Genomic DNA, 72089 nt, shown 5'->3' with positions numbered 1-72089 from the left:
CATAGGTTTCAATTGACTCGGAGTCCAAGCTATACAGCCAAGATTTGGCTTTATCTTTTAAGGAAAAGTGGAATAACCTAAGTTTCAACGCATCATCACTTAGGTTTTTAATTTTCAGAGTACTAAAAACTTACTCAAATTCCCTAACATGAATATAGGGGTTCTCATTCTCCTTCCCTAAAAATATTAGGAGCATCTGTAAAGTCCTAGGTTTCAGTTCATAATTTGCCTCGGTTTCAGCTAACTTGATACAAGACGGACGAGAGGTCCTAGTTGGGTTTTGCAAAGCTTTCAAAGTTGCCATTTCTGGCACTACCAAAGGACTAGGAGTACTAGGGTACTTTCCTCATGAAAACAGATTCTCAAAACTGAAGTTTCCAAAAACGGGGCTCTCAAAAGAAGAGTCTTCGAGCTCCCCGTCTTCACAAGAAGAACTACTAGGTTCACTAATCAAACGACCTAGAGTGTTTCTTTTCCAAGCCCGTTTAAAAACTCGGGCATACACTAGAAAAAAAATCAAAAAGAAAAGCCCTAAAAAGGAAGGGATGTTCTATGCAAACAAACAAGGCTGACTCCACCACAACAAACCTACTGATTTCTAGCAAACAAAAAGCATGATGGCTCCACTTAGATTGTTTCTAGACCATCTTCTAATCCTTCGAACGGGAATTCGTTACAATTTAAAAACCCTCTGGAATCAATCCGAGTTAAAGTAAGTTGAATAGAGGCGAGGGAAGCTCGGTGGAGCTTTGATACCCAAGGCCTCACCGGTATTACAAGGCGGCGCAGTCACGCATTCAACTTAAAGAACCGTCAAGAACTTCGAAGTATGCTTAAAAGAGTAACCAATATTTTCGAATGACTTTCCTGTTAAGCTCGTTACCCTATCGGTCTCGTTCTAGTCAAAATTTTAGGCTTAGGTTCGCGTTTGGTGTCGTTTTCCTAAGGCGGGCAAGAAGAGAACGGTGATGAAATCCGAACCCTTATCTTGTATGGCCAGTCCTTGCCCTTTACTAGGAAATTAAAGCAGCCGTTTTCAAGTCCTCAACATATATGCATACGAAGGAAGACAGTAACTCGCTGACAGGGGATTCGCGAGTGTTTCGACAAACTTACCTCCCGTACCAGACGGGGGATGAACCTTTGTAGTCGACTCGGGCCACGACTCCTATGTCATGTACGAACCGAGGGGCCGAGGTGATATCGTAATCACCGTCCTTCTCTGCAAACAGTTTATATTTAAACTACCCTTCCGTAGGGTTTAAAAAAATGTCCCAAAATTTAAAGTCCAAAGTCCAAAAAATATAAAGTGCAAAGAAAAAAAAGTCTAAAAAAAAAAAAATCTAAAAAAATAAAATATCTCTCTTTTTTTTTCTCTCTTTTTTTATAAAAAAAAATCTTCTTCTTTCGCTCCTTTCGCTTTGCCTTTTACTCCAGTCTTTAAGTATTCACCAAAAGCTTTGGCAAAATTTTCTTTCGCTCCAAATTCCAAAATCTGAAAGAAAAAGACAAAAACCCAAAAACGTAAAGAAGAACAAATAAAAATAAAACCTAAAAAAAAATCTAAAAACTCTAGCCTAAAGACAAGTCCCCGGCAGCGCGCCAAAAATTGATGTGTTTTCAAAGTTGTTGTAGTAGTATGATTCGTTCAAGACTTGTGAAAGCGGATTTTAGATTTTTTTTAATAAATAAAAATAGCGAACTAATTTAAAAAGATGTTGTGAAAATTATGGAGAGAAGAGGACTAGGATTCCATTGGTTGATATTAGTGATTTTAAAACAATAATTATGCAACTCAACATTCAAATTGATTCTAATAGTATTGCCTAGACATGTAGATTTCCAAAAGAATAGATGTTAATCCAAGCATAGAATATCAAGACCCTAAAGCAAGCATATTCTATCAAGAGAAAATACACCTAACTAATCAAAATCATATAAACAATTTTTAGTTCAATGCAAAAATCATAATAGAGTTGTTGTAATTAATTAATAAAAATATATAACTTTTACCGAAACAACGGCTTCCTCCGTATCCCCAAGGATTGGGTTTAGCTCACCATTGTGGAAACATGGTCAAAATATTTGTTCATTGCTTCAAAAATTGTTTACAAAGATAAAATGGAGAGAAAATGATGAAAATCGGGTGTTTAAAACTCTTCCCCTAATCACTTCCTAATCACTCATCCCCCTTCTCTTACATCTCAGGGGCTATTTATAACCTAGCAGTAACCACAAATATCGCCAATTACTCCTCAAAATCTTCACAGTGAAGGAATATTATTCTCGGAATAATTTCCTATTTTTTTATTTTCTGCACGCATGAATGAGCTGTAAAATATCTCCAATTACTCCCCAAAATCTTCACAGTGAAGGAATATTATTTTCGGGAATAATTTTCTATTTTTTTTCTTTTCTGCACGCATGAATGAGCTGTAAAATATCTCCAATTACTCCTCAAAATCTTCACAGTGAAGGAATATTATTCTCGGGAGTAATTTCCTATTTTTTTATTTTCTGCACGTATATTTCCCAAAGTAACACCAACAATAAGTGAAACGAAAATATATTTGTTCCCTGTTTTAGCTTATCACGCGTCTGTTTAGTGTTGACGTGTTCCAACATGCATATTTCTCGAAATTATTGATTCTAACTCGTGACAGGATAATCTCTCAACGCAGCTCCGAATATTAAATGTCCTCCGGGTTTCCTTTAACACTTTTTCGAGCCAATTTTTCCGAAAATGTTTATTTCCTCAAAATACATAAAAACACAATATTAGTACAAAAATCGAGTACCAGCAATACATGAAATTAAGGACAACGTATACACAAAAATGTGTCTATCAAATACCCCCAAACTTATTATTTTCTAGTCCTCGAGCAAAACTAATCTAGAAAATAAAATGACTACACTTAGCACGTGCAGCAAGCCGTTAAACCGCTAGGTGGCCCTAGCGGCGGAGTGTTGTCTCCGGAGGGTTTACCAGAGGTGTACCCACAAAACCATTACTCCAGACCCTAGCTATCTACGCAGAACCTTGGAAGGCACTAAAGAATCTCCTTGGTTGGCATACAAACATTGACTATAGGAGGAAGTACCCTGATGCGAATTTCCAATTGTTGTACACGAGTTTGCACTCAGCATACCATAATTCATATATAAGTGACAGAGCTCTACTCAGATAGTTTCTAGACATCATAACCGGAGTCAACAAATCACATGGAAAGATTAAGAAGATGGATAAAGAGATGGTTAAAATTGAATGGTTTTTCCCATATCTGTCTGAAGGCCTATGCCAAAGTGAATCCATCCTAATGGACTAAGATACCAGTCTGACTAAGATCAACAAAACTGGCATATACAAGGGGACCAGTGGTCGATAAACCTAACTCTAGGTCAACACAACTGGCATATACAAGGGCACCATCGGTCGACTTTATTGAATTTATCCGGTTGGTCTAATTGTCTGGTCTTTTTTTTTGTATCTCAATCACTCTATTCCACCCTAGCAAAGGTAACAACTTGAATCGTGTTCCCCACCAAATCACTTAAAATATAAAAACAGAAGGATTAGGATTCAACGAGATATGGCGAAACTACCATGTTTTTTTTAATTCTAACACCTGAGCTCTGTGCTTTTATGAATAGACTCTTTAGATGTTTCCTTCTAATCAGATTGGTTCCTCAACTCCTACAACCAATATGTTCCCATCCACTTAGATTGGTTAGTGCCAACCTTAATAAGCATAACTTTCTAGGCTCTGGAGTTTATTTGTTGCATCTAAGAGCTAACAAAAAGTTTCTTCCCCACCCCCAAAATTAAATCTAACATTGTCCTCCATGTTCTAAAGATGAAATTAAAAGCATGAACAATAAGAAACTGTTACCACTTGATGGATGGAAAAAGAAATAAGGAAGGATATTACCGTAAGCATGAGTACCTCCCAGGAAATGCTAAATTTAAAGTCTTTAGATAGACATCAAATACCTCAAAAAGGATTTTCACCTTCCGAAGTCATATATCAACAGTCGAAACAATTGTGGGTCCATAAGACCAAATAGAGCTGACACCAGTATGAGACAACTGCACTCATTCAGAAAAATGAAATGAAGGAGCACGTCCTCATCTAAGGTTTCTGTCAAGACAACTGGGTTTATCTGCGGCGCGTAATTGAACTTACTATGTGTGTCTCGATAAATAGATTCATCCGAAAAACGGGTCTCTAATACCTGGGTTACCTCCTGGAAAGTATCAGGAGGATCGGGTTGCGGAGTCTGAAAAGACTCAAGTAATATCTCAGATGTACAAGGCTCGAATCCCAAGTTAGGGACTCTAATTAGGGATATGATAAAATCATAAGAACCATCACTACCCCCGAACTTAGGGTTCACAGACAAACCTCTAACTATTTCTTGAATTTCCGGATCTTCAGAGTCCTTAAAATACTCAAGAGATTCTTCTAGTTCTCTACCCCCAAACTTAGGGTCATCATTATTCTCAGAAAAACCTAAAACTATTTCCTGAATTTCTGGGTCCATAGAATCTTTAAAATAATCAAGAGCTTCTTCTAAAGATTGATCACATATATGATCTAAGAGAATGGTTTCCTCAAAATCATCTATAGAATCTACCAGTAAAATGTCAAGCTAATTATCTCGAACCAAATCCTGAACTAAAGTGCTAATCATATTCACTTCTTCTAAATCATCATTCTAAGAAGGTTGTCTAGTAACATTAAAGACATTTAGTTCAGTAGTCATATTACCAAAGGATATGTTCGTAAGCCCAGTCCTACAGTTGATGACAACGTTAGCTGTGGCTAAAAATGGGCAACCTAAAATTACGAGGGACTTTGACAGACCTATCAGCTAATTGTAGTGTCATTTTAGTCGGTTTCAACTTACCAAGACCTAGCTGGGTGTATACATGATACGGGAGTAAGTTAACACTAGCTCCTAAGTCAAATAAAGCTTTATCGACCATGTGATTACCAATCGCACAACATATGGTGAGGCATACAAGATCCTTATACTTAGGGGGTGTTTGGTTCAGAAGAATGGAACTTACCTGACCAGCTAAAAAAGCTTTCTTACGGACATTAAGCTTACACTTTCGTGTACAAAGATCTTTAAGGAACTTGGCATAAGCAGGCATCTGCCTAATTTCTTATAATAGCGGAATGTTAATGTTCACCTGCTTACATGTTTCCATTATCTCATTGAAAGTCAACTCCTTCTTTGTTGGGGCTAACAAATGTGGATATGGGGCTCTAGGCACAAAGGTAGACCTATCATGAATTTCTTGGGAATCCTTAGAGACTGTTTCAGTTTCCTCGTCTACGGGCTCCTCTTGGGAAGTAGAAGGTGGAACCACAGTATGTCCACTAGGCATGGCTACCTTATTTTCTACCGTTTTACCACTCCTAAGGGTTGTTATCGAGTTCACATGGTTTGATGATTTCTCACCAGCTAAAGATATTTGATGGACTCCCTTAGGGTTGGGTTGTGGTTGACTAGGAAACTTTCCTTTTTCTCTCAATGTCTCATTTATCTGACTAACCTGGGTTTTCAACTCGGAAATAGCCTGAGAGTTAGCCTGACCTATTCTCTTATTTTCTTCTAAACCTTGAGCAACAGATTGCTGAAACTGCACAAAGTTCCGAGTTCACAAAGCAAGAGACTCTTCTAAACTCATAATCTTCTTATCCGAAGGGTTCTGAAACTGTGCCAGAGCTGAAGGATTCTTAGTATAGACAAAACCTGGGGGAACCTAAGCATTACTAGACTGACCTTGATTCTGTCCCTTGGACCAAGAAAGGTTTGGATAGTTTCTCCAGCCAGGGTTATAGGTTTCTGAATATGGGTCAAACTTCTGTTGGTTATCAAACCTAGTGTTGTTATAAAGAGCATTGGCTTGCTCTTCAACAACATGGAATTCCCAAAAAGGCTCATTTCTTCCACTACTACCACTAGAATGACCTAATTATAAGGCTTCTAACCTTTTGGATATAGCTTCTATTTTGGCATCTGACTCATAAGATCCTTCTACCCTATTAAAATTTCCTCTACTTAGAAGAATTGTTTTCTGGGGTTCCCTACTATTTTCCCATTGTTGGGTCTTATCGACGATTTCATTCAAAAATGTTATCGCTTCATCAACAGTTTTATTCTCAAACCCACCTGTGCATAAGGACTCAACCATGATTGTTGTTAAATAATCTAAACCCTCGTATAGGATTTGAACTAACCTAACCGTCTCCAAACCATGATGAGGACATTGAGATATCAAGTCATTGAACCTTTCAAAGGAACTATATAAAGATTCTCTCTCTTGTTGGGAAAAAGTACAGATTTGTGTCCTAATAGACGATGTTTTATGCCTTGGGAAAAACTTATGTATAAAGGCAGAAGTAAGTTGGTCATAGGTTTCAATTGACTCGGAGTCCAAACTATACAGCCAAGATTTGGCTTTATCTTTTAAGGAAAAGTGGAATAACCTAAGTTTCAACGCATCATCACTTAGGTTTTTAATTTTCAGAGTACTACAAACTTCCTCAAATTCCCTAACATGAAAATAGGGGTTCTCATTCTCCTTCCCTAAAAATATTGGGAGCATCTGTAAAGTCTCAGGTTTCAGTTCATAATTTTCCTCGGTTTCAGCTAACTTGATACAAGACGGACGAGAGGTCCTAGTTGGGTTTAACAAAGCTTTCAAAGTTGCCATTTCTGGCACTACCAAAGGACTAGGAGTACTAGGGGTACTTTCCTCACGAAGAGACAGATTCTCAAAACTGAATTTTCCAAAAACGGGGCTCTCAAAAGAAGAGTCTTCGAGCTCCCCGTCTTCACAAGAAGATTTACTAGGTTTGTCACTAATCAAACGACCTAGAGTGTTTCTTTTCCAAGCCCGTTTAAAAACTTCGGGCATACACTAGAAGAAAAAAATCAAAAAGAAAAGTCCTAAAAGGAAAGGGATGTTCTATGCAAATACAAACAAGGCTGACTCCACCACAACAAACCTACTGATTTCTAGCAAACAAAAAGCATGATGGCTCCACTTAGATTGTTTCTAGACCAGCTTCTAATCCTTCGAACGGGAATTCGTTACAATTTAAGCAAACTCCTCTGGAATCAATCCGAGTTAAAGTAAGTTGAATAGAGGCGAAGGAAGCTCGGTGGAGCTTTGATACCCAAGGCCTCACCGGTATTACAAGGCGGCGCAGTCACGCATTCAACTTACAGAAACCGTCAAGAACTTCGAAGTATGCTTAAAAGAGTAACCAATATTTTTCGAATGACTTTCCTGTTAAGCTCGTTACCCTATCGATCTCGTTCTAGTCAAAATTTTAGGCTTAGGTTCGCGTTTGGTGTCGTTTTCCTAAGGCGGGCAAGAAGAGAACGGTGATGAAATCCGAACCCTTATCTTGTATGGCCAGTCCTTGCCCTTTACTAGGAAATTAAAGCATCCGTTTTCGATTCCTCAACATATATGCATACGAAGGAAGATAGTAACTCGCTGACAGGGGATTCGCGAGTGTTTCGACAAACTTACCTCCCGTACTAGACGGGGGATGAACCTTTGTAGTCGACTCGGGCCACGACTCCTATGTCATGTACGAACCCGAGGGGCCGAGGTGATATCGTAATCACCGTCCTTCTCTGCAAACAGTTTATATTTATACTACCCTTCCGTAAGGTTTAAAAATAATGTCCCAAAATTTAAAATCCAAAGTCCAAAGTCCAAAAATATAAAGTGCACAAGAAAAAGAAAGTCTAAAAAAAATAAAAATATAAAAAAATAAAAATATCTCTCTTTTTTTTTCTCTCTTTTTTTTATAAAAAAAAAAATCTTCTTCTTTCGCTCCTTTCGCTTTGCCTTTTACTCCAGTCTTTAAATATTCACCAAAAGCTTTGGCAAAATTTTCTTTCGCTCCAAATTCCAAAATCTGAAAGAAAAAGACAAGAACCCAAAAACGTAAAGAAGAACAAATAAAAATAAAAACCTAAAAAAAATCTAAAAACTCTAGCCTAAAGATAAGTCCCCGGAAGCGGCGCCAAAAATTTGATGTGTTTTTCAAAGTTGTTGTAGTAGTATGATTCGTTCAAGACTTGTGAAAGCGGATTTTTAGATTTTTTTTTTAATAAATAAAAATAGCGAACTAATTTAAAAAGATGTTGTGAAAATTATGGAGAGAATGGGACTAGGATTCCACCATTGGTTGATATTAGTGATTTAACAAAACAATAATTATGCAACTCAACATTTAAATTGATTCTAATAGTATTGCCTAGACATGTAGATTTCCAAAAGAATAGATGTTAATCCAAGCATAGAATATCAAGACCCTAAAGCAAGCATATTCTATCAAGAGAAAATACACCTAACTAATCAAAATCATATAAAAAATTTTTAGTTCAATGCAAAAATCATAATAGAGTTGTTGTAATTAATTAATAAAAATATATCACTTTTACCGAAACAACGACTTCCTCCATAGTCCCAAGGATTGGGTTTAGCTCATCATTGTGGAAACACGGTCAAAATATTTGTTCATTGCTTCAAAAATTGTTTACAAAGATAAAATGGAGAGAAAATGATGAAAATCGGGTGTTTAAAACTCTTCCCCTAATCACTTCCTAATCACTCATCCCCCTTCTCTTACATCTCAGGGGCTATTTATAACCCAGTAGTAACCACAAATATCTCCAATTACTCCTCAAAATCTTCACAGTGAAGGAATATTATTCTCGGGAATAATTTCCTATTTTTTTCTTTTCTGCACGCATGAATGAGCTGTAAAATATCTCCAATTACTCCTCAAAATCTTCACAGTGAAGGAATATTATTTTCGGGAATAATTTCCTATTTTTTTCTTTTCTGCACGCATGAATGAGCTGTAAAATATCTCCAATTACTCCTCAAAATCTTCACAGTGAAGGAATATTATTCTCGGGAATAATTTCCTATTTTTTTCTTTTCTGCACGTATATTTCCCACAGTAACACCAACAATAAGTGAAACGAAAATATATTTGTTCCCTGTTTTAGCTTATCACGCTTTTCTTTAGTGTTGACGTGTTCCAACATGCATATTTCTCTAAATATATTGATTCTAACTCGTTACAGGATAATCTCTCAACGCAGCTCCGAATAGTAAATGTCCTCCGGGTTGCTTTTAACACTTTTTCGAGACAATTTTTCCGAAAATGTTTATTTCCTAAAAATACATAAAAACACAATAATAGTACAAAAATCGAGTACCAGCAATACATGAAATTAAGGACAACGTATACACAAAAATGTGTCTATCAAACAACATTCTACATGTTTTCCACGAAAACGCTCGAGACATCAACACATGTCACAAACTGGGGGATGCTCATTGGGTATTGGTTTGGCGGTTTACAGCGTGCGGCGTACACTACGCCCGTTATAAGACAATGTCATAAGGATGAGGCGGTTAGTAAATACATGGAGTGATGGTGAAACGCTTTCTTTTATGGAACATCAATTCTAGGCGTTACCGGTTACCACCTCCTCCCATTTACTCACCCGTTTTCCCTTTCTTAATGAGATCAGAGTACGTTTCACTTCGACTGGTATAAATAGGCATTACCTATTTCCACCGAAGAAAAATTTCAGGTCAGGAGGATACAACACTCAGAAAATATTTGCTAGCTTTCCATCTTCTAGCTTCCCACTTTCTGATACAAGTCGTGAAACAACTACTATTCCAGAATCAACTATTCTGGTCTCAACACTCTCTTCGCTTCCCTCCCCAAAACCAACCCTTCTCCTTCACTTTGTGACCGAAGCAAGTCTGGAACGACCATTTCTTGGTTTAGGCCGGATTTGTACAGATTGATCTCTCTAATCTAAAGTATTCCCTTGCAGTACATTGTTTAGGGATTAAAATCATTTTTCACCCACACACACGAAATTACCAAAATCAGCAGAAATCGTTTTCACCCTCAAACAATTGGCGACCACAGTGGGAGGTTGATCTTTCAGTCACGATGTCAATTTTCAATCCTCGATCTCATACCTTGACCTAGACGCCAGGACAGTAAAATCAAACGATCCGTTCAGGAATCGACGACTCAGCTACTAGGCGGCTCGATTACCAGTCGTGACACGGCAAGGGACGACTGGGGACTTTCGAGGGGTTATAAGCAAACGATCCGCCCGGGGATCGGAAACACGACAAGGAATGACTAGAGACTTTCCATAGTCACGGCGATATTTCCCACAAAACGCGGTCTTTCATCCGGTAGATTCCTTTTTCACCAGAAGATCCAAAAATCGAGTAAGTCTTGCCTAGACAAAATACGTGGTTTACTACTTCAGGTTTTCACGGGAATGATGAAACCAATATCCATGTTCTGTTTCATCTCATGCTCTCTGTCGACAAGTAATGCTCATGATTCAGTGGCTTTCCTGGGATGTTTGCACCATTTGCAATCGTAACCAAAAAGCATCGTTACTCTAAAAACAGGTCGTTCCAAATAATAATCCAAAATCCTCAAGGTAAAATTTGTCTGTCAAACCAAAAATCCAGGAAATCAAAACCGTAAACTAGGCGTTTCATTTGCCTTTCAAAAAGAAAAAACCTAAAATAAGAAGTTCAGAAGACAGAAATGCGTTCAAGGAAAGTTTTTCAACAATGGCTTGCTTTTCTCGGCAAAAGCCTCTTTCGTGCTTTGGAGATCCGCCCTCTTCAACTTCAGCTTCCTGGACAACTTTTCGACTTCGGCTTCCTACTTCTTCACCATATCCGCAGAAGGACCTTCGACTGTTTCGGCCAGTAACTTTTCAACCTCGGAGAAACCTTCAACGAACCAAGGAACATTGAACTCGAAGTTTACACACGTGTCACTATGGAACCTCCATCTCGAGACTACATCCTCAGAAACAATATTACCAGTCGCATTGCACATGTCGTCAATCGAAGACAAAGCTTCCTCCACACGCTTAACCAACGCAGATCGACTAGTAATTTTCTTGGTCGTGGCGATATGTCCGTAGCTTTCCCATATCCTGGTGTATAGCGCCGCGTGTTTGGCTGGCACGCTAAATCCCCCGATCAACACATGATCCGGATGAGGAACCAGATATGGAGGGTTGAAAGTGGCGCCCGCGACTACATCATCAACCGACAAGGGATTCCTAACGACAATTGCACCTGCGGCCACTGGAGTACTCTCTATTATCTGAGTGACAACGACGTTTTCATCTCGATCAACATCCATTTCAAGGTCGCCCGACACGGCTGTCACAGTTGGAGACAAAGCTGTATCTCCGCCAGTCTCCGTCTCAGGGACATCTTCAGAAACGGCTTCCCCCTATGATATCACGGATTAGATATTTTCCAAAGAGAAAGGAAGAGAGGAAAGAAGAAAAAACATGCTGGAGACTCACTGATTCGCTTTCAGACTGACTAGAGCAAGATTCAGCACTGCTGTCGAAAGAACTACTCTCGCCATCACTGGACTCTGAACTTTCATCCATCTCGGGTTCCCCATCACCATGGATAGGCTCAACATCGCCACCCTCCGTCTCGAGAAACGATGTTTTCTGACTACTTGCAAGTTTGGTAAAGGTGTCCATGCTGCTGAGACCTTGGGAAAGATACAAAGACAGATACTCAGAAAATAAACAAAGATATACGTGATCCAACTAAAATCAAGACGAAAAGCATACATACCCGCATATTAGACGAACTGAAAGTCGGTAGGGCTGTCGAATCTGACTGGGAACCGTCTTCACGGATTTTAGACCTTTGCTCCTTCACTTGGGGACTATCTGCATTCGGGCTAACAGATTTTCGCTTGGTCGAAGAAGGATCGCTCAGCAGTGGGTGCTCCGCTAAAACCGCATGAGAAGGCTTACCGCGACGGTTTTCTACCACATCATTCACGAATCCATGGATAGCGAGAAACTTATCCTGCCAAAATATGTTATATTTGGAGGTTGTTGATGGATTTCGTTCCGCGAGCTGAAAAGGGAGACTTTTACCCGACACAAGAACACTAGCATCGAGAACAGTTGGCAACGAGTCTTCTGCAACAACCGGCTGACGAACGAGTTGGACCCGTTAGTCAAAACCCATATGCCGAGCCACTCTATCGATATTGTAAGAAACTGCTTTGCAAGATCCTCGAAAGAAATACGACACATGACCGGGAATGAAGCTTTGCATGAACACCATCTCCCCAACACTCATGTCCTCTTTATCAGAAGACAAAGACATGCTCGGAGCAGGAGCAAAGGTATTGATCTGAGTTATGGACGCATGCACCGGTGCCCATGGAAGAAAATTGACCGTGTGCGAGTTGTTAAGGAATCCAACCAGGTTAGAACCGATATTTGGGCGCCTATTCGACTAGCGCAGTATCCTAGAACCATCCCAATACTCGGGAAGTACGACCAACGGTTTTGGAGCAGACCTTTCGAAGTGCTCCCACATCCACGCTTGGAGAAAGGCGGCATGAATATACGAATCCACTTTATGTAACCATTTGAAGCGCACATGTCCGCGACCAGATGATCCAAGCGTGTGTACAGAGAACCAAGAAACAAGACGCCAATAGGGAGAACGACACCTTTTGCCAATTTTATGGCAAACTTGATAAGTTCCTGTCTTATCTCCTTCTTACCAGAGACGTCATCGAAAATATCTCTAGATAACCAAAGAGCCAAGAACGCTGCGACATGAAGTGTACTATTTTTCTGATTTGGCTCCAACTCATCAGGAAACCATTGAGACACCCACCAGCCATAGAAGCACCTCGTCTCGTTTTCTTTCTGAACGAATCCTTTTGATTTCGCAACAAGAGCTGCGCGCATTTCTTCTTCATCTGCAGACAACTTGACATCGAGGTTTCCTATTACGGGAAGTTTCAGAAAGACGGCCACGCTCTCTAAAGAGATAGTCATTTCACCCCACCTGCATATGGCCGTGTGAGTGTCCGGACACCATCTGGAAATAAAAGCAACCAAGCCTGGAATATATTTCCTAATTTGAAGCACTGCGGAAGCCGCGAAAGCATTAATAATCTGCGCCTTGGTCAAACTGGATTTTACACATTCCTGGCTCATCATGAATCGCATCCATTTCTCAATGGGACGCAACATACTCACACAGATTTTAAAGTCAATGGGAGAAGCAGAATACTCTTTCCTCTGAAGACAAAACCTTATTACACCTCCAGGACGAACTGACGGGGCCTGTCCTTCACTTTCCGGACCAGTCAGAAGAATCGACACATACTTGGGATGATTTTTCCTAATTGTGGCGGATGTTGTAAAGATCTCATCATCTATGTTTGGCTTGGAATTGCCAACATCTTTCAGTATGACAGAACTTTTCTCAAATGACATCCTAACGAAATTCTCTCACGCTACTTTCACCTTCGAAATAACTACAATGGAACAATACGAAGAGAAATTATTATGGAAAGTGCATGGAAATTATTTTATCAGAACAAGAGATCCATCCTGGACGCAAACCAATTTGTTGCAAAGTCAGAATGCGCATGAGCAAAGAAATGGGGACTGACAGACCATGCATTATCATCTCATACAAAGGCCATACCCTGCAGCAGGAAATGTGCGCCGGACGAGGAGGCGCTCCCCACCATAGGAACAATACACACGTCCACACCAGGAAAAGGTAGGAAACCCTAGGAGCTAGGTTTTCACGGGAAGGGAATGACAGTTACTAGATCATGCATGCCTACTTTGCACAGTAATTGAGGCGTCCAACATTACTACGGTATTCACGCCTAAATGTTATTACAAGTTCACGCAAAGCATATTTACGACTAGGATTCATACCAACACAAAAGAACAATATTTTTACAAGTTCATAAAAAGGTACGCCTATAGCTAGGGTTTGCACTAACACAAGAAAACAAGAAAAACAAGTTAAAGAGGAAGTGCTGGAAGACATATCTGGGATTTGCTCGTCCGTTTTACTGGTACCACACAACCAGAATAAAAAAATAAATAAAGGTGTGAAATAAAAGGAGAGGCCGGCCCCCTTTTGTAGGCGTGGTACTTGGGAGTTTGAATAAGGAAAGGACTTCCTATTTGAGTCAAGTAAGGAAAAGAGGCAACCAGGCCCGCGAAGAAAAATCACCATGCCAAGCCGTCCGCGCATGCTTTGCCTCACCAAACCGCGCCATTGCCTTGGCCCCACCATGCCAAGTCGTCCGTACCATGCCTTGGCCTACCACGCCAAGCCGTCCACATGCTTTGCCTCACCAAATCGCGCCTTCCATGGCCCCACCATGCCAAGCCGTCCGCTCCATTGCCTTGGCCCCACCATGCCAAGCCGTCTGCGCCATTACCTTGGCCTCACCATGCCAAGCCGTCCGCGCCATGACTTGCCGCGCCAACACCAATAACTCGTAAAGCCAGCGTCATGATGTTCCCTAACTCAGCCAAGGTGATACATGGTCAGACTAAGACGACGATCTTCATCTCACCACTTAAAGGTCTACACCACAAATAGAATCTACGCAAGGCCTCCAAACATGAGGATCATGAACTCTCCTTACTTCTCGAAAAAGGTTAGTCGGACTTTCCTGACCATATTTTCATGACCTGTCATTTCGATATTTGTCCTCGCCTGTCACCATCTTATGCTTACCTCGCAACAATGCTCATGTTCCGACCTAAGCATGGGACTTAATGTTGATGGTGGTTTTTAGCTTAGGGTCGAAATCGTAAAACTGTATATCTGACATGACGTCAGTATGACCATTATCACATTTATTGAATGAATCAGCATGCCTACGTAAGAATTACCGGGGTACCCTTTTTTTTACATGGGTCATGTTCCACGGCAGAACCCTTAACACTGACTGACATCATCTATGCAAAACCCTAATTCTCATTCTACCACGCCAATGCATGCCAACCATGCCAACCGCACCACTGTGCCAATGGCAGACCATGCTAGCCAAATCTCCGCGCCAAGGCGTGCCAACCATGCCAGCTGCACCACTGTTCCAATGGCATACCATGCCAGCCACATTTCTGCGCCAAGTCATGCCAACCATGCCAGCCGCACCTCCGCGCCAAGGCATGCCAACCATGCCAGCCGCACCACTGCGCCAATGGCATGCCATGCCAGCCGCACCTCCGTGCCAAGGGATGCCAACCATACCATCCGCACCACATGTGCCAATGGCATGCCAACCACCTTGCCGCGCCATACCATGTCGTCCTTCCTTATGCGGCTACCAAAACGAAGGAGTGCGATGATCAAAGGCCACCCTTCCATCTTAGATGGAAATCTTAGCCGTCCAAGGTCGCCAAAAAACGCATGGTAACCTTTGGCCCCAAACCCTAGTTTTGGCCACACCAAACCGCACCAAGGCATGCCATGCCACATGTGCCAATGACATGCCAACCACCTTGCCGCGCCATACCATGTCGGCCTTCCCTATGCGGCTACCAAAACGAAGGCGTGTGATGATCAACGACCACCCTTCCATCTTAGATGCAAATCTTAGACCTCCAAGGTCGCCAAACAACGCATGGTAACCTTTGGCCCAAAAACCTAGTTTTGTCCATGCCAAACCGCGCCAAGGCATGCCATGCAACATGTGCCAATGACATGCCAACCACCTTGCCGCGCCATAACATGCCGGCCTTCCCTATGCGGCTACCAAAATGAAGGCGTGAGATGATCAACGACCACCCTTCCATCTTATATGCAAATCTTAGCAGTCCAAGGTCGCCAAACAACGCATGGTAACCTTTGGCCCAAAACCCTAGTTTTGGCCATGCCAAACCGCGCCAAGGCATGCCATACCACATGTGCCAATGGCATGCAAACCACCTTGCCGCGCCATACCATGCCGGCCTTCCTTGTGCGGCTGCCAAAACGAAGGCCTGCAACAATCAACGACCACCTTTTCATCTAAGATGCAGATCTTAGCCGTCCAAGGTTACCAGCTAACGCATGGCAACCTTTGGCCCTAGTTTGGTCGTGCCTAAACAAAGCCAAAACCCTAACTATTGGCCGCGCCTAAACATAGGCCATATTGAAGCCATACTGATCATGCTTTCAAGCCACTGGCTACCAAACGAAGGGTTACAATAATCAACGGCTACCTTTCCTCTTAAGATGCAAAATCTCGACCGTCGAAGGTCACCACCGAGTCGGCAAGTCTCCCAAGCTCAACTTGCCAGACAACAACGACATGCTACATGTTTTCCACGAAAACGCTCGAGACATAACCACATGTCACAAACTTGGGGATGCTCATTGGGTATTGGTTTGGCGGTTTACAGCGTGCGGCGTACACTACGCCCGTTATAAGACAGTGTCATAAGGATGAGGCGGTTAGTAAATACAGGGAGTAATGGTGAAACACTTTCTTTTATGGAACATCACTTCCAGGGTTACCGGTTACCACCTCCTCCCATTTACTCACATGTTTTCCCTTTCTTAATGAGACCAGAGTACGTTTCACTTCGACTGGTATAAATAGGCATTACCTATTTCCACCGAACAACAAGTTCAGGTCAAGAGGATACAACACTCAGAAAATATTTGCTAGATTTCCATCTGTTAGCTTCCCACTTTCTGATACAAGTCGTGAAACAACTACTCTTTCAGAATCAACTATTCTGGTCTCAACACTCTCTTCGCTTCCCTCCCCAAAACCAACCCTTCTCCTTCACTTTGTGACCGAAGCAAGTATGGAACGACCATTTCCTGGTTTAGGCCATATTTGTACATATTGATCTCTCGAATCTAAAGTACTCCCTTGCAGTATATTATTTAGGGTTTAAACTCGTTTCTCACCCACACACCCGAAATTACCAAAATCAGCAGAAATCGTTTTCACCCTCAAACACTTGCATAGACCAGTGCAAGGATTAACTTTTCAATCTTTGAATAATTTTTCTCTGCGGCATTATATGTTTTACTTATGTAGTATATCGGATTTTCCACTCCTTCGGTCCAAACGTAGCAGTACAGCACTTAATATGTGCGGTGTTGATGCCAAATATATCAGTAATTCTTCTTCTGGCTCCGCTTTCTGCAGAATAGATAAATTTATTAAGCGGTTCTTTATATTTTATAGCGCTTTGTCACATTTGTCTGTCCATTTGAACTTGGTCCCCTTCTTTAGGATGTTGAAGAAGTGTTTGCACTTATCTGATGAACGCGAAATAAACGCCCCAATGAAGCTAGAAGTCCATTCAAATTTATAAATCTTTCACAGTCGCAGGTGTTGGCATGTCATGAACCGTTGTATCTTATCTGGGTCGACTTCTATTCCTTCTTTTGATACAATATATCCTAAGAATTTTCCTGACGTGACTCCGAAAATGCACTTCTCTGCATTTATCTTGATGTTGAATTACCGCATATACTCAAAGATTTCTCTCAAGTCGTCAACATGATCTTCAACTTTTTTACTTTTCACCAACATGTCATCGACGTATACTTCTAATATTGTATGTATCCATTTTGCAAACACTTTTTTTTTTACCATTCTTTGATATGTCGCGCCTGCATTTTTCAAACCGAAAGGCATTTTTGTATAACAATATAATCCTCTGGGTGCGAAAAAAGCAGTATGTTCTCGATCTTCTGCAGCCAAAGGAATTTGTTTGTAGCCTTTATATCCGTCCATCAGTGATAACCTGTCATTTCCTGACGCCGCTTCAACCATATGTGGTATATCTGTTAATGGAAAGCTGTCTTTTGGACATGCCTTGTTTAAGTCACTGAAGTCGATGAAAATCCTTATTCCATTATTCTTCTTCGGCACCACCACCATATTCGCTATACACTCTGGATATTTTGCTGGTCTTATAATTCCTGCTTCAAGCATCTTCTGTAGGTATGCTTCTATCTGAGGATGATATGTTGTTGCTATCTTTCTTATCCTCTGTTTAAATTGTCGTGCATTCTTGTTAATATCCAACTTATGACACGCGATAGAAGGATCTATTCTTGGCATTTCTTCCATGCTCCATGCGAAGATGTCTTTATATTCACGTAAGATGTTGATCGTTCTTTCTTCTTCTTCTTCTTTTCCCATCTTGGTCCCAATTTTTAATATCTTTGGTTCGTCTGTTATTCCAACATTTATTTCTTTTATCAGCAATGCTGCGGTGAAATTCTCTTTTGGTTATCCTAACGGTGTCGGCTCTTTTATTTCATGCATCGGTTCGCCCTCTTTTTCTGGAATTTCGCTTGGTATTCCTTTTCCTTTTTGTGCTCTTATCATGTATATTCTGAATTTTTCTTCCTTCCTTAATTATTTTGCTCTTCTCCAGCGATTTTTTCGCTTCCGTGTGCGTCCTTTATAGTTTTTTATATCTGTCTGGCTAAAAATCTTCGCACTCGTAGTATCTCCTTTGATTTCGCCTACGCTGCTTGGTATTGGGAACCTTATACATTGGTGAAGAGTTGATGCTACGGCTTTTATCGCATGTACCCATGGTCATCCCAAGAGCATATTGTACGGTGATTCCACATCAACCACGCACAATGTCACCTGTGTTTCAATTTCTCCCAACAGTATTCACACGGTTATCTCTCCTTTTGGCTTTGTTTTTGCTTTGTTAAAACCATGAATGTTATAAGTTGAACAGGTCATATCCGCATCCTTGTATCCCATACCTTTGAACGCGCGATATAATAATATATCTACCGAACTTTCTGTGTCTACCAAGGTTTTATATATAGCCCATTCATATGAAAATTTCTCTACCGTATTTCTTTCTTTTCGCGCTGTAGTTACTGTAACTACCAAAGGATCTGTGCGCCTTAATTTTTCTTCCGGTATCTCCTCTGCCATGAATGTTATCTTCTGCTTTTCCCAATCCTTCAACAGAGATAGATTTTCTACCGTCATAACTTTCTTTCCTTCAAAATCACGCTTGTGTATTTTCCCTGTGATTCCTTCATGGAAATCATTGAAAATTGTTTTGGTTATTAGGTTACACTGTAGTCTCCTGCTACCTTCTCTTGCTTTAATGATTTTGATCGTTTCTGCATGTTCGTCTCTTGTTTTAGCACCTTTTTGGTTTTTGTAATTGTTCTTTTGTTGGATCTGTTCTCGGATTTGCTGTAGGTTGTTTTTCGTTTCGTCCATTCTTGGTGATTTAACAATTTTATCTGTCTTTCTTCTTAAGATAAGATCTTTCCTTGGTAACAAATTTCTTCTTAATGAAGAATCATTATCACCTTAGATTTGCTTTTCAATTAGATTCACCAACATGGTATATCATTCCGAGCTGTTTTCTAGCGCCAAAATGTAGTTGCAGGAAATCCTACAACCACATCCTTAATGAAATATATAGAACAACTCAAGTAATCATCATAAAATTCATAAGAACATTCATTAGATCTTTAATTTGGATACAAAATTATAAGAAAGCTCTAACTTGGAGAAGAAACAATCTTTCTCTCTCCTAAATTTCTTGTCTAAGCTCTCAAAAAGATCCCCCTCAATACAAGGTCGCTCGATCCCTTATATAGGGATTTACATAGTGGATGACAACTAATAAAACCCTTATTTTCGGATCTGGCATGCGTCATTAACGTACGCTTACACTGACTCTTCTCGCACATATTCCATAACATCGCATGATCCTCACACTTTACTCGTGATTAAACCGACATCACCAAACGCGTAATTCTGAATAAGCCGTACGCGGTTGTCTTCACTTGATCTTGATAATCAGTACTTCGCATGCGTTATTAGTGTGCGGTATTTTGTATCTACAAAGATTATCTTTCACTAAAGGCAAGAGTACTTGAGCATTCATGTATGTCTATTTGGAGTTTCACGTATATAGTTAAGGGCGTGCCATCTTTACCAACACCTCAAACCTATCTTGATGATAATATTGTTGGAAATAATTGAAGGGAGGAGTGAACGAGATTGCTATTACACGGTTCAAATTAAACAACATCGTTTAACTTCTTTCACGATTCCATTAACATAAATGGTGCCTTCATGTAACACTACAATGGGTAGGAAACAAACTCCTAATTAATGTGCAGGAAACTAGGAATTACTTTTCCTCCATCAGGCATGTTGGTTGTCTATTCAACCATCTTTGACCGGAGCAATCACCCTTGGACTAAATTTTGGCCAAAACATTCTTATTTTCTTTTCTTATCAGGAGAATAAATTATTTTTCACAAAATTGATTAAAAAAACCAAAATTAACAATTTCTAGGAGAAAAGGACATTTAGGTTTTGATACTGTTTAAATGGACAAAAATATAAAAATAATCAGGATGTAAACAGTTTCATCCTACCCATTTTTAAAAACTTTTTCTTATTTTTAATTTACATCAGGATGCATCCGGTTTCATCCTTGCTATTTTTAAAGTTTAAATCAGGATGAATTCAGTTTCATCATTGCTATTTTTTTGGTGTCCATTTCACCCATAATAATTTTTACTCGTCCATTTGAACAATGTTTTAAAAATATTTGGACAAATGACCTATTTTCCGATTATTTTTATGAACCATTTGAAATTATCTAACACGATTCACAAACTTATGTTTGGCTGAAAAATTAGGTGAAAAAGAAGTAGGAAGAATGTTGATAGCAGTACTATTAGATTTAGATGAAATAAAAATGGCTCCAAACTGTTTTTCCATCAAGGGACAACCTACAAATGCACTACAATTTGTATGATTAGTTGTCTAAACAATTAAAGTCATTAATTACTTAATTTGCATGCTAATCGGATAGGCTTGCCAAGCATAGCCATCTTATCCAATAGAACAGCAAATGATCTAAAAACAAAGAGAAAAACAACGAATTCACGAAAGAGACAAGTCTATTAAGTTTCCATCTCGAGTATTATTAATTACCTCACAAAACAAAAATAAATTGTACTAAAAGAATAGCATTATACACTGTTAAATAAATCCAAGTACTTAAGGAATCAATTGCAAGTACTTTTAGCTTACATGATTTGCGGAATGCAATATGTGTCATGACTTAAAGCAACTGGTTTCCCATCATATCCACCAAATAAAAGGATCTTTACTTTTTAGGCCTTGTTGGAATATAATTCAAAAGAACTCCCAATAAATTTGTTCAATTTAGTATAAAATTAATACACATCCTACTAATCAAAGTGGTCTGCCATGAATCCTAAAGTGTTCTAACATGTAGTGTTAAAGTTCTAAGCAAAAACAAAGAAGCTAGATTGTGGCATATACTCCAAATTTTAGCATAAACTCTAGCTTTTGTACTCAAAGTACTTCTTTTTCTTTGCAGAAATAACTGGTCCAAAACCTTATAAAAATAAACTAATCCAAATCCTGAATACCCATCATAGTTTTCTCATTTATCGCTAAGTGGATATGGAAGCAAAACACTTCTGTTCGTTGGTTCTTTACTACCGAAGGGGTTGATCTCTGTATCAATTAAAGTTCATATCTCTATAATGAATTATACTTACAAAAATTTCGTTCCAAATTATCCCCGAATCATTGACCAAATAATGGACCAAATTTGCATTTTGCCAAGGCAAACCATGCGCAAAATTGCTAACGAGGGCTTAGCCATTTTTTCAGTCTTCCCGAGTGAGTAAATCCCAGTACTTAAGTCTTAAGGAATCAATTACAGGTACTTTTACTACACATTTGCGGATTGCAATGTGTGTCATGACTTAAGGCAACTAGTTTCCCATCATATCAACCAAATAAAGGATCCTTACTTTTTAGCATTGTTTATAATTCAAAAGAACTTCCAGTAAATTTGTTCAAATTATTATCAACCTACATCATAACCCTACTAATCAAAGTGGTTTGCCATGAAACCTTAAAGTTTTCTTAACATTTAGTGTTAAAGTTCTAAGGAAACACAAATAAGTTGGATCTCCATATATTATAACTCCAAATTGCAGTATAAACTACGGCTTTTGTACAAAAAAAGCTCTTCCTTTTTCCTTTGCTGAAATAAAGTTCTTCCTTTTACCTTTGCACAGATAATTAGTCCAAATCTTAAAAACCCACTAAACTTTTCTTTAATCTAAGTGGATATAAAAGCAAAACACTGTATTCATTTGTTCCGTTTTGTCTAGTTATGACACTTGTAATACACCAAGTGGCACTCCCCTTGGTATGAATTTTTGCTAAAGGTTCTAGCCAGGTGTTACTAATCCGAAGGTTGTGGACAACCAGTGGGTTTTTGACATCTGTGTTTATACTACTGTTGAGATGTAAAGGAAATTATACTCAGCATTGATTGGGAAATGAAAGCTTTGCATGGAAGATAGGCACCAATGAATTAGTAATGAAGCAAAACGCAATAGTATTATAGAAGAAAGGGATGGGAGGAAAGTCAAGTCCCACTCAATTATATAGCAGTACTTCCCTAGAGCAACATGATTTTATTTGATTTTGAGACTGAAAGATGACTAGAGAAACAAGATTCACCACCAACTCATTTAATAGACAATGTATGGTCTTATTTCTCATTTAGCTTCTTTACACTATTGAAGAAACTCTAGGGTCTAAAGACTCTAAACTAGACATCAACTAATTTAATATTGTTTTGGTTTGGTAGCATGCTTTAAGTTTATTTATGAAAAATCGCGTTAAATTTTGCTTCTATTGGAATGAAGAATTTTATTGCAAGAGCAATTTACAAGGAGTAAATGGCTACAAGTAATTTCGAGTACCCAGCACCTCATTTGTGTTGGATAACCTCTTTTCTCTATGGATGGGTCGTAGGTGGAGGTCCGACAACGATAACATTGTTGTCTAGATTTTTCAAAAACATTGGGTATTTACAGTAGTATATACACCATACATGGCAGCATAGTTAGCAAGTTAATACAGTGGAGGTTATGGCGGGCTTAGCAAGTTAGTATAGGGTAAAACACTAAAAGTTAATACTACCTCCATTTTTAGAAAAAAAGTGATCAATTTGGCCAATTGAAAAAGTGATAGTAAAGAAAAATGAGAACCTGTTTAACCTAGTATGCAAAAACTAAGAAGAAAAACTGAACACCAAATATTTCGAATGCCCAAGCCTGAGTATGCCTGCGCAACTCCATTCAATTATCAAGCAATATACTCAAAATAAACTCGGCAACTCTAAATCCTTTTGAATATAATAAGTAAGAATCTGATTTATGTTATTGTTCTGTGGTTTAGGATTTAGAATGTTAAAGGAAAAAAAAAAGCTACCTTGATGAATGGACATGTCTACACACATGCATGGCAGGCATATAAACACAAGTCGGCTTTCAACAAGATTTATTTCATTTTAATACTTCCATTGATTTCTCCTTAACATCCATCTTTTCTTATTCAATTTGTCTCAAATTATTACAAGAAGACTGTAGATACCAAAATATGGATCGCCACGTGGACATAGGGAAGACGCGAGAATCCGGCCTGAAGATCCTGTACCGTGTCACGAAAATCTTCGTCAGTGACTTGTCAAATTAAATCAGTCACCATTATTGACAAGTTGACGAGGTAAAAGCTATGTGCGAGATAGTGTTTCATCACGAAGTAAGCTTCGAGAGGAACATGGGTTATGAAGGATCCATGGAGTAACCTACAAGATATTCGCCACGAAGTAGAAAAGGACGAAGTAAGATTACTTGGATGAGAAGACAAGCGCGAAGTAGATAAATTATGGAGCAAGAAAAGAGACAGGTGTCCCGACAAGCCCATGTGAAGTTAGCGAAAGAAGAGGAAAAAATTTATGGAAACGGTCTGGGCGAAGTGGAAATCACCACAGCGAGAATGTGACGAGATAAAATGAGTTGTGTTCCATTAGAGTTAGATGGCCTATAAATAGAGGTCCTTGGGCAATGTTTTGGGGATCGGATTTTTGGAGAGTGGGAGAGCTTAACCTAGGGACAGAGATTAGGGTTTCCTTCTATTCAAGAACTTGTATCTTTGTTACTTTGAATGATTCATCAATAAGAATTTTCGGTGCTTGCATTACTTAATATGTCTTAGATATAGGTTACTGTCACTTTGGGTGTGATACTGGATTTCCAGTAGTTACATTTTGGCGTCCAGAAACATGGAACTTAGATTGGGGATTCATCCTCGTCTAAGTAGTGGAGAGAAGCTAAAGTTTTAGGAGTAATAGATCTTGGCGAGATATCTTAGCTAAAGTTGTAGGAGTAAGAGATTTTATCAAAGATCCCTTTTAAGACAAAGTTTTAGATAAAAACCAATATTGAAATTAGGATAAGTCGATGACTAGAACACCAGACAGGGCGGCACACATGGTAGTAACGAGGAGAAGCAAGCGACTGGAGGCCAAAGGAGGACGCAAAATGGAAAGAGGAGGAACATCGTCGGCAAGGAGGAGCAAATGGTTGGAAGCCCTGAAGAAAGGGGAGAAGAGACTAACGCCCATAGCAGATGAAAGACGGGAAGTCACAAGGAAACGTAAAGGCAAACAGAGTGTAGAGGATGAATCCATGACGGAACCAGCTCAAATCGTGAAAGTCGGGGCTATTATGAAAGGGGAAACGAATCGAGAAGAAGTGGAGGGGAACGAGGGTGATAAAGACATAATATCAAAAGAACCGAGTAAAGCAACCCATCGAGATAAGGGGCGAGTAAGGTACCAGCTGGAACGGCAAGCAGGAACGGAGAAACGAGGTAGTCAGGCGAAACAAGAGGAATACGAACGTGGCAATAAAATGGAGGTTGGAATCTCGCAAGAAGAAAACGCTAGTTCATAAATGATAACGGCTTCATCTCGGAAAAGGACCATGTATGGGGAGGAGAGTCCCTACGAAGATTACGAAGAAGAGGACGAACGAAAAATGCAAAAAGAAGGTTTCTAGAAGGATACGACCGGGAAAGGGACTTAAGGAGGCTGTTAGTGTAGGTGATAAGAGATTTTTTGGTGGTTGTAGTAATGATGATAAGGGGTATCGTTCAAACTCGAACTTGTGAAGGTAATGGATTTTTAGATTTAAAAATATATATACAAATATTGACAAATTGGTAGAGAGGTACTGGGACTAATGATTCGGCCAATCTTCATAACATAAGGCTTAATGATTTATTTTCAACAATAATAGCTCAAAACATATATGGACTCTTATTTTTCCAAAGTCGATTCTCAAAACATTGGTTGTAAATGTTAAGCAAGGAACATCAAATCACCTAAGCTAAGCATGACCCATCTAATCAAATAACACCCAATTTAATCAAATCATATTTCAATTAATTTTTAATGCAAAAGTCTTAAAAAGAATTAATAAAATTACCCATTTATGAAGCTCGGCCTCCTCCGTCGCCCCAGTGTTGGGTTTTAACTCATCATAGTAAAAATGCTCTCAAAATATTTCATTGATGCTCAAAAGTGTTTTACAATGAAGAGAAATACAAGAAATTGATGTAAAACAGAACTATGCGACCCACAGAAGACGTCCAGAATCAACGACAGAGCTGAGTTGCTGTTGTCGTTGAAGAACTACGACCCACACCCGACAGTCGATGTTGTTGTTGATAAACGACTGCTGCTGCGAGTCCGTTCTTCGTGTTCTTCAGGCGTGTTAATGGCAGCAGCAACAGCAGCAGGTAACTTCTCTGCAACTCCTCCTACGCCTCTCTGCTCGCCTCCAAACCTCCCCAAACTCTCGACCCTCTTCTCTCACCTCTCTCCACCTCTTATATACTTCACAGCTCCAAATAACTCGCTTAAATCTGAGTTTATCTCCCTTTTTCCTTTCCCTCAAGTCTCGGTCTTCTCTTCAACTACAGGTCACGAATATCTGCTATTTTTCCTCTTCCTTACGCGCTGAGTTACTCTTAACTTTCCATATTGATGTGTATGAATATTAGGAGAATATTGACTGCACTTTCACACGTAACTTCCTTGATTATTTTCTCCAGAAAAGCCGATAATAACTCAACGTCCTGTTTACTTCCAAACTCGGCTCCTAGCCAAATTTGATACCGTCCAGCAACCTCACCAGGCCTGTTTAGTTAATTATAGCCCATTCGTAACTAATCCAGCAATTGAATCTACTTCTAATTCGTCCATAAAATCGAACCCTAATATCAGTTCCGCTGCAAAGTCCTTTCCCGCCAAAATTCTGTTTTAAACGTGAAGAAGGGTGTCCCCCTATCCAGCTCTGGTGTCCCTTTAGCAGCTTCCTGGAAATGGGTCACCCCTTAGTAATTAGGTTACCCCTTATCCAAAATCGAGGGTCCGTATAGTGATTTTCTCCCACGAGCGCAAAAACCATTTTTTTAGCCAATTTCGCCGCAAAAGCTTATTTCTCCAGAAATACCTACAAGGACATAAAAAACCATAATAAGTACAAAAATGGGTACTAACACAATATACAATTGGGCTATATTAGACACATAAATGCGTCTATCAAATACCCCCAAACTTATTATTTGCTAGTCCCGAGAAAATCAAAACTACAAAATAAAATCCTAACTCACTGTCGCAGGCATCGTCGATTGCATTTAGCGTATGCAATAAGCCTTTAAACCCCTAGGTGGCCCTAGTGGCCGAGTTATAGTCTCGGGAGGGCTTACCAGAGATACACCCACAAAACCTGTACTCCAGACCTTAGCTATCTACGCAGAACCTTGGAAGGCACTAAAGAATCTCCTTGGTTGGCATACTTATTGACTACAGGAAGAAGTACCCTGATGCGAAATTCCAATTGCTGTACACGAGTTTGCACTCAAGCATACTAAAATTCATATAAAGTGACAGAGCTCTACTCAGATAGTTGCACTATGGACATCATATTCGGAGTCAAAACTAATCACATGGATAGATCAAGAAGATGGATATAGAAAAACATGTATGGTTTTGATGTTTACTAAGTGAACGGCGTTTTCCATATCTGTCTGAAGGCCTCCGCAAAAATGAACCTATCCTAATGGATTGAGATACTAGTCTGACTAATATCAACACACTGGCATATACAAGGGTACCAGTGGTCGATAACCTAACTCTAGGTCAACACAACTGGCATATACAAGGGTACCAGTGGTCGACTTTATTGAATTTATTCCTTTTGGTCAAATGGTCTGGTCTCAATTTCTTTCTTTCTTTCTTTTTTTTTTTTTTTTTTTTTTTTTTTTTTTTTTTTTTTTTTTTTTTTTTTTTTTTTTTTTTTTTTTTTTTTTTTTTTTTTTTTTTTTTTTTTTCATGGTATCTCAATCACTCTAATTCACCCTAGCATTGGTAACAACTTGAATCGTGGGCCCCACCTATCACTTAGAGAAACATAGTTTAAAAACAAAATAAAATAAAAATAGAAGTGAAAAGGACTCAACGAGATATGGTGAAACTATCATGTTATTTAACACCTGAGCTCTGTGCTTTTATGAATAGACTCTTTAGATGTTGTCATCTAATCAGATTGGTTCCTCAACTCCTACAACCAAAATGCTTCCATCCACTTAGATTAGTTAGTGCAATCCTAAATAGGCATAAATTTCTAAGCTCTGGAGTTTATTTATTCATACTGCAACTAAAAAGTTTCTCCCATACCCCCAAACTTAAATCTAACATTGTCCTCAATGTTCTAAAGATGAAATTAAAAGCATGAACAAGGAGAAACTGTTACCATTTGAAGCAAAAGAGATAAGGAAAGATATTACCGTGTCGCATGAGTTTGGGTTACCTCCCAAGAAGTGCTAAGTTTAAAGTCTTCAGCCAGACATAGAAAAGGTTTAGTCAACTCGAACCGTATAACAGTAGCCGGAATAACTGTGGGTCTTTAAAACCAAAAAGAGCTGACAAAAGGAAACTGCAGTAAACCAAAAATGTACAATACTGGCATGCCCTTACCTAGTTTCTGGATAACTATCGCTAATTGCGGTTCAGGTTCAGGTTCTATGAAGGGGTCTAAATAGACTATTTTCCTCGGATGCATTTCCTCATAGGTAAGATCCAAATTATTAGGTCCTAGAGTCTGGAAAAACTCAGATAAGAACCTGGAATCACAAAATAACCTAAATAATTTAGGATCCTCTAAGTCAATTAGGTATGACTTACATAGTTGACCACAGTCAGAGTAGTGGTCATTCTGAAGCAAATGTGTCGATTCTAATTTCCTAAAGTACTTAGGCTTAGTCTTAGAACTTAATAAGTGACACATTTGAAATCTAAACGTTCCCACAGTTGGAAGAAAACTATTTGGTGGGAAAACAAAGTCAATCTGGGGATCATAGCCTGGGAAACCACATCAACCAGAGGATGGGTTTCTAACAACTGAGCTTCTCTTTGGACATCATTAGGTTCAGGAAAAGTGTACGAAGATAATCTTGTAAGATGGTTGAGGCACAGATATCAAGTCCTAAGTGTGGCGACTTTCTGAGAGTTAAAGGTAAGGCACTAGGGAAGTGATAATCACCCCCAAACTTAGAGTTTTCAGTGTCTCTAGATAGACCTCTAATTATTTCTTGAATTTCCGTATCTTCAGAGTCCTTAAAATATTCAAGAGATTCTTCTAAGTTATTATCAGGTAGTGCATCTTTACTCATCTCTACGGGTCTATCTTCTTCTTCCAAGACTATTGTTTCTAAGTCGCTAGACTCTAAAACAGTATTTTCGAAATGAACCCGTTCCTCTAAACCACTATCGGCTTCGTAATCAAAAGGAAAAACTACATCGTCTAAAACGGTGGTATCCCTAATCAAATCCTCGTCCTTTTGAATAGGTGAATAATCATAAAAATTATTTGGATTTGAACTAGAAATAATATAATCACTATACAGCTCAATTGGATTACTAGATTCCTGATCACTATGCCTACATATTTCAGATTCTTCATCACTACTATCCTCATCATCATAATAGTACGAAGATGATTGAACCTTATCTAAATAAGTAGTGTTACCAATTATAACCTCGTTATCTTGATTATGTGAAAAAGTATCTTCATTCTCAAGGGTATTATTGGATACACTATATTGGAAATTCAAGTTATTTCGAGCAATACTTTCGTTCGTCTCTAACTCAAGTCTACGTGTCGACTCAGCTATCCTCTCAAGGGTCTCTTCCAAAGAAAGTTCCCTTAGTGTAGGATCTAAGTTTTGAGTTAATCTATTGAGGATATCTTCTACAGATTCAGTTGTTGTTGCAGTTCTTTCGTCCATAACTACATTATTCACCTCATCTAATTTATACGTCGATTCAGCTAACTGACGTGATGACTCAGCTAAATTCCTGAGAGTCTCTTCTAGAGAAGGAATAGGAACTGAAGGATCATAATAAGGACTACTTTTCAATAGTTTGATTGTATCCTCTAAAGACGAAGAACTAGTATTATAATCTTCTTGCTCGTATGACTGATGCGCGTGCGGATAGTAATTAGGCTCACCATGGTATGAACCATAACCTTGAAAAGGTTGGCGTCCCCAGTTACTATTCTCACTATGGTCATAATACTGATGATGTCCATATTCAAATTCAGGTCGATATTCATTGTATTGGCTTCTATCATACCAGTTCGACATTCTTAATTGCAGGGGAATTCTACGCAATCACAAACAAGTCCGACTCGACCAAATCAAACCTATAGAATCTAGCAAACAAAAAGCATGATGGCTCCACTTAGATTGTTTTCTAGACCAGCTTCTATTCCTTCGAAAAGGAATTCGTTACAATTTGAGCACACCCCTCTGGAATCAATCCGAGCTAATGTAAGTTGAATCGAGGCGAGGGAAGCTCAGTGAAGCTTTGATACCCAAGGCCTCACCGCTATCACAAGGCGGCGCAGTCACGCATTCAACTCACAGAAACCATCATGAACTTTGAAATGTGCTTAAAGAGCAACCAATATTTTTCGAACGAGTTTCCTATTAAGCTCGTTACCCTATCGGTCTCGTTCTATTCCAAATTTTAAGCTTAGGTTCGCGTTCGGTTTCGTTTTCCTAAGGCGGGCAAGAAGAAACGGTGATGAAATCCGAACCCTTATCTTGTTTAGGCCAGGCCTTGCCCTTTACTAGGAAAATAAAGACAGTCCGGTTCGTCCTCAAACAATTATCACCTTAAGGCAGACAGTAACCCACTTGCAGGAGATTCGCGGGTGTTTCGATTGGACTTACCTCCCGTACCAGACGGGCGATGAACCGTTGTCGTCGACTCGGGCCACGACTCCTATGTCATGTACGAACCCGAGGGGCCGAGACGATATAGTAATCGTCGTCCTTCCCTGCACACAATTTATATAATTTTTTTTTTAATAATAATACCCTTCCGTAGGGTTAAAAAAATAAAGTCCAATTGTTTAAGTCCAAAGTCCAAAAATAAATAAATAATAACTAAAAATTACAGTTTTCCTCACACACTCTAAAAAAAATTAAAAATTAAAATTAAATCCTAAAATTGTCCCTTTTTTTCTTCTTTTTCGCTTTACGCTTTTTCCTCTCCACGACCTTAGGCTCCACTTGAACCTGTAAATCAAAGACAAAAAGACAAAGTAAAAAGAAACAAATAATCTAACAAAAAAAAAAAAAAAAAAAAAAAAAAAAAAATTCTACCTAAGCACAAATCCCGTCGCGGCGCCAAAATGATAAGGATTTTTTGGTTGTTAGTAATGATGATAAGGGGTATCGTTCAAACTCGAACTTGTGAAGGTAATGGATTTTTAGATTTAAAAATATATATACAAATATTGACAAATTGGTAGAGAGGTACTGTGACTAATATTCGGCCAATCTTATAAACATAAGGTTAATGATTTTTTCTCAACAATAAAGCTCAAAACATATATGGATCTTATTTTGCCAAAGTCGATTCTCAAAACATTGGTTGTAAATGTTAAGCATGGAACATCAAATCACCTAAGCTAAGCATGACCCATCTAATCAAATAACACCCAATTTAATCAAATCATATTTCAATTAATTTTTAATGCAAAAGTCTTAAAAAAAATTAATAAAATTACCCATTTATGAAGCTCGGCCTCCTCCGTCGCCCCAGTGTTGGGGTTTAACTCATCATAGTAAAAATGCTCTCAAAATATTTCATTGATGCTCAAAAGTGTTTTACAATGAAGAGAAATACAAGAAATTGATGTAAAACAGAACTATGCGACCCACAGAAGACGTCCAGAATCAACGACAGAGCTGAGTTGCTGTTGTCGTTGAAGAACTACGACCCACACCCGACAGTCGATGTTGCTGTTGATAAACGACTGCTGCTGCGAGTCCGTTCTTCGTGTTCTTCAGGCGTGTTAATGGCAGCAGCAGCAGCAGGTAACTTCTCTGCAACTCCTCCTGCGCCTCTCTGCTCACCTCCAAACCTCCCCAAACTCTCGACCCTCTTCTCTCACCTCTCTCCACCTCTTATATACTTCACAGCTCCAAATAACTCGCTTAAATCTGAGTTTATCTCCCTTTTTCCTTTCCCTCAAGTCTCGGTCTTCTCTTCAACTACAGGTCACGAATATCTGCTATTTTTCCTCTTCCTTACGCGCTGAGTTACTCTTAACTTTCCATATTGATGTGTATGAATATTAGGAGAATATTGACTGCACTTTCACACGTAACTTCCTTGATTATTTTCTCCAGAAAAGCCGATAATAACTCAACGTCCTGTTTACTTCCAAACTCGGCTCCTAGCCAAATTTGATACCGTCCAGCAACCTCACCAGGCCTGTTTAGTTAATTATAGCCCATTCGTAACTAATCCAGCAATTGAATCTACTTCTAATTCGTCCATAAAATTGAACCCTAATATCAGTTCCGCTGCAAAGTCCTTTCCCGCCAAAATTCTGTTTTAAACGTGAAGAAGGGTGTCCCCCTATCCAGCTCTGGTGTCCCTTTAGCAGCTTCCTGGAAATGGGTCACCCCTTAGTAATTAGGTTACCCCTTATCCAAAATCGAGGGTCCGTATAGTGATTTTCTCCCACGAGCGCAAAAACCATTTTTTTAGCCAATTTCGCCGCAAAAGCTTATTTCTCCAGAAATACCTACAGGGACATAAAAAACCATAATAAGTACAAAAATGGGTACTAACACAATATACAATTGGGCTATATTAGACACATAAATGCGTCTATCAGTAGGCGAGAACGGAAAATCATAAGCTAAGATACGAAGAAGGAAGAATGCGTAAGGATGGAAGCGAAAGCAAGAAGCGAAAAAGAGATATCGATGAATCGGTAAGAGGGAATATGGACCACGAAATCTTACGAGAGCTGCGAAGATTGAGGATTCAAATGGGAAATTCACAAAGGCAAGTCCAGTTGCAATGGATGGAGAAGAAGGTTATGTTGACTGCTATGGTGAAAACAACGTCAGAAGGAGAGCTGAAGCGGGTTGACCTAAAGCGGAAAAATCCTTGCAGAAGGATCGAAAGCTGCGAAGCGATAAAGCCAAAGGACACCAGCTGAGGAACATAAAGCCAACGAAGCAAGGAGTAAACGCTTGGACAGAGTTAGAACTCTCGAAGCTTAACGCAACTGTGGAGAGGATATGGGAGGAAGTGATACTGACTGAGGAAATTCCAACACCACCAAATTTGGAAAGAGAACCAACTCTTAGGAAGAGTCATGAGTTCTGCAGATATCATAGTTTTCATGGACATCATACGAACAATTGCAGGAGCGTTAGGAAGATCATACTTCACCTCATGGAACAGGGAAGGCTCGCACATTACGTAGAAGGTCGGGAGTTACCTCCGGCACCACAACATTATTATGAGGACCTGACGGGATATCGTCAAGTTAAAGCAGACCAAGGAGGGAAGTCGTTTGGATGCAATTTTGTAGTGCATTCGAAGGAGGATTTCCTCAACTTCCTGGATAACGTGCTCTCAAGGATATACAAGGTGGACTATGAAGGGAACGAGATATTTCCAGTAGAAAAGAAAGAGCCACTAGAGGAATGTCAAAAGAGAGACATATCATTTTCAGCACGGGATGTACCAAAAGGAGGGGCTCAGCGTATGAATTCATTGGTCATCACCTCGACCATGTGTAAACATTCGTTAGAAGAAGAAAGCCAACCAAGAATGTGGGCTGTGGACAAAGTCTTGGTAGATATGGGAAGTTCGGTAGATGTCCTCTTCTACCATACGTTCAGAGCCTTGGGGTATAAGGATTCTGGCATGATACCATCGGTATATACACTTTACGGATTCAACGGGGTGGTAACGAAACCAAAAGGCGAGATATGTATGAGTATCCTCGCAGGAGAATTAGAAACAATGGTTGCCGTTTGCATGGTGGATGTGGAGTTACCCTACAATGCCATCATGGGCCAACCATGGATCCATGGGATAAAGGGGTTACCCTGAACCCTGAACCCTATCACCAATTGTTACGATTCCCCATGCCTAGTGGGATTAGTGAAATACGTGGAAGCAGATAGGACGTGGAAGAATGTGATGAGAAGGACATTCAGAATTACGAGGGAAGATTGAAAAGGAAGAAGAAACGAAAGAAGAAAATACTTGAGTTGAAAAAAGAGGACGAGTTAAGGGTATACATGGCAAGAGCTAAAGAAGGATGGGAAATACCCAGCGAGATACCAGAAGAAGAGGGAGAGCTCGTGAAATTGATAAGGGAACCGACACCATTAGCAGAACCGGTCATGAACTTTGCTGCGGTGGAACCAACAAAAGATGTAAACTTGGGGACTGACTATGAACCCAAGATCCTAAAGATTGAGACGATAATGGACAAAGAAGAAGAAGCGAGGCTAGTTGAATTTCTAAAGAAATATGGCAACATATTTGCGTGGATCATGGAGGAAATGCCAGGAATTGATCCACGGGTGGAATGTCATAGATTGGAGCTAGATCCGACAATCAAGCCAATCAGGAAACAAATAAGGAAGATCGCCACAACATATCATGAGAAAATCGATAAGGAACTTCAAAAGATGAGGGATGCAGGAATCATAAGGCCGGCAAAGTATCCAGATTGGATTGCGAATATGGTAACCGTGCCCAAAAAGAATAATGGAACAAGAATATGTATTGATTTTAGCGACCTGAATACCGCGTGCCCCGAAGATAGTTTCCCCCTACCAAATATCCCACAGATGGTGGAATCAGCATCTGGATACAAAAGGTTCATCCATGGATGGATATTATGGATACAATCAAATACCATTGGATGAGGAAGACCAGGAACACACGGCCTTCTTAGTTCCCAGGGGGTTGTACTGTTACAAAAGAATGCCATTTGGATTGAAAAATGCGGGGGCAACATATCAACGGATGGTGGAGAAAATTTTCGCCAAGTGGGTACACACGAAGTTATAAGTTTATGTGGATGATATGATGGTCAAGACAAAGGATTCATGGGATCATGTGGAAGACCTGAGGGAGATCTTTGAACAGATGAGGAAGTACACAATGAAGATAAACCCAATAAAATGCATCTTTGGGGTTGAATCATCGAAGTTCATGGGACACTTAGTTTCACGAAAACGCATAGAAGTTTATCCAGCAAAAGTCCAGGATATACTAGAAATTCCCTCACCCGCGACCATAAAAGATGTACAAAAATGAAACGCACAGTTAGCAGCTTTGGGAAGATTTATCTCGCGGTCCTCAGACAAATGTAAGCACTTCTTTAACATTTTGAAGAAAGGGGCAAAGTTCACATGGACACAAGAGTGTGAAGAGGCGTTGAAGGGTATAAAGGAGTACCTTATTAAACTATCAATCTTGCAAAACCCAGAACCCGGAGAGGAGTTGTTGCTTTGTCTCGCGGCAACACTAAACGCTATTAGTGCCGTCTTACTTCGGAACGACGAGGGGGGTAGAGAAACCAATCTTTTACGTCATAAAAACGCTCAACTCCGCGGAGAAAAATTACCCAAAGATTGAAAAATTGATACTGGCATTGTTTTACACGTCACAAAAGTTACATACTAATTTCCAAACCCACAAAATTAAAGTCCTTACAAGAATTCCCAGATTGATCAATTTAAGCTAAAGTATGAAGTACAGACTTCTACGAAGTCGCACATAATCACGGAGTTTCTCGCTGAATTTCCCTTGGGGGAAGACGAAAGCATAGAGGAAATGATGGATGTAGACGATAGTCGGCCATACCCTAAGGACTTGTTACAGGAGAATCATCCCAGAAGGTGGGAAATATTCGTCGATGGATCATCAAACAGTTATTGAGGAGGAATAGGAATAGTATTCACTTCTCCCACAGGGATTAAGATAGTTTTCTGCTTTCGGTTGGAATACAAAGCAACAAATAACGAGACTGAATATGAAGCAGTGATACAAGCTTTAAGGATTGCGATAGAAATGGGATTAAAAGAATTACGAATTACCAGTGATTCGAAGCTAGTGGTTCTCCAAATTGAAGGAAGATATAACGCAGTTGATCCGGTGATGCAAAGATATCAGCAACTCGTGAAAGAATACTCAATGAAGATACGGAGCCTTATTTGGAGAAACATAGGACGAGACAATAACAGACATGCGGATGCACTTGCCTTTATAGCCTCAATCATTGAGGATCCAAAAATCGGGCATATCATGATTGAGCGTCTAATGCAACCCTCAGTAAGCAGAGAGGAAAGGGAGTCCCAAGTGATGATGATAGAAGAAGAGGATGTGAAAATAAGCGATGATGATTGGCGATCCCCCATTTATAACTATTTTATGAAAGGATAGGCAAGAGGCAAATAAAATTAAAAGCAAGTCCACGAATTACGAGGTGCGAGAAGGAATCTCGTACCTAATATCGTATTTGCGTTCGGTGATGAGATGCTTGTCGCAGAAGGAGGGGATAGAAATAATGAAATCAATTCACTTTGGGGACGCTGGTAACCATAGAAGAACCGGGTCACTAGCTCTCAAAACCAGGACGCAAGGGTACGTTTGGCCATATATGCACAAAGACGCGAAGGATATCTCCACAAGGTGTGAATCCTGTCAAAGAATTGGGAAAATGATACATGCACCATCCACGAGCTTAAACTCTGTATTGAGTGTATGGCCCTTCGCCATGTAGGGAATAGATATCGTGGGACCATTTGTAACCGGGACAAAGCAAAGGAGGTACCTGATAGTAGCAATGGATTATTTCACGAAATGGGTGGAAGAAAAAGCCCTACAACACACGATAGATGGTGACGTGTACGATTTCATGCTGGAGCATATTATTTATAGATTTGGAATACCAGTCATGATCGTTTCGCACAATGGGAAACAATTTGAAGTAGAAAATGTAAGAATGTTATTCAACGCATTCAAAATCCAATCCGGGAAATCAACTCCGCTATACCCACAAAGCAACGGGCAAGCAGAGGCTACAAACAAGACACTAGCAACAACATTGAAGAAAAAGTTGGACGGTCATCATAAGGGATGGTGTGAGCATATCCCAAATGTGTTATGGTCATATGGAACCACCAGGTGAGATGCAACGGGAGTGTCACCCTTTTGTTTGACATATGGAGACGAGGCGGTGCTGCCCGCCGAAGTCATCCTTCCAACCACGAGAATAGAAGCATGGGAGAAAAAGCTAACTCGGAACTGATTCTAGCAAAGTTGGACGACCTCGAGGAGAACATGGAAGTTGTGTTACAACATATGGTAAATTATCATCAAAGGTTGTCAAGGGAGTATAACAAAAGAGTAAAACCCCGAAGCTTCGTACCTGGAGAGCTTGTACTACGAGAAATACCCCCATACCAAAGGGGATCAGGAGGAAAGATAGAGCCTATGTGGGAAGGCCCTTCTATCGTGAAAAGGGTAATTGGCAATGGGGCATACGAGTTGGCAGATTGCGAAGGAAAGGACACAGATGAAGAAGGGAATATAATATATGGTGAGATCAAGAGGCAAGATCGAAAACTGGATCATCCATGGAATCCAGTGTATATCAAGAAGTACTACCCATGAATGTAATTGATAATGCAGAAAAGGCAATAAATGTGTAGAATGGAGTTTATTAATGAAATATCTCTTCCATAATCAACTTATACAGGAGAAAGGTCTTTGAAATAAGCAAACAAAACTCACGAAATAACTAAATAGAAATAAGACCTCATATTAGGAGGCAAATACGATTCATAAAATAAATAGTTTCTAAGGAAACTTAAAACCTTCGCGTAGGAAGGCTGAGAATCCACGGCATGCACCTTAGTTCGCATGAAAGTGCAAGAGGCAAGAACTAACGCATGTCGTGAACAACTCTCATAGAGATAAGCTAGTGGAAATGATAAGACCTATCCGATGAGGGTCCCTTTTTATGATGGCCTTCAGTAAGGGGTGCAGAAATATGACCAAGGCGCCGACGTATTCGGTTGAGCTGTGGATGCCTGGGGCGTCTGGAGCGTTACCGGCCATGTCCGTATGGCAAGTCTTGGCTACGATGCACTTGATCCCAAAGAAACTCACTTAGGGTGTGGCTTTGTAACCCCAAGCCATATCGGTGAAGGTGATAAGAAGTCATGAAAACAACTGACTATCGTAATAACTGGATGGGAGGAGACCAACATGCATGTTAGGGTTAACCTCCTTGAAGGGGCAATCATGGGGATATAAAGGGATGGCACCCTCCAGATCAGGGAGCTGTGTGACCAAAAAATACGGCAATGTTCATGGGAATAGCTAAGCCTGTCGCATTGTCGCGGATAAAAATAAAAGAAATGTTAAGACGAGGTAGATGGATTATTATTCGCAAGGGTAATAAGCGCATGATGCTTCGTCGAGTTAAGATCATTCAGAAAGGATGAGGCATAATAAGAACTTAAATAGGAGGCGCAATAAGACCTCGTAAAGTCACAAGGAAAACAAAAATTTGCTCAAACCCAGCAAGGAAGTTGAAACATTAAATAGCAAGAACTAAGCATGAAATTTGGCTTGCGCAACACTGTCTTGATTAGATAATGCCCAACAAGAACAAGAGGCGAGTATATACTTTTATATTTTATGTTCTTATTGAGCATTATCCTCACAAGACTCAGTTTTATAAAGTATATACTTGGTACGAAGGCAAAGGCACGTGATAGAGGCAAACAAAAAAGTACAAGGAAGAGGCAAATACATTATTTACATACAAATAGTCCGCCCCCCCAAGATTGGGAGCGTTCAGCCGAAGTAAAAGCTAAGGTTACAACATTAGCAAAGTTCAAAAGGTCATGCATCCTCGTGGGAATCATATTTATGATCCTCGTCGGTTTCGGTATCCTCGCGGGAATCATCTTCACGATCCTCGTCGGTATCCTCACCAATAAAAGACAATTCATTAATGGTAGGAATTGATTCTTTGGCAGCAGGTTCAGGCTCATCATCAGAAAATGCTTCAAGATCCAGAGAAACGCGAGGAATGCCTTGAGAATCACAGAACTTATTAAAGATACTGACCTTCTCGTCCTGAGCATTTCTGCGAAGACGCTTTGCAATCAGGGTTGCGTCCTTCACCATATGATCGAGATCCTCATGCAAATATTGAGCGTCCTTTTGGAGAGTGGAAACCTTGTTGGAAAGATTGTCCTTTTCACTGGATAAAAGAGAGACCTTATCCTTAAGCTCTTGCTCACGTCCTGAGGAATGAAGGAGTTAAACAGGTAAGTTATCACCAAGAGAAAGAAAACGCCAAAGTGACAAAGAAAGGGAAAATCACGGCGAAGATCAGACGAGATTTTCCTCTCTTCTACAAGCTACTCCTCTAGGTGGAGAATACGAGCACTAGACTTTTTCATCAATTCACGAGACTCCCGAAGCTCCACGAGATGAGCCATGCTGTGATGTTGCTCCTAAAGATGAAGGATCTGCTTTAGAATTCCGCGAAGTATTACAAGGGGAAAACAAATGTTAAACGCGTGTCAAAGACTCACCAAACCCATTATGGCAGAAGCATTCAAAATAAAGGACTGATCTTCAGCCAAAAATCGTTAAAACTAAGGGAAACCAAAGATCCGGTAGCCTCATACCTTAAGGAAAGATCTCCGCGAGTTGAAACAAAGATCTCCCTTAAGAATTTCAGGTTAGGAAGAAGATTAGGCTCCTCCACTTCGGTAGCTTGCTGACCACCTCTAGACGAAGTGAGTTCGGGAGAAGGGGCACTACACGAGGGGATAGTCTCGCAAGATGAGCGAGGTTGCTGATGACTAGAGGGATCAGGGCGAGGTAAGACTGAGGAATGGACTCGGGTTAGGCCATCCACATCCAAGCCGTGACGACGACGCTGTGAGGTGCAAAAGGTGGGAGGATCGTCCTGAAATTCATGAGGTTAAAGGATGACGCAAGAAGAAGAAATCAAATTAAGGAAGAAAGGGATACCTGGGAAGTGGTAGAAGGAACCCCAGAACGTTGGCGTTTCCTCAAATTCTTAGCAGGACCATCCGTTGCTTGAGGTTCATTATCCTGAAAATGGGAGGATAGGAATCGACAAAAACAACGACCAAAAGGGAGGCCACGAGATACGAACCTGTACTTGAGCTGATTTTTTAGAGCGGTCCTTCAGCATACCAGGCGGGGGAAGATGATACTGAGGCAGGAACAAGGACGTTAGGAGACAATAAAATAAAAGGCAAGGAGACCAAAGGAAGATAAGACTAACCTCGTTGGGCATCTTATGCCAGCGAAATCGACCCGCATCATACGCCGGGAGATGGGCATGTTGAGAGAGAGGACCAGTGCGAGCATCCCCATTCTTGTCGAGGACCTTCGGCTATCAAAGGAAACATCATCCAATCCTCATCACTAGAAAGACGAAGATACTTGTTTCGCTTCGTACCAATAGGATCAACATCCAAAAGAAGGGCCTTGGACGGGTCAGCCAAATTTTTTCGAGAAAGCTTGACGCCCCACTCCTGATAGGCTCTCGTGGTCATATCCTGGCCAGTGTAGTTCGCAGAGAAAGATTCAATGTTGTAATCCGCGGGAACGAAACTTTGTACCAAGAGTGGAATCTGGGAAGTATCACCATTAGACCTTCTGACGAATTCATTAGCAATACGGATGGCATTTCCACTCAATTGATAAACGTCTCGCTAAAGCTTGAGTAGGATCTCATAAAAAAGAGGGTTCTTCGGATCACCCGCTCTCAGTTGACCAGCGGTGATCATCATATTTGTAGAAGACCAAGTTTCCTTTTGAATCCATCGGTAATTTAATTCCATGAATTTGGTTGCGGTAATAGGAGGAGAAACGGAGGAATCAATCGCCGAAGATAGAGAAATACCCAACTTCTGAAGATCGATTTTAAATTCCTCATAAGTCGTGGATGTAGTAGGACTGGGGACTTTCTTGGGAGACATTAGGGAAGAACAAAACGAAACCTAAGTTTACAGAAGGCAGGAAAAGGAAGAGAAGAAGGTAAAGGTTATAAGGGACCGAGAAAAGGGGTATTTATAGAGATGACTGGTCAAACCACGATCGAAGAATACGAACCGGTGATTAGCGGTTACACGAGAAAAGGGACCACGTGGAGAGCATTGATGGGGAGGAGTGGCGGTTATCTAACTTCAGACGGTTCTTATTCTCCTTTCCCTATGATCGAGAAGAATAAGAAAAGGCAAAATGTAGATACCAAAATATGGATCGCCACGTGGACATAGGGAAGACGCGAGAATCCGGCTTGAAGATCCTGTACCGTGTCACAAAAATCTTCGTCAGTGACTTGTCAAATCAAGTCAGAGTCACCATTATTGACAAGTTGACGAGGTAAAATCTATGTGCGAGATAGTGTTTCATCACGAAGTAAGCTCCGAGAGGAACATGGGTTATGAAGGATCCATGGAGTAACCTACAAGATATCGCCGTGAAGTAGAAAAGGACGAAGTAAGATTACTTGGCTGAGAAGACAAGCCACGAAGTAGATAAATTATGGAGCAAGAAAAGAGACATGTGTTCCGACAAGCCCATGTGAAGTTAGCGAAAGAAGGGGAAAAACTTTATGAAAAACGGTCTGGGCGAAGTGGAAAGCACCACCGCGAGAATGTGACGAGATAAAATGAGTTGTGTTCCATTAGAGTTAGATGGCCTATAAATAGAGGTCGTTGGGAAATGTTTTGGGGATCGGATTTTTGGAGAGTGGGAGAGCTTAACCTAGGGAGAGAGATTAGGATTTCCTTGTATTAAAAAACTTGTATCTTTGTTACTTTGAATGATTCATCAATAAGAATTTTCGGTGCTTGCATTATTTAATATGTCTTATATCTAGGTTACTGTCACTTTAGGTGTGCTACTGGATTCCCATTAGTTACAAAGACAGATCGATCAGAATCTATTCTAGTTAAAGGTGTATTCTATCTAAATTGATCAAGAGCAGCTGACAAAGTCAATAAATGTGAAAAATGTAAGAGAAGGGGTGAAGTAACAAAAATCCCAAAGTTATTAGGAAAAGTAAACGGAAGAAAGTAACGGAAGAGCTAACCAAGATTCCGGCAAAACTGAAACTCAAACGTTCAGCTTTACTAACTTCATGACATTATCCTGTAAGGATATTGTGTGCCTAATCAGAGTGAGCAATGCACATGAATAGTACGTAACTATAAACTTTAGATGGAAAACAAAGAAAATGTGCAAACCCAAGTATTTTCTTTTGATCAATAAAGAATTTGGCGCTGAATAATTTGGTACCCAGGTCATTGATACGATTACTCAATGACATTTCCACTGTATTACACTATTACAGTAACATCGGTGCTAATCCAAGAATATTATATGAAATTTTTGCACCAAGGTGGTTCACTAAATATCCCTAACTTTTATCGCAATCGAGATTAGCATCAGGAGATTTATCTTAAGATATTATATGGGTGTCCTTTTTCCAATATTAATTTCTGCAGCACATTGGATGGTATAATCTGTTAACACAGGATATAGTGCATTAATACTGGATTTGTCGTGTAATTAGTTAAAACAAGAAGAACAATACAAACTTAATTTTGGTGATCAGATTCAAGATTTATTTTGTGTCTTCTTCTTTCATTTCCTCTTAACATGAACAGTGAATTTTGGGTTTACTGATACTGTCTCCCAATATCACTGCTTCTTTTATGATTTTGTCAACAAAGTTGTTACTTTGTAGCAAAGATAACAAACTTGTTGTCTCATCTTCATCTAATACGTACCGATAAAATATATCATGTTTTCAGAATTAGGAAATGATTATGACCCACTAAATATAAAGTAGCACAATTAATTAGGTAGATCTAGCTACGTATATATCTTCGGTTTTTACTGATCTACTTTCTGCGAGACCATTCCCCGCCAACAGAATCAAGCAAATACCAAAATATAGAGTTTATATTGCAGTGGGTCGATCCGCATACACGAAGGCAAAGCATATATGGCAAGCAGATCATGCAACGGTCGACCTCTGTAAGGGCAGGTGTACGTAAGCAGTAGGTCAACTGACTTCCACAACTTAATTATGCGTATTAATTTTTAAGGATTCAGTGACGGAAGCAAGATTGAAAGTTTGGAGCACCCCAGGCACCTCATAGTTCCGTCACTAAGAGCGTCCACAATGGACGACTAAACCCAAATATAGTGTCCAGTTGATAGGCGTAGTGGGACGGACCATCGATCAAAATTTGATCAAAGACTAAAATCCAGACCAAATTTGGTCTGCGACCAAGACCAAACCCAAATATAGTCGGGCGTTTATATAGTCCACGCCCCATAACCAGGCGGACGTATAGTCCACGTCCCACCCCAGGCGGACGTATAGTCCACGCCCCACACCAGGCGAACGTATAATGCACGCCCGTCTTTTTTTTTTTTTAATCTTTTGTGTGGGGCGGGCTTAATACCTCCGCCCCACTCTTTACAAACTTCAAATGCATGGGACGGGCATAATACCTCCGCCCCACTTTTTTTTGTATTTTTTTTCTACACCAGGCGAACGTATACTCCCCGCCCCACACCAGGCGTTGGTATATTCTACGCCCCACACCAGGCGTTAGTATAATGTCCGTCTGACCAAATTTAGTTTTCCCACCGTAGGATCACACACCAGATTAAACCCAAAATTTGGTATTTTTTTCCTCTTTGGTCTTTGATTATACTCGCACCACTGCAGTTGCTCTAAGTTGATTATTGAATCTGATGATTAATTAGATGGAAAACTGATAAAGTTGACGTTAATTTTGATGGCAAACAACGTACACGGCTATATTAGATATTTGATTTATTATTTTGGGAGGCCACGCGCTGCACATGTACATGCACAGAGAAGATCGCGAGGCTCATTTTCTCTTATAGTATTTACAAGATCTTTGAATGGCAAGGCATAGCTGGACGTATCTTTGGAGTCGTCTGAGAACAGAATTATTGGAACATATAATAATGGTATTATATAAACTCAGTTTTCTTAAAAATTAAAGAAAATATAAACTCAGTTTTCTTAAAAATTAAAGAAAATATAAACTAATGTGAACATAGAGATACTCTTGACCTTGAAGTTTCTTCATTCTTGTGTACTTGCTGGTGGGTTTCTTTGACTATTTTTTTATGTTTTCTATTTGGAGTGAGGGAAATATAAATTTAATGATTTGGTGGCAGTGCCTTTCTGTCAATAATATTAAATGATAAATTTGTGAAATATTTGGTGGTAATGTCTTGCTAAAATCGCTGGGCTAGCTAAGATCTTTTAATAGCTAAGTTTTAGATATAGCATAGTTTGAACCTGCAAATTAAGCGTAAACAGTTTCTTCTGAACTTGTTAAAACAGTTCAAACTCAAACCATCACACGACCAGCGAGAGCCTGACTAAGTATATGGTGTTGAGGAGTTTCCGAACGATCAAGTCTTTCATAATATCAGCCAAAGAACTCTCACGGTACTACAGTACATCGGGCCATGGGATCCTTCTATTTCAACCCTAATTCATGCCTGGTCATGACTCAGTCAACCATCATTTTGTGTCTCTTTATGAAATTAATTAGTATGTACAACCTTGTTCTTCATTTCTTTAGCAGTCCTTCCAAAGGACAGCAAACATTTTCACATCATCCCTTAGATCATTTTCAACAATTCGGAACAAACTGTGGGAAATCCTGGGCGACATGACAACTTTTAAATGTCATGGATCCGGTCACTGACAATCACAAGTTAGATTCAAGACTGTCTCAAATATCCAAGGAACTCAATATCTAGAGATTTTCCATGATATGAACAGCATATCTCATTTTTTTCTTTTACAGCTATTCAAGCATAATTTTTCTTTTACAGCTATTCACAATTTCACAATTTTACAGAAGGAAGTAGAGAGACCAAAGTAGTTAAACAACAACAGAAAATAACATGAAAACTTTTAAAACCCCATATTTATTTTCCGAAAACTAAACCATACTCATATCCCAAATTGACCCACTCTGACACGTTAAGTCAACAGTAAGCCATCTTATTTTTCTGCAACCTCAATTGTTCATAAAATCTTTCAATAAACTCTTCAGCATCTTCATCTACATGACACTCACTTTCATCGACAGCGTTATCTCTCAACGGAAATGGAGAATCTGTTATTCTCAGTTGTCTTACCATAGGACTACGTCCATACCCAAATCCTGGTAAATAAGGTGAAGGTATAGTTGAGCCACCACCTTCGGTGATCACTTCGTTATTCAACATTTCTAACAGTTTATGTACTGCACTGACCGTGGTTATATCGTCTTCGTCCACCACAGTTGAATCCGAAAATGAAAAGTTGACACCGCGCATTTTGTGTTTGCCGTTGCTCATGTGGACTGCTGGACTATTGCTGCAACTGAATTCGTAGTGTCTAGGAATTTTGAAAGAGGAAACTTGAGAGTTGTTGTTTTGATGGTGGTGGAACATCATCAAGTTAGCTATGACTTTACTTGCAACTTTGTTACGTTTAGACATGATGCTGTGAAGATGAAACATGAACTGTTTGTTGTTTTTCGAAATTCCTCTTCGTATCATGAAAAACACAACTCTTAGTATGTTCCATAATCTTTTTGCTACTATTTTGGTGTTGTTTGGATCCATTTTACTTTTTCAGTGAGGGAGATGAAATATTTTTTGTAGAGATGAAACTAATATGATTGGACTTGTGGGATGGGAGGTGGGTATTTAAAGGGGAATGAAAATTGGAAAGTGAGACAAATTTTTGGAGCTCACATTTATTAATGATTCAATTGTGTACTAACGGGAGCTTTATCCTTATATTACCGTTTGCTTGCCATTTACCTTTTCTTATGCATAAAGGAAACAGTTTATGGCGGGGTCAGGGGTGAACCCCATCTATATTGATTTGGGTGTGTGAGTGCTCATATGCAACTGCATGTCATTATGATAAACATTGGATTAAATGTTTGATTTAAGAATTACATTGTAACAAGAGAAAAAATGACTGGCTCGATAGCAAGTGGCAAAACCAGGTTTCTAAGAAAGATGGGGTAAAAAAACTCTTACCAAGCTCCTGAAACAAAATAAGCACAAGGAAAGACCAATAGACCGGACCATGAGGAACCCTGATTGTCTTTATTTTGGTATGCCTCGACATTAAGCATCAAATAGACAAAGAATAATCTCAAGGGTGGTACATGGACTAACCAAGAAACATGGCAATACTATCCTGATTTTGCTTGAATTCCTAGATCTCTCCCTTTGTTTTCAAATCTATGGATAGATTCAGAGCTTAAGAATGTTTGCAACAAGAAAGGGCGACCAAGGTCTTCTCCGTTCTAATAAATTATGTATGAGTGTATCCTTATTAGATTCAATCATTCACTTGTGTGCTCTACTTTTATTTGTTTATTCTAATCAAAAAGTAAAGTAGATTAATTTATATTAAAGAAGGCACTCAGCCTTGATCAAGCAGGAAAATGCTTTGAGTTCCCTTTGATTAGCTTCAATGATTTAGTTTGCACTAGCACGAAGTTTGGTAAAGTGGTATCACTATTAAAAAGTGTACAGAATCTGAACACTTACTACACTTACTTTAACTCGGTAGTGCCTTGATTTCTCACTAGGAAACTTCCATCTAAATAAATGCACTAATTACACTATTAACATGTTTATATTTTGATTGGTGTTTGCTAGGGGGACTTTATATAACCATATGTTAGAAACCTTGTTAATTACTGGTTCAGAAAATCAATGCAAATCTTATTATTCTTTTCAACAAATCCCTGATATCAGATGAGGATTAGTATTAGGATACAATCTTTACAAACTTTAGAATCGGAAACAGTTATTTGGAAAAAATATACTGGATTAGCTAAACATGTATGTTCTGACTTCAGTTCCGAAAGCGAGCCAATATTTTTGCGAAAGATTTATATTTAGGTTCATCCGGCTTTGCCTTTGGATACTCTCCGACACCATATGACCATAATTGCATGTTGGCTCCAATAGCCGTCAAATAATTGAACTGCGGAACTGAAGTCCATTAGAATCTAATTTAATTCTAGTTTTGGATTAGATGTACTTATTTATAGATTGTGAGTTTTGTATAGTTTATAACTGAATTCAAATTCAAGGGTTAATTGACCAAAAAAGTGATAGCTTAATTTACACTATCGAGTTTGCAGAAGTAATATCCATCTACTTTGAAATTTGAACTGAAATCATTTAGTAGTTGATATGATATAAGCTTTTTTTGTAGATATTCACAACATATGTAACACCTAAGAAGAACTGAAATTATTTAGTAGTTGATATGATATAAGCTTTTTATAGATATTCACAACATAGGTAACACCTAAGAAAAATGATATTTATATATACAACATAAAAATTTAAACAGCGGCAAAAAAAAAACGATATTCATATGTGCCGGCTGGGATCTTGCCCCTGCGCTGGTCAGTCCCGATATCACCTTGATGAATTTTATCGGGCACATTTACTTTTCTGCAACCTTAATTGAGCATAAAAGTTTTCAATAAATTCTTCCGCATCTTCATCCACTTGACACTCCTCTTCATCAGCAACATGATCTTTTAAGGGAAATGGAGAATCCGTAACTCGCAACTGTCTCACCGTTGGAGTACGTCCAAATCCGAATCCAGGTAAATGAGGCGAAAGTATCGTTGAGCCGCCATTTTCCGTCATTACTTCGTTATTTAACATTTCTAGTAGTTGTTGCACAGCATTGATCGTGGTCATATCTTCTTCGGAAAGAGAAACTTTACCCCCACGGTTCTTTTGTTTACTGTTGTTGTTGCTCATGTAGACAGCTGGGCTGTTACCACAACTGAATTCGTAATGTCTAGGGACTTTGTAGGAGGAAACTTGTGAAGCTTTGTTGCTGTTTTGATGAAGGAACATCATGTTTTCGATAACTTTAGTTGCGATTTTTCCACGTTTAGACATGATGTTTTGAAGATGAACCATGAAGAATTTGTTGTTTTTGGAAATTCCTTTCCTTATCATGAAAAAAACTATTTTTACTATGTTCCATACTCTTTTTGCTACTATTCTTGTGCTTGGTTTTGACTCCATTTTTGACAGTCTTGATCTTTGAACAAAAGAGAGAAGAAAATAAGAATAGTAGTTTTCTTCTTGAAGAGTGATATGAATATTGGAAATGAGAAGGGATGGAACAAGCTATTTAAAGGAGAATGAGAACTGAAAAGCAAGACATTTCAAGTGGTGGGATTTATTAATGTTCTATTGTGTACTGGTTGTAGTTGGGTTAGTACTGTGCTTTCTTTTAATCCGCCAATTATATATTACGCGATCTCTTTTTTTTAAGCAAATGAAAATATTTGTAGATCGATTTCTTCTTATCCGCCAGTTTTGGCGTTTGGTTTAGAGCCAAACTAGTGCGTGGTTCCAAAGCATAAAAATACTTGTTTTTCTTGCTTATCTGACTGAAAACGTGCATATATCCTGTTAGTTTTAGGAAAGAAGGGTGGTTTGAAACCAAGATAGCAGTGCATATTTCTATACCAAGTCCAAAATCACAACGGATATGTCTGTTTGCACCATGAATGCTAGACGAAATCCTTCCCTGCTAGTAGTACGAAAATATGACTCACTTAACCAAAAATGTATGTGTAATTGAATATTTTCCATACTTGTTGATTGTTTCCTTTTCACTATTCTCCTAACAATCTTTGCTTTACTGCCTCGTAGGACAGTTCTCCTGCAAATATTTAGTACTAAGGAAAGGGTTCTTGATGTATTACAGGTGTCGCCATTTGATAGTACAAATGAATAGAAGTGTTCTAGCTTTAATATCCACTTACAACATTGAAGAAAAAAATATATACAATGGGTTTTCAAGATTTGGAACTAATTATTTGTGCAAAGCAAAAGGAAGATCCTTTATTTACAAAAAGCTGTAGTTTATACTAAAATTTGGAGTATATGTGGAAATCTTAACTTCTTTGTTTTCCCTTAGAACTTTAACACAACATGTTAGGACACTTTAGGATTTAATGGCAAACCATTTTGATAATCGAAGGGCTAGAAAGCAAGAAGTTATTTTGAACTTATTTTGAATTCTGGAATTTTTCCTGATAGCTATCTCTCCATGCTATTTTTCTTCTTTATCAAAAAGTAATAAGTTCTTTTGAATTATGAACAAGGGCTAAAGTAAGGATCCTTTACTTGGTAGATTTGATGGGAATCCAGTTGCCTATAGTCATGACACGTTGAATTCCACGGATGTGAACTGAAAATATCCCCTTTGGCCTCCAGAGTAATTGCGTTGAGTGTAGTTATGTTATTTTATGAGTAGGGGCAAAAAGAAATGGGTTGGGAAAGAAGTGATACGGTATCTATCCCACGATAGAAATTATAAGAAAGTAAATTTTTAGACTCCTTTTTTTTTTAAAGACGAAGAAGAAGAGAAGATATAATAGATACGCCAAAGGTAGAGTTTACAAACTAAAAACAGAAAAATTATACAAAGATTACTAGAAGATAGACTCCCATTTATTGAGGATTGAACTCGCAAAGTTCAAAGTAAACTCTTCTACCAGCAGTACTATTGAGGATTGAACTCGCAAAGTTCAAGTGCACTCTTCAGTACTAGCTCAAGATAAGACTAATTAATGTTTTCACCTCAACACCTATATCTGATTTTTTTTTTTTTTTGAACTTATGATTCTTCTCAAAGATATGACAATTTCTTTCCATCTAAAGTGTTGATATAATTGCAGCCCGGATAAGACTCCATGCGAAATTTCTTGTATTTGAGAAGTGCTTAAAATGCCAAGCATTAGCCAACATACTCATATTTCTCAGCAGAACCCATGACCAAGATAGGCTTGGTAGAACAATTAACCAAACTTTATGGGTAATTTTATAGTGTAAGAAAATGAGTTCTTGGGTTTCAATACCATCTCCACAAAGAACACATGAACTGTAGATCATGATACCTTTATGCTGCGTAACGTCAATGGTATTAGGCTTGTAGGGGTAAAACACCACACATCAAGTAACTATACGAAACAATGGTTTTATAAAGGAGCGAACTGCTTTCGCTCATAGCATGTCCCAGATGATGGAGTCAATGACGTCACAAAGTCACGAATAAGGTGTGGAAGCTGTGCGAGGTTGAAGAGTTCGTGCGAGAAGACCCAATGTAAACGTGCGAGAGTATCGCATGTAGGATCCGAAAATATGGGCTTTATTAGCTGTCTTCCACTATGTAAATTCCTATATATAGGACCAACCACTATTGTATTGAGAGAGATATTTTTGATAGAGTTGAGATAGAACTTTAGAGAGAGAGAAAGTAATTTGTTCTCCAAATTAGGGGTTTCATCTCATATCTTTGTATTGATTTATAAACTTAATAAAATACTTCTAAGTGTTCTTCATGATGATTTCATAGCTTGTTCTATAGATTATTCAAGGGGTGTGGTAGTGGGATTTTCCGCTACTACAAGGCTTACCATGTAATAGACGCCACATCAAGAAATTTATTTTTGGAGCGATAGCCGGCTTACAGATAAAAGCACGAGGGAAATCATTCACACTAGCTAGCAGCTGCCACCATTTTAGAATATAATGATTTTTTTGAAAACACACGTATTTTTACATTTCTATCATCCCTGGAAAAATGATTGTTATTAGTAAATCAAAAGAAATTTAGTCCGTGGTCCTCCATGTGTTTTTTCTCAAGTGCCAAATGTTGATTCACTTGGACGGAACCAGTTTGAGAAAAAGGAGACATTCAGACCGAAGGAGTTTGAGAGAAAGGAGGGTTCTAGACTGTTTGAATACACATCCAGAAGTTAAGTTGTTTTTTGACTTTTCCAAACAAAAAAATGAGAAGTTAATTGGGATATACAATTTCAAAACGATTTCTGGAAGCAAAAAAAATTAACCTTTCGGGAAGTAAAATGGTTTTACCTCTGACTTTTACTTTGGGAAAAGCAGAAATCAGAAACAGATGTGTATCCAAACGCGCTATTCATAATTCCCACAGTAGAAGCAGATTTGATATTTTTTCTCGATTATGTTTCACTTTGAAGTAGGATTCTACTTCCCATAACTCCATCTCTAAGAGTGCAATGTTTTCCGTTTTCCTTTTCCATTATTTCACACCTGCCATATTTTCAGGTGCATTTCAGGATATTCACCTAGAGTATATTGAGAAAAGGAAATTTATTAAAGGATGATTATTTTTGTTTGTGCTCGTTAATAAAGTCAATATATAGATTTGTTATTGGGCCGACCGAGCGAAGCGAGGGAGGACATTTATACGGTCACTTTTTTGTAAATCCTAAGTCATCATCAATTGCACAAAAAGATTGGATTTTGGTGTCCCAAACCATTTTCAACCAACATTGAAATGACCAACGAGCCCCTCTATGCTTCTATTTCTCACTCAAATTGGCGGAAATATAACAAAATACGATGGGTAATCACGTAAATTTCGTGTGAAGAAAAAAGGACACGGATGTTGGTAATGTAGTAATTGTTGAGGGGCAGTTTAGTAAAATCCAAGGTAAAGTCACCTAAACGTTGCAGGTTCGAATCTCGGCAACCTCCCTTTTTTTTTTTTTTTTCCTTCTTTTCTTTTTCCCTTCTTCTTTCTTCTCCTTCGTTATGTTTTCTTCTTCGTCCCAAACTCCAGAGAAACTCCACCTCCACCTCGCCGCAAACTACCACCATCACCACCGCCGCAAACATCAGTTTTTTGAAACACCACCACTATCTTCACCTGAAGCTCTCAATCGACTGAAACACCACCACTACTACCAATTTCGTCTTCTCTGCCTTCTTCTACAAATCACCCATACTTTCTCAATCTAAATCTCCGTTCATCTTCACCAATTTCCACTCCAAATTTCGAATATTCTATACTCACTTTCGAATTTAGAGTACAGGTTTTTGATTTGATTGAATAATTCAATCATCATCTAACCTGTAACCCTAAATACGAAATTGGGTGAATTGTTTCAATTACTTTTAATTGATGGAATTTCTTTTGAATGAATCGATTCAATGATTTACAGAGAAATAACCACTCATTAGATGTAATTGATTGAAATTACTTTTGAGTTATGAGGGAATTAGGGTTTCTGCAAACTTTTGATCAATCGAAGAACAATTTGAGGTAAGATTAATGGCGCATATGACAACAATTTGAGGTAAGAATAATGCTGCTAAACCCTATTAGTTTGTAGTCGGTGGTCTACCAGCTACCACTTGTTTATCATGTTCCCGTGCAACTGAACCTTGTGGAATTGTTCGCTTAAGTAGTTGTTGTCCTGGACTTGCCTGCGATGGTGATTTTTATGGAACCTGCAGCTAATCTTAATTCGTGGAATCGTATAAGAATATTATTGATGGTATGGGGGCTGAATTTCTTTAGTATATTCTGTTTCGCTATAAGGCTATCTCTTTTTTGGGCCGACCGAGCAAAATAAGGGATGATAGGATCAGAGATGACTATATATAATAACAACCGCAATTGCATGGTGTCTACAATGTAGACATAGGCAAGTACGGGTCGTTCCCACGAGGAGCGGTGGAAATACTGTAACCAATATCTCTAATAAATGAACCGACAGTGGTGTTTTTGGATTTTTAGAATTAAGGACGTAAAAAGAATGAAACAAAAGAAACGAAGATTAATAAAACACAATGAGAAGGAGTTTGTAATTAGGGTCTATGAATTCCACTATTATTTATAATTGTGCTCCGAAAAGAACTCTAATTCCAAATATGTGTTTATAGCTTTGTTCTATTGCAACACCTATTATTGATATAATTTCCGATCATAAACTCGCATCTCCTAAGTATATCCCATCAGTTTCTAAGCATGACCTGTTAAATTATAATTACGAGAGAATTATCGAATCAACCTAAGCATGGATTATCAAATACTAACACATAAAATTATAACCTACATGAATTAACGAACTTAGGCTATTGTGTCGACACAAAGTCGTAAAATCAATAAACCATAATTATCGGATTTCCAAATTCAATTCATATAGCCTAATACCAATTTATTTAATATCGATTCAAATGGTCTTATTGCTAGAAGTAGTTTTCTCCATAAAACCCTAGCTACAAAAGGATTAGAACATATCAAAGGGTTTCTTAAAACCCATCAAAAATATTAACAAAAAAGGAGAAACGATTAAACCAATATCGTCTTCGTCTTCGTCGCCTCCTTTTCTTGAGGTCCAAAACATTTCCGCGGCCTCCTTTTTCTTTACCAGTTTCTGTTCTTCGGCCCTCTGCCAGCCTCTAATCTCCACCTTCTTTTTCCTTGCCGCGAGATAGAGATATAGGTCTTGCTACAGTTCAACTGGACCCAACTTATCGGCCCAAATCCAATCAACAGAGATCCATACCAATTTCCAAATCCAAGCTCTTTCCAAACTCCATCTGCAGCCTGCAGCCATAACACCACTTTCGTGTCTCTTCACCTGTTTCTTTTCTCCACCAACTCCGGGCCACAAACTTCAGCTTAATCAACGGTGCTAGTTTAACTTCAAACTCGAACATAAACTCGCACCACCAGCTTCTTCTCGTATGCTATCTTCAGTTTACATCCAAACGAAACAGCACAGCTCTCATAACCCATGGCACCGATTCTACTTCCTGTCCCAAGTACGACAACTGTCCAACTTCTGATTCAGTGACCATCTAACTGATTCTGGCCATAAACCTCATGCGAAACCAACTCAGTGGTTTACGAAAAGTCTACCAAGTTCAGTGGTTTCAATAAAAAGGAAAGAAATGGGACTAAGGTCTGTGAAGGAAGTTTGATCTCCCATAGCAGAAACCCAACCTATGTTTTGAAAAGGATAAACAAGGTTCAATGTGGTACCAACAAGTTATGGATGTGGATTATGGAGCACTAATATAAAAACTTCCCATTTCTTATTAGTGCTGGTTTCTGCAAGAAAATAGGATGGATGTAAATCCTTAATGAGTCTATGATTAGTAAAAGGTGTATCGCAGAAACACCTTCGAGACTTACCTATATGAGTATGGAAATAAGGCCGTTTCCTAAGAGAAGAAGACCGTTCTCTAAAGAAGACTCATGAACAAGGATATAAGCACATGGCCATTAACGTGCTTGGCTACAGAACACATGATTTTATGAAATCAATATGTGTGGAGACTCCGGTTTTATCATAAGGGGTACTTGGTTCAAGACTGGTTTCACCATAGAACCTCGATAAGGCTTTGAGTTTCTTACACTAAGTGAAGGTTCAAATCCAAAAAATACCTATCATTTATGTGTTGATTTCAACGATGATGCTTAGTCTCAATTGTGCTTGAACTACGTTGGCTTGATCCCACTCGGGTACGTAGGCAGTCACTTCGGTGATGCAGTCACTCTGATTTAAAAGTTTTAACTTTGTTTTATGGTTTTTGAAAATAGGGGGAGAATGTTGGAATATTTTAAACGCCGCTAACCAAAGGGGTGTCCTGGGGAGAATGTTGGAATATTTTATGGTTTTTGAACTGAAGGTTTTATTTGGCCGATAAAAGCCTGTTCGAAAATTTCGAGAACCGATGCTGGCTTTCTGACCCTTGCCATTAACACGTATTCTATCTTCCTTGTTGTGGCTTCATTTCTGAATCGAGAAGTGGCATTTTGATCCCACTTTCGGACCATGAGAGACCCCCAAAATTCAACTGAGAAGAACTTGAAATCTGTAAACATCATTAAACAACCAGCATCCATTCTTCTTGGTCTGCCAACACACAGCGTTCACTTAATCCACCGTGATAATGTCTCCAAAACTAATGCCATGTCCAGATAAATCTCCTTACATAATCTTCTGAATATCGTCTTCTGGACAACTGCTAATGAAATGAACCCGCCACCGGTTGCACCCATCTCAGCCAACACCGAACACAGCATTTCACATCGAACCATCTCGAAACCCACTTAATCATCATCTGCAACCAAATTCAGTTCAAGCCAAGAACTTGCAGTGATCATCAGACGAGCTAGCCAGTAGCCACCACCAATTTCTGACCTTCTGTTGCGTTTCTTCATTTTCGTCTACGATCTGTGTACAATCACCACTGACTGCACTCTCTCTTCGCGCCTGAGATTCATCACCATCGGTTCGGTCCAAGCTTTTGCTGCCACCTGTTGGAATATTTTCAACGCCGCTAACCAAAGGGGTGTCCTGGGGGGCATCGCCCCCCAGGCTTTTATTTGGCCGATAAAAGCCTGTTCGAAAATTTCGAATCCAAAAGACACCATTGATGTCTGTTGATGAAGGAACCTGACGTTTCGTGAATAGAAACCTGTTGGCGAATAAAAAAAAAACCTATTCCCAACAGGTGCAAAACCCTTTATAAATAGCTTCTCCCAGTTTCGTTTAACATATAAGAAAAATCAATCTGTTTTCTCTATTTCAAAAAAGCATCATCAGAAATCAGAAATCTCTTTGTGTGTTCTTGATTGAATCAAGGGGTACAAACCTTGAATTCAGTTTTCGTTGCAGGGCTTTCATTGTATCCTGAAGGCAATATTTCACATACCTGTTGTAATCGCCAATTGTTATTGGGAGGGTAGAAATATTTGTCTAAAAGAAATTTATACAAGCCTTGAAAGTTTTGGAGTGCAACACTTTCTTCTCTGTGTCATTCATCCTTTGTGAAACCCATTTTTTTCCAACACCACCTCCATTCGAGTATCGGCAGATCAATTCCATCTCCATTCATTTCAACATAACCAGTCGCAGCCGATTCAGCTGAATACCCTACCGATAAGACTTCACCATTGCCATCGTTGCTTCTCTGTACTCTCAGCGTCTTCTTCTTATTATCATGCATCTCCACAATCCTCGACATATCTCTTCATTTCTTGATGTTTACTCGTCAGGCACAAACTCAGGCCAAATACCACTCATTCATGTTAACTGGTCAATTCCATATCATTCAAACCAACGACAGCACCAATCTCTCAGTCCACCAACTGATCTTCATCACCTCTGTCACGAATTCAAATCACCAACAAACGCTATCGAAATCTCTATTCAGCTCGGCGAAAATGGCCGCAGCTTCTAAGGAGAGAAATAAAACACTCAATCGATAAAGTTTCTGTTTAGATCCTTTTTCTTTTGAGAATAAAAGACCACCAGCTAGCTTTGTCTTAATATGAGAGGAGCTGGGAATGATGCCACGTCGTCCACTATCCTTGCCCTCTAGTGCAGCACGTGATTGAGCTAACATAGGCTCTGTTTCACCCATTCTTCTTCTGGCCAAGATGTTAACTAAGCAGGTGGTTCAGCCTCATGTTGTGTTAATAGACCACACAGTTAATTGAGATATCTCCAACTGGTGTCGTGGCCCGCAAATGCCATTTAGGTTCTTTTTAGCCATTTATCCTCGGGATGATCTGATTTCGCTTATACTTTCTACAAAAGCACTGAAATAATGTCAGTAGCCAAAATATCGAGTCCTAACTAATATAAATATGGGTATAGAATGTAGCACTTACGTGCTTATCAAGGGAGGATCTTTATATGATCACTTTTTTGTAAATCCTAAGTCATCAATTGACAAAAAGATTGGATTTAATGTCTATGGTTGGTCTTTTTCACTTGACACAATTATCCCTCCCTCTTAGTTCAATTACTATTATGTATCCTATTTTTTAGGGGTATAATTCGAAAGCAAATTTTAATATAACATATCTAAAAATCCGTCCCTTAAAATTTTACAAATTTTATCTCGTTAGAAAGGTAATAAAAAAATCTATGCAATGAGTATAAACAATATAAAATTTTGAGTTTTTACGAAAAATTCGGAGGTATTTATCATTTTAGACACAATTTTAGAAAATTAAATGTATATTCATTATGCAAACCACACCATAAAGGATACATAATACTTTATGTAGCCATATTTTGGTTTATGCATCAAATAATTTTCCGTTGCAACTAATAAAAAGATGCACTCCCTCCGTTTCAAGAAAAGTGATGCTTTCATTTTAGGCACAATTCTCGAAAATTGAATGCATTGTCATTATGCAGATCACCACAAAGGATGTATAACGCATCATGCAACCATATTTTGGTTTATGGATCGACTGATTTTCCGTTTCATAAAAAGTAATATTTTCGCATTCCGTTTCAGGAAAAGTGATCCTTTCTACCTGTTTCGGGAAAAGTGATACTTTCGCCCCGTTTCGGGAAAAGTGATATTTTCACCTCGTTTAGGGAAAAGTGATACTTTCGCTCCGTTTTGGGAAAAGTGATGCTTTCGCTCTGTTCCAGAAAAAGTATCACCTTTTCTGGAACAGAGCGAAAACATCACTTTTTCTGAGACGAGGCGAAAGTATCAGTTTTCCTGAAACGGAATGAAAGTATCACTTTTTTCGAAACGGGATGAAAGTATCACTTTTTTCGAAACGGGATGAAAATATCACTTTTCCTTAAACAGAATGTGAAAGTAATCGTTGACAAACCACATCTTCAGATTCTTCTTCGGTCGACCTTCCCACCATGATAACGATTGTACTAGTACCATGTAGTGTGTATTTTAAACAATTTGAGATGCCAAGATTTCAGAATGTTATCGAAAATTGGCCTAATATTTTATCTGATCCTCATTATAAGTTTATAATTATGATGGTAGTTTGTTATTATTTAATTTATTTCTCTTTATCACTTCTTACTTTGTAACTTATCTAGGTGATATAAATTTTGTGTACCTTCTAATTTTTCTGATGAATAAACTTCTTTGCATTTCAAAATAAAATAATTGATATATATTTTCTTTTTAATAAGAAGACTTTTATTTACATATAGAAGGAAGTTTACAAAATATACAAAAGGAAGTTTACAAAATATACAAGATGGAGCTAATCCAAGATTAACTTTGTCTAGGATATTGGATTTTTCATTTTCACTCGAATTCTTCGTAGAGAAGTAACTAATTCTCCTAGATCTTACTTCCTTAGCTAGTTTGTCTTCAAAGTCTACAAACTTCCTATTTTTACACATAAAGGAAACCGTTACAAAGTGTAAGGAAAAATTTACATCTGTAGATGCTTGTCTGAGCCCTCCAAGGTTGAACTTCTGAATTCTCCTTTCATAATCTTCATTAATGTTTGACAATCATTAACTATGCAGCAATTGTTGAGATTCAAATCTTTCAGCCACCTAAGAGCCTCAATTTCTGCTTTAGCTTCCGCGTCTAAGGGGCATGAAGCCCAGCTGCAGCCTACTCGACAGTGCTTCATGTCTCTTGTTTTTTCCAGAATTGAGATTGCGTAACCCATAGTAAAGTCAGCTTCAAGAAAGGAGGCATTGGAATGAATAAACCAATCATAAGGGTATCTTTCATGTATGTGATTATCGTTGTATAACTTCTTAGCTGTGACAGAATCATGACTAGATTTGTTGTCCCCTGGAATATTGAATTTTTTGTGGGAAACTTTCACTAAATATGTTAGCTTTTGCACATCAGGCACAACATTATCAAACTGCACACTATTTCTAAACTTCCAAATGGACCAGATGAGAAAAGAAATTAAATTGTGCTTGCCATTGAACTCTTTATTGTTCAACCAAAATTTAAACCAGTGCATAATATCCTGATTTCCTCTATAATTATATATATTATTAAGTTCAAAAGCATTCCAATCTTTTCTAGAAAACAGACAGTTAACAAACAAGTGCATTTCATCTTCAATATCATGAGAATCACAAAGCAGACAATAAGGGTTAGAGTCTTTAACATATTTTGACATGCTTTTCCCTAGTGCTAGAGCATTAAACACAACTTTCCAACAGAACATATTTACTTTAGGAAGAATATTAAGATTCCAAATTTGCTTTCAAAAACTTGCTTCATCCCTATCAATAATCAGGTTAGTCAAGAAATTTAGACATATTTAGTAGTTAAATTTCCAGAGATAGTTGATTTCCATCTAATCATATCTTACTGACAAAGATTTATAGCTACAAAGTTAATAGCATTATGAAAAGAGGTATCAATGTACTTGCTTATAATATTCATATCCTATTTTCCTTCATAATTCATTAAGTCACACACCTTCATAAGCATATTACTGTCAGTAAAATCGGCGTCAAGAGATAATTTTGATTAGTCAACCAGAAGTCAGACCAAATACTAGTAGACTCACCATTATTAATCTTCCAATGCTATTCGACTTAATCACTTCTAGGCCTTTTTTAATACTAGACCAAATCCAAGAAATCTTATGCTTTCTAGTTTTTCTTAAAGGATTATGATTCCTAAAGTATTTATGCTTTAGAATTTTATCTCACATCTGATCCTGATTGTGGATTAACCACCAGGCCAGCTTAGTGATTAAGGCTAGATTATGCTTATGGGGAATTCTAATTCTCATACCACCTTGACGGATGTCTTTAGTGATACTAGGCCAAGCTTTAGGATAATAACACTTCTTCTTATTCTTTTTTTGCCACCAGAAGTCCCTTTGAATCTTATCTAGGTTATCAAGAGTTTTTCTGGGAAAGGAAAGACACTGCATTTGGTGATTAGGGTAAGCACTAAGAACATTTTTGATTAAAACAGTGTTTCCAACTTGATTAAACATCTTCCCAATCCAGCCTTGTAGAACAATATAGTATTTTTTAAGTAAAGGCTCAAAGCTATTAACTTTATTTTTATCAAAAAAAGCGGAGTTCCTAAATACTTGTCATTTTTTGAAATTTTCCCAATCTTAATAATTTTAGAAATGATTTTACAATGTTTATTGTGAATCTTAGGTGTAAAGTAAACTCCGGATTTTTGAAAATCAATGACTTGCCCAGTCATTTCCCCAAAAATGTTTAAGATGTTAACAATGTTTTTAGCTTCATACAGACTAGCTTTCACAAATAGAAAGCAATCGTCTGCAAAAAAAAGAGATGAGAAACAGGTGGAGCAGTTCTAGCAACTTTGACACCTGAAATCAGTTTATCGTTTTCAGCTTTAAGGAGAAGTTTAGAAAGCACTTCCATACAAATGATAAAAAAGTAAGGAGATAATGGTTACTCTTTCCTAAGACCTTTAGAAACAATGAATCTATCACCAGGCACACCATTTAAAAGAACAGAGAAAGAAGTCGTTGTAACACATTGCATAACAAGGTGGCACCAATCTTCACAAAAACCAAAAGAAAGAAGAGTTTGATTTAAAAAATCCCATTATATTCTGTCAAAGGCTTTAGAAAGATCTATTTTTAAGGCCATATTACTAGTTTTGTTCTTAAAAGTCTTCATAGAATGCAGGATTTCATGCACACCAATGATATTATCCGTAATTTGACGACCAGGTATAAAGGTAAATTGGTTTTGAGAGATAAGATTAGATAGTAGAGGTTTTAGTCTATTTGTCATAATCTTAGAAATAATTTTATAAGTAGTATTGCTAAGGCTAATGGGGCGAAAGTCACTAGGTGTAGAAGGATTTTGAACTTTAGGAATAAAAGTTATATAAATGTAATTCATTTGTTTAAGAATGTATTTCGTTTTGAAGAAGTCTTGGACAAGGTTAATAATGTCAGTTTTAACAACCTCCCATTTTTCTTTGATAAATCCCAGCGGATAGCCGTCAGGACCAGGAGCTCCCCATTGGTTCATATTAAACAGAATGTTCTTAATCTCTAATTCATCAGGGACTCTGATGAGCCTATTGTTTTCCTCTTCATTGATATGAGGGTCAATAAGGTTATTTAGAGTGTCAAGGTGTTGCACCTTACTAGTGGTGCTAATGGTTTTAAAGTGCTTTATTAGCATCCTATGAATTTGTGCGCTATCATCAATCCAGAGACCAGTTTCATCCCTAAGCATGTGAATATGGTTAATCCTTCTTCTGTTATTGGCATATTGGTGGAAGTAACAAGTGTTACTGTCAAAATATTAAATGATTTTATCTTTCTAAAGATGATTCCAATAATCATACTCTCTGTTATACCAAATTTCTAAATTGTTCTGAGTATTCTTAATCTCAAGAATAGGCAAAGGATTAATGGAATGAAGAAATTTCATTTTCTTATTAAGGTTATCAATATTAGGAAAAATGTTCCCAAAGACATCTTTATTCCATTTAGAAAGCAATTAAGACAACTGTTTAAGGTTATTTTGAAATCTGTAGGCGAATTAACCTCTAATGTTGTAATTCCAGTGTTCAGCGACAAATTTCTTGAAGTTATCATGACTAGACAAAGTTCTAATAATCTTAAATGGCTTATGAGCATTTAATTTAACATGCTTACAAGTTAGCAGGATTGGAGTATGATCAGAACCTACTCTAGATAAATGACTCACAATAGCATCAGGATAAATGGTGAACCATCTAGGAGAAGTGGGGACTTTGTCAATACGTTCTTTTACATTTTCCTGACCTTCCCTATTATTTGACCAAGTACAAGGTATCCCTTGGAATCTAAGGTCCATCAACCCTAATGTCTGAATATTATCATGAATAAATTTGTTAACATGAGAAATGTCTTTGCCACCATGCTTATCATTGACATGTAAAATAAAGTTCAAGTCACCTATGATGATCCAAGGAGTGCTAGAGTTCAACTTATAAAAGTGATTAATTTTATCCCATTGCATTCTTTTTCCTAATTCATTCAAGGAGCCATGCATGCAAACAACATTCCAAATATTATTAAAGCAATCATGCACTTTAAAAAAACAGATATCAAAAAATTCAGCAATGCAAGAGACTTTTATGTTATTATGCCAAGCAATAAGCATCCCACCAGACAATCCAATTCTAGGGACAGCTAACCAGACATGAAACCTTAAATTTCTAGCTAAGATGTTCATGTTATCTCTAGTAGCTTTAGTTTATGCTAAGAACGTAAAATCAGGATTTTGCTTCTTTAAGATATATTTTAGGTGGTTTTTTGTGAGTGATTTCCCAATCCCCTGCACATTCCATGATAACAATTTCATTTTGGAAGCTAAAATTATACTAATTTTAAAGGTGACAAATTTTAAGCAAAAAGAATCAGTTTTGTCCAAAAGGGACTCTAAATTGCAGAGATCAGATAGAGCCAAACTAAAATCATTATAGAAATTTAAATAGCAAGTAGAAAACTTAACGGAAGCAATATAGAAAATACTTGAAATTCTGAAGCAAGAAGTAAATATAGGATAAATTTTAGTTTTAAACATAGTTGGAACCTGATTTGGAGGGAGGTCATGGGATCCATCATCCACAGTAGAAACAGTGGCAGACTAGTTATTCTTTTGATCATTGTCAGACTTCTCAGTATCCATCATCATTTCTTCACTTGAGGAAGATTCACCTTTCTCAAAGACCTTTGTAGAATTCTCATTCACAACTTCTTCAACAAGCATGTGTAGTGCTCTATCAATTTCTTGGATGTATCCATCCATTTCCATTGCCTCAATAATAATGTCCTCCTTTCTCCTTCTCTTATTAGTTCTTATATCACTTATATTAATTTCTGAAGAGAAGGAACCATCACCCGAGTTTTCATCATTAAAAATATTCAATAAGGATATGCTTATTAACTTCCTCAGAACCTTCATCACTTTTCTCATTCACAACACTCAAACATGTTACATGTCCATTTTCCAAATTGTTTTCCCCAGCAGCTTCATTTCAAGCCTCCAATGCATTAAGAACTGGTTCTTGATCATCTTGGCCCTCCTCACTTTCTTAAATCCCCATGTTCTACTGGATTTCTTGAACTAACTCTTCCACTTTCTCTTCAAAAGGGTCCACTCCTTGTAAGTTTAGAACTGGCACAACCATCCAAGCCACATTAGCAATCATCCCACAATAATTTTCATTGTGATTAAACACATAACAACTTCTACAGGTTGCAGATGGAAAACCCAGATATAAAATAGCTACTTTAATCCTTTCCCCATCTTCCAGAGTTATGTGCACCTTCCTGACTAGAGGCAAGTTAACATCCAGTCTGACTTTAACTTTAACAACACCAGTTGGGTCTCTATTGTAGATAGTAATTAGCTCACCAAATTGAGATGCAATAAGATGTGGGATATTATGTCTATCCAAATCTGCTCTGAGCCTAAATTCAATAAAGAAAACTTCAAACTGAAAGATGGCTCTCTGAACATTCATATGAAACTGCCAAGGAAGTAACACTAACAAATTCTCACCAACTGCATGTGGCCTCTCTCTCAAAACCCTTTGAAAAATTTCTCTTGAGTGAATTCTAAATATAAAGATATTCCTTCTTCCAGTTGAGATGATAATAACTTCTCTTTTGCACCCCATCTTTGTCTAATTGCATATCTAACAACATTCCTGGTAACTTCACTTTCTCTACAGACATATCCAATCAAAGCAAAAGAATCAACAACTCTTCCTTTTCCTTGCAAACTGACATGTTTGTTGTTTCTTTTGGAGATATTTCTGTTTCCTTGCATATTGTTTGAAAGAGCATCAACATTTGAGGATGAACTGGCCATTGAACTGATTGAAAGATTTGGATGATTAGTAATGTTGAAAAGGAAATCAAACAAATTTCTAAGAACTTTTTTGTACGGCAAAGGGCTCTGGTGTTTTGAAAGCAGAAGACCTTTTTGCTTAAAAATTTCCGTGTGAAAGTAGAAGTTGCAACAAATTTGAATAAATATGTTCTTCATATCAAGACCAAGGATTTGAATTTTCCAAGTGTTTGACATGCTACTGACTTGGAATTGAAGCAATAAACAGTAAAAGACTTGGGGAGAAAGCTGAATTCCAAGCAATGAAAGAACAAATAAGAATAATTGCTAAGAAGAGTGCAGAGCTGGGTTACTTGCATGCTTAATTGGAGAATACGAGGTGATTGAAGGATAATTGGTGAATCTAAATTGATTAAAAATTTGAAGAAGATCCTCTCTCACTGACAATGATTTGTATAAAAAGAATATTGTTGAAGTATGTCGTCACTGCCTCTATTACTTCCGCAAGAAAACCCTAATCCTCCCAATCAGGCTTGGGGAAGGAGAATAGGCATGAAATCTGAAAAGAGAAGAAATCAGAAGCAACAAAAATTAGATTAGCTCGAGGTAATCATAACTTAAAAAGAATAATGAAAAAAAGGAAGAAAAAAAACGATGCCTATGAACTAGGGTTTCTAGATTTAAGTAATAACAACAAGAGATTAGGACAACAGGAAAAAACAAAATTAACCAAATAAAGAAAATCAGTAGTGGGTAATCGATGTAAACAAGAAAAACGTAATCATAGATATGCAGGAGAAGGGATCTGGGGAAGATTGAAGAATTTTTTAACGGGCCATAAATCGGTGTATCCTAATTTTTTGCCCGATTTCCAAAGCCGAAATACGCGGTTGAAGTGAAATAATTGATATATCATGTTACAAAATTTGGAAACTGTTTATTAAAAGTTCCCGACTTTCTCTTAAATTCTAAATTGTGAAATTCATATGTTTCCGCTACTTTAAATGTGGTATAGAAGTATTTCACTCACACAATGGGAGAACAATAACCTAATAAAGGAGATTCAATATCTAATCTTTAAGTTTTCTTTTTGTATTTTTATTTCTGTTCCGCGTGAGGATAATCAAGTGGCTGATAAAAAAGCCAAGACAGCTAGAATTTTTTCAGTTCATTATGAGAGTTATGTAAACTTTGATCCTGATGTTGATGTTTGGGTCTTCTGGAAAAGGACCTCAAACACAGTTAAGCAATAAAATTCTAATTTTATCAAAAAAAAAGAAAAAAAAAAGTGGTATAGAGCCTAGAGTTGAGAGGTTTCCATGGATCTCGTCTGCTCTTGTAATTTAATGACGTTGACTTATGACCACCAATTCTTGATTTCACCTTAATAAATCTTCTGAGGCACTTCTATTTTTCTCCGACCTTAATTGAGCATAAAATCTTTCGATAAATTCTTCGGCATCTTTATCCAGTTGACACTCGTCTTCATCTGCAACATGATCTTTTAACTGGAATGGAGAATCCGTAGCTTGCAACTGTCTCACTGTTGGAGTACGACCAAACCCGAACCCAGGTAAATGTGGTGAAAGTATCGTTGAGCCGCCATTTTCCGTCATTACTTCGTTATTTAACATCTCTAACAGTTTTTGCACAGCATTAACTGTGGTCATTTCTTTTTGTGAAAGTGAAAATTTACTGTTTTTCTGTTTACTGTTGTTGTTGCTCATGTAGACAGCTGGGATGTTTACATGTCGAGGGACTTTGTAGGAGGAAACTTGTGAAGCTTTGTTACTGTTTTGATGATGGGACATCATGTTTTCGATAACTTTAGTTGCGATTTTTCCACGTTTAGACATGATGTTTTGAAGATGAACCATGAAGAATTTGTTGTTTTTGGAAATTCCTTTCCTTATCATGAAAAAAACTATTTTCACCATGCTCCATACTCTTTTCGCTACTATTCTTCTGTTTGGTTTTGACTCCATTATAGTCTATAATTTTTCTCTTTGGACAAAAAGAAGAAGATATGAGCTAGCTAGACTAGTTTTCTTCTTAGAGAGTGATGTGAATATTGGAGATGGGAAGGGATGGAATAAGGTATTTAAAGGAGAACGAGAATTGAAAAGTGAGATATTTCAAGTGGTGAATTTATTAATGTTTCTATTGTGTGCTGTTCTTAGTTGGTTAGTACAAGTGCTTTCTTTTTATCCACCAATTATATCATGGGATTTTTTCAAGAAAATAAACTAGCTTTTTACCCCAGAACTTCTTGTATGGTTGAGACTTGCGGAAATTTGTTTTCCATACCTTCCCCTCTTTGAATCCCAAGTTCAGGTATATTCTCCGTTCCATAGGCCTCGATTTTTCCATTAAATGCAGGTACGAATCCATCATGGGACATGACCTTCGGAAGAAGAAAATAATAAAATTTCTAAAAGGCCTGTAAATTTACCTACAGAGCTGGTACTGAATCTAGTTGCTATAGTAGTGCATGTATAATTAAGTGGAGTTGTGTTTCTCCTAAATCTAGCATAAGTTTTGGTTCGTTAACGTTACATGTTTGCAAAGTCTTGAACTTCGAATCCATGCTAAACTCTGATTTCTTAACCTTTCGGTAGTTACCTAAGAAACGAGTCAGAAACCCACGGTTTCTCCACAACCTCTGAATTACTGCCACCTAAAACGAGTCTCTTCTCTTGCAACATTTGGTGTATTACACGTGCCAGAAAAAAAGAAAAAAAAAAAAAGAGAAAAAAGAATAGAAGTGTTTTTGCTTTTAGGTCCACTAAATAGATTGTATATATAGTATAATGGGTTCTCAAGATTTGGACTAATTATGTGCAAAGAAAAAAGAAGATCCATTATGTACAAAAGTTGTAGCTTATACTAAATTCTGGAGTATATGTGGAAGTCTAACTTCTTTGTTTTTGCTTAGAACTTTCACACTTTAGGATTTCATGGCAAAACCACTTTGATCAGTAGGGTTTGTAATTTTGTAGTAGTTTTATACTGATTTGAGCAAAGCTATTGGAAGTTCTTTTGAATTTAAAAAACAAGGGCTAAAAGGTAAGGATCCTTTACTTGGTAGATATGATGGGAAACCAGTTTCCTTAAGTCATGACACATTGAATTCCACAGATGTGAAATCAAAGTACCCAGTACCCACTCTACTCTTGTTTAGAGTGTACTTGCACAATGCACGTGCATTGCATGAATTTCACGTTGTCTTTGTTTTTTTTGTAAATGATTTTCACATTATAGGGGAGGATTTTGAGAGAAAAAAAATTGATAAGCTAAGAAACTGAAAATTTGATAATGAACTCTTGGAGAAAGTATCCATTTTCTTCTGTATACATGTTACTCCTTGGATCGATACTATGGACACCAAGATCTAAAACCATAATGGTCACTTGACTGGTGAAGTTAAATAGTTGACTGATCATAACTTGAGACTTGAACATCAGAAGAAATAACTCATCCTCTCTTTTTTCCAAATCTCGTTGATACAATTTGAAAAGAAAAGGATAACTATGGTGCCCGGATTAATCTGGCTAAGTTAGTTGGATATAACAAACACGTCCGAGTTCCTTATTAAACTCTAGTAGATAAATTTGGGGGAAACACATTGGTTGGGAAATCCAATAATATAGCCAAAAAATTATCCAACAAAGAAGATATCAGCCTACAGAATTAAAAATCTCAGAATAGACTTGCAAATCTGTGGAGTTAGGCACGAGGGTTCCACACATCATGTACTGATAACCAATATCATAACTGAAACTACAAATAGTCTTATTTTGATATGTTACCAAGGAAACAATTGCCCGAAACAATTTTTCCCATTTAGTTTAGCAAACCAAAAACAACTAATCACATTAGTCCCTTTGCTAAACTGATTGTTGAAGAACAACCGCTTAATTCGATAAGACCAAAATAAAGATAAACTCCATTTTTATGTTAAATTGAAAGAAACACTTAGCACAAACCCTAAATTCCAAATAAATAACACAACAAGAAAAAGATATAATTATTGTTATTGCTGATTATCTTTAGTTATTATTCTTCAACTAATTTTTTTCTTCTCTTCTGCAATATATATATATATATATATATATATATTTTTGATCGGTAAAATGAATAATATATAGATAGAGGAAAACGGTTCATGAAACATGAACGCAACAGTACAACCAATAATCAAACAGACAGAATACGAAATACGACCGGATGAAAACGGAAATACATGTGAGAAAGAAAGGCAAACAAACAACACAGAGCAAAAGACTCATGGAGGTTCAAACACCACCTCCTTCCATTTCAACATGAAGTGTTGGAGAGTAATACCTCTGAACTGAGGCTGCTGATACACCCAATACGCAATTGAAGTGTTGGAGAGTAATACCTCTGAACTGAGGCTGCTGATACATCCAATACGCAATTGTAAACTTGATTTTTCGCATGCGCTTTGTCGTAGGTAAATACTTGTTCTTAAATGCTCGCCGGTTTCTTTCCTTTCACACATTCCAAATGATTGCAGCAGGGATTATGTGAATGACAACATCTTTTCTCGTTTTAGGTTTGTAATTAGGCCAGGAGTGAATAGCAATTCCAACGCTTCTCTTTTCTCTTCTGCAATATTATCATCACGATACAACTCAGTTGGTACTTTCAAATGCTTCACTAGTGCTCTAAGCATCCTCAACTCTTCTTCATCACGACACCTCTAGGAGTACAGATTAAATAACAAGTGAGTCGAAAAAGAAATTACAATATTTACAAGCATTATAAGTGGTTGAATATAGATCGGAACTAAAAGAACTTTTTTTACCTGAAGGTTATTGTTGTACTCTTGACGGTAATAAGTCTCCTTCTGCAACTTATAAATGTTCTTCTCAATTCGTTTATAATTGTGCAGTAATATACATCCAACAGGGATCCCTAAGATTACTACCTCTGGCCATGACAACATCTCTAATACTTGAAGTTTCCTTTCTAGGGTTTAACAATCGTAGACTAGTAGTAGTGTTTACCCTTTATATAAAGGAAAAGGATTTATGAAAACATAAAATTGGTTAAAAAGACCATAATCAATAATTCCTGGGTGAAAAAGACATCTAGATTTTGATACTGTTTAAATGAACAAAAATGTAAAAATAGTCAGGATGTAAACAGTTTCATCCTACCCATTTTTAAATATTTTTTCTTATTTTTAATTGACATCAGGATGCATCCAGTTTCATCCTCGCTATTTTTTAAGTTTAAGCCAGGATGAATCCGGTTTTATCCTTGCTATTCTTTTGATGTCCATTTCACCCATACTACTCGTCCATTAGAACTATATTTTAAAAATATTTGAACAAATGACGTATTTTCAGTTATGAAAAGGGCCGAGAGAACCGGTCTACTTAAACCCATCAACAACATTTTGATATTGGATAAATACCGACTCTTTCTCGTAGCTAAAAACTTTTACCAAATCTAGTGGCAGGTAAAACCGTAAAAGAACCAGGCTGTCAAGATTTCCTAGAGCTAGAGTTGCCAATTTTTTGACATAACTTATATAGCCTTCATTTTCATGATTCGCAAGTGGAGCTTTTACTAAATCTTGAAAGATATAGGAAAACAAAAACAACAACAAAAAAAAAAAAGGTGGGAGATAAGTCATAAGTTCTCCATGGATGATGGTTTCCAGTTGATCAACGGGTTACGCTTGGAGATAAGTCTTGAAAGATTACACATTTTTCTTTAAACTCATTTTTTTTTACTGATCAATTTGGGTTCCGTTTGGAAGATGAGAATATTTCTTGCTGATCAACGGGTTACGCTTCTCTTTTCTCATCAATTTGGTTTTGCTGATCATTTCTAGTACTTGTTTCCTTTCAAGGGTTCTGGGAATATTTCTTCTTTAGGGTTTGATAGTAGGCGTTTCTTTTTTAGGGCTTGACAGTATGCGTGAATTTGTCTAGTAGTTGTACAAGAGCATCTCCAAGAGAAGGTGCAAAAAATCCTATGTGGATTTTTAATTTAGTCCTTTTATTTATGGGGTCTATACAAAGAGTTAATATAGGACCTCCTATTAAAAATACCATCTCCAACAGTAAGAATTTCAACTCTTAGAATTAAAAGAAAATTAGTTAAAAACATGACGTGGAGGTGCAATCGGAGGTGTAATAACACTTTCTTGAACACCTTCATATTTAATAATTGGTCCCTCTTAATTTGTAGTACCTTACTGTTGGAGATGAATTTATGCGAAACAGGAATCTAAAATCCTATGTGTCACTAAAAATAAATACATCTATCCTCTATCGGAAATGCTCTAACGGTTTGAAAGTATGCGTGGATTGTCTACCACAAAGGAAGAGGATATGTTGGAAGAGGCCGAGCCGGGACAAAGGAGAGACTAGTCTACCGGGCCCCACAAACCCAGTAACAATATTTGACATGTGCGTTTAGCAAAATTTGTACTATGCAGGTAGAAACGGATGAAGACCCTTAGCTAATTGAGTAAACCCACCAGGTACTCGTGGCTCGTGTGTGATGGGTTCTTGGATTGGAGGACATCTTACGGTGGAATACAATCTATTCGAATTAAGCTTGGAAAACGTGTGGATTGTCAAATCCAATGAATACAGTCTTCGAATTAAGCTTGGAAAACGTATGGATTGTCAAATCCAATGAACTTCAATCACATTTTTTCCAAGCCATGGATGATGTGTGGAATCCCAAAAAAAAAGCGCTATTCAGAATAGTTCTAAAAGAATGCTATTCAGAATAGTTTTTTTTGTCTTTTAGCATAAGTTAAACATAGAAAAGCTATTTTTATTTTCAACCATGTAAATATGTTTTAGTCAAATACTATTGACCAAGTCAAACACTATTCTTTTTAGCTTTTCTATGTTTCCATCATAAAGTCGGTTCCTATGGGTGTGGAAAACTTGAGAGTTTGCCATTTTTGCACCCACTATTGAGGTGGCAAACTGGCAAATTTGCCACTTAGCCAGGCCAGGTCAAGCTTCCACCGAGCGGTCGAGATTCAACCGCTCGGCCGAGACTACACCATTCGGTGTTTTATAAACTGTCAGTGGGTTTAATAAGATCGGCCGGTCTAGTCTACACCGTTACCTAGTATCTGATCCAACGACCATAAATCTCCCCCTATAAATACCAAATTCTTCTTCCATTTTAACTCACAACTTCTCTTCTCTACTCTTCACATTTGTTAATCTAAAACAAATTTCATCATCCAACTCTTTCATTCACTACTATTTCTTTAATATATCTCAATCTAATACTCAATCTAATAAAAGTAAGAAGATTAGGGATGCAAAATTTACCGTAGCCGAAGATGAAAGCATTTCCAGAAACTATATGCTCTTTACACAAGATAGTATTGATGGTGCCCAACAACAATCTACCAAGTTGTGGGATAACATATTTGCTAAATTTCGTGAAGAAACTATGAACATCAACGATCGTGATGCAAATGGATTATCCGGTCGCTTCGTTATAATTAACGCCCAAGTTGCCTTGTATGTTGCTGCTTTAATGCAAGCCGCTCGTTCTCGAGCGAGCGGTCTTGTCAATGTTGACGTCGAACGAAAGCATCTAACATATTGGCACCACAAATATGGGTAATAATTTTCTCGTGAAAGTTGTTATCATATTTTGAAAGTGTTTCCTAAATATAATCCAGAAGTGTTAGCAAACATGCAGAATGTACCTACAAGTTCACCATATACTTCTTCTTCTTCGACTCCAGGTTCACAAACATCTCAAACATCTCATCCCCCTCTTGACAATCCATTTTATTCACCAAAAACCACAAAAAATAACAATTCCAACTTGAATGTCAATGTTGCGATTAAGAGAATTGTTAGGAAGAAACAATGCAAGAGCAGCGAGAAAAGCTGCCCAAGAAGGATAAACAAGTGAAGGTGTTTTGCATACTTTGGTAGAGCATTAGAAGACAGTCGAAAAACAAAGAGTTGTAGACCGGAAGTTCTTGACTAGGGAGATGAAAAAACATCGACAAACTCAAGAGAAATTTGTTTCAGACAATGACAAGAATAAGATTTTAAATGCAAACACCTTAACAATGAATCCCAGATAATTGATGGTATGGGAAATGGAGGTGGACAAGTTAGCAGAGGAGTTGGAAGAAAAACGAAACAAGATAAATTTGAAAAAACAATTTGGAGTTCAAGCTGAAGATGAGGATGATGAAGACCACGATGAAGTAGTGCCACTTAATTAATATATCATCTTTAATTTTAATGAAGATGTAGTATTTGGTTATGGTGAATTAAATTGTTCTAGTTTTTAGTATTTGATTTTGCTGAATGAAATTGTTCTAGTTTTGTTTTCATTAAAAATTGTTCTAGTTTTTTCATTACATTAAAACGTTAACTTGACAACACCCATGAAAACTGAACTTAAGACTAGAACTAAACTTGATAACATCCATGAAATCGAGTCTTAATATTAGAACTAAACTTAAGACTAACATCCCATACGAGTTATTAGAAACTCCTTAAGAATTTGGTAATGCGCTTCGTATTAAAAAAAAAAAATTCCATCTTCACCACTCGTCTCGAGTTCGTATTCCAAATTCAGATTCGGTGTCCCTCTAAGACGATATCGAGTGATAATCATTTTCATAGCTATAAAATCCACAAGATCTTTTTTATAGTCATGAACCGGCAAATCAAAGAAGCACGATCCCGGTTATGAGGATTACCTGTCTCTGTGCAGAAGGCATCATGAATTTTACCCAAATAACTCATACTAGGTGCACCGTTCATCCTCCGTTCTTCACCTCTCTTCAGTAGTATATTACATAGTTTATACAAAGAGATAAATCTTCATCTTCAGTAAATCTAGGATCATTCATAAATTACCCAGAAAGTAGACAAGTTTTTGTAGAGAAGTGAAGATATGATTTTGAAGTGGAAGTTTTTAAGTGAATTTCGAAATGTATGAAGTGAAGGTATATTTGTAAGGATTGTTGGCGATTGAGTCTAGACCGCTAGCGACTAAGTCTAGACCGCTACTTTTAATGACTATTAAAAAAATTAAACTTAAACAGCTTCAAACGGTAACATTGAAACAATAGATGAAACTTAAACAATTAACAACAAATGAAACTTAAATAATTAAACAACTTGAAAACAAAGGTATGAAATAACAAAAATAACAACTAAACACTACTCAAGTCGTCCTCCATCTCTTCCAAATGCAGCCCACATATTCGCTCTGAGATCTTCCCTTAACCTGTTATACATAGTTCTGTTCTCAATGTGACTAGTCATTTGCGCATATTTCCTT

At 38.1% G+C, this 72089-nt stretch overlaps 1 protein-coding gene across 1 annotated transcript; it reads right to left on the bottom strand.

Moving 5' to 3' along the window:
• Positions 1-46585: 46585 nt before the first annotated feature.
• Positions 46586-64802, bottom strand: LOC113341470. The gene is made up of 2 exons (XM_026586344.1): positions 64577-64802; positions 46586-47211 (listed from the first exon to the last, which is right to left on the bottom strand). The coding sequence occupies exons 1-2, from the start codon at positions 64745-64747 to the stop codon at positions 46771-46773; spliced, it is 612 nt and encodes a 203-aa protein (XP_026442129.1). The 5' UTR covers positions 64748-64802; the 3' UTR covers positions 46586-46770.
• Between the last annotated feature and the right edge of the window lie 7287 nt (positions 64803-72089).

The sequence above is a fragment of the Papaver somniferum genome, unplaced genomic scaffold (assembly GCF_003573695.1).
Source record: "Papaver somniferum cultivar HN1 unplaced genomic scaffold, ASM357369v1 unplaced-scaffold_29, whole genome shotgun sequence".
NCBI classification, from domain to species: domain Eukaryota; kingdom Viridiplantae; phylum Streptophyta; class Magnoliopsida; order Ranunculales; family Papaveraceae; genus Papaver; species Papaver somniferum.
This window is presented reverse-complemented; position numbering and strand designations above follow the sequence as displayed.

Excerpts from the sequence above, each read along its gene's own strand:
- LOC113341470 (XM_026586344.1), bottom strand. The coding sequence starts at position 64,747 with ATGGAGTCAAAACCAAACAGAAGAATAGTAGCGAAAAGAGTATGGAGC. Across the intron at positions 47,212-64,576 it reads CAACTAAAGTTATCGAAAAC|ATGATGTTCCTTCATCAAAA; the intron begins ATGATGTCCCAT and ends GTTATCGAAAAC.